Source organism: Euphorbia lathyris, chromosome 6 (genome assembly GCF_963576675.1).
Source record: "Euphorbia lathyris chromosome 6, ddEupLath1.1, whole genome shotgun sequence".
In the NCBI taxonomy this organism is placed as follows: domain Eukaryota; kingdom Viridiplantae; phylum Streptophyta; class Magnoliopsida; order Malpighiales; family Euphorbiaceae; genus Euphorbia; species Euphorbia lathyris.
Window position 1 is genome coordinate 22190480 of NC_088915.1, and position 72089 is coordinate 22262568.

Consider the following 72089-nt stretch of genomic DNA (forward strand, 5'->3'; position numbering starts at 1 on the left):
GTTGAAAAAAGCCAAAACCTCCGCTCTGGATAGAGCCTCACTTAATCGCCCTTTTGCAGATGCCGGTCCTGAGATCTCACCTCATGCAGATGCCCTAGTCATTACTATGATGGTGGAAGGCTGGGAAATGAAAAGAGTGATGATCGATACCGGGAGTTCGTGCAATGTCATCACAAGAGGAGCGTTTGCCAAGCTTATAGTCGACCCAATCCAAGTGGAAACCACTATAGTGGATATCCTAGGAGTCACAAGACACACCATTCAAACAAAGGGCCAGGTAACACTAGACTGTGAGCTAGCTGACGAAGATCAGGTCTGGAAGGGCGATCTGGAATTCTCCATCCTGGATGGCCAGTTAGCCTACAATATCATCCTTGGGCGGCCCTTTATTTCCGAGGCGACAGCTCTTATCTCTATACGCCACCTAACTCTTTACATCCCCACGGCCAAGGGAGGTGTAATGATCAGAGGAAGTCAAAAAGTGGCTCAGGAGACATATTCAGCATCGCTAATGATTCGCCCACAGACTAAAGATGAGGACGAGAAAGAACTGGTCACAATGGCCTTGGGCAAAACGGAGATGTACCTCATGGCGGATGAAAAACAGGTATGAATGGCTAAAGGGATCAATGGAGAAATTAAAGAAGCAATCACCAAGGTTCTTCATGAGGCAGAAGACGTCTTTGCATGGAAAGATGAGATCCTCCCCAGGATTAGTCCAGATATGATCACTCACAAGCTCAACATCGACAAAGATGTGGTTCCAGTTGCCCAAAAACGGAGAAACCATGGCCTTGAAAGGCAAAAAGTGATAGAGGAGGAAATCACCAAGCTTCAGCGGGCAGATGCCATTGAAGAGGTACTTTATACACAATGGCTGGCGAATGTAGTTCTAGTCAAGAAAGCGGACGGATCATACCGCATGTGTATTGACTTTACGGATATCAACAAAGCTTGTCCCAAAGACAACTACCCTTTGCCGTGTATTGACATCCTCGTAGATGGAACCGCAGGACACGCTATGTACACCTTCACAGACGTAAAGTCGAGTTATCACCAAATCCCAATGGAGCCTTCAGATAGAATCAAGACCTCGTTCGTGACTCACCAAGCCACTTATTGCTTTAAAGTCATGCCCTTTGGGCTTAAGAACGTAGGTGCAACCTATCAACGGATGATGAACAAAATATTCGCGGAAAGCAAAGGTGATAACTACTCCATCTATGTGGATGACATGATCATCAAGAGTACCACTGTGGAAAAATATGCAGATGATGTAAGGGAGGTACTGGGCGTACTCCGACGTCACAATATTAAACTGAACTCGGAAAAATGTACCTTTGGTGCAACATATGGAAAGTTCTTGGGATTCATGATTAGCCAGAAAGGAGTGAGCCCAAATCCTGACAAGATCAAGGCCGTTCTGGAGATGCAAGCGCCACGGAATATCAGGGAAGTGCAACGCTTTAACGGGCGGATCGTAGCCTTGGGCAGGTTTATCTCATGTTCAGCCCGTAAATGTCAGCGCTTTTATGAGGTGATCAAGAAGCAAAAGGCGTTTGAATGGAACGAGGATTGCGAAAAAGCTTTCGAGGAAATCAAACGGTTTCTCACAGAACCGCCCTTGATGAGCCGACCCCTGAAAGGTGAAAATCTTTACATGTATGTCTCAGTTACCGATAAGGCTGTTTGCACGGTCATGATAAGGGAAGAGGATGGCCAGCAGTATCCAATCTATTACGTGAGCAAAGTATTAAAGGATGTTGAAACCAGATATTCCAAGCTTGATAAAATGGCGTTGGCTATTGTCACCACGGCAATCCGCCTTAGGCCTTACTTCCAGGCTCATACTGTTATAGTTCGAACGAATATACCAATGAGGAAGGTATTGCAAAAGCCGGAAACTTCAGGGAGATTGATGGAGTGGGCAATCCACCTTGGAGAATTTGATGTACGATATGAGAGTAGGTCAGCCTTAAAGAGTCAAGTCTTGGCAGACTTTGTGAATGAATTCACTGAAGAATGGATGAATCTCCCTAAATCTCAAGTCGAAGAATGGACGATGTATACCGATGGAGCCTCCTCGGCAGATGGAGCTAGTATAGGCATCATAATCACAGGTCCCTAATATATAAAACTACGATACGCAGCAAAATTGGATTTTATTGCAACCAACAATGCAGCGGAGTACGAGGCCTTAATATTAGGACTGCGTCTGCTGAAAGAAATCACTCTCGAGCGGATCGTGATCTATAGTGACTCTAAGTTAATGGTCAACCAAGTGATCAAAAATTACGAGGTAAAGGATGACGTTTTGGCCAAATACGTTGCCGAAGTTAAAAAATTGATGGATCACCTTGAAGCCAAAGAAACTAAATGGGAGTTAATCCATGTACCTCGCGGATCAAACACTGAAGTGGATCATCTAGCTAAAATGGCTTCCAGTAAGGAGAACTGGGCGGATCCACAATGTCCCTTCGAAGTTAAAGCAGCTCCAGCCTTTGCCTCAGAGGAAATATCCCTACTCATGACAGTAGAGGGTGATTGGAGGTCGACCATCCGCCAGTATCTGTTAGACGGAGCACTACCTACGGACAAGGAGGAAGCTCGGTGGATAGTCAGGAAAGCGGCCTATTTCTCCATGATAAATGATTGCCTCTACATAAAATCTTTTAGCTACCCTTGGTTAAAATGCATTTTATCAGAAGAGGGACAACATGTTCTCAAAGAGCTGCACGAGGGAACATATGGAGCCCATGAGGCATCCGCTTCCATCTTGAAGAAGTCTAGGCTAGCAGGATTTTATTGGCCCACAGCTGAACTTGATGCACAGAAACTGGTGGAATCTTGCCATAGTTGTCAGATTCATGCGAATGAATCTCATACTGCCAAACATCTACAGAGGCCCATCATTGAAGGTCGACCCTTTGCTGTCTGGGGAATTGACTGTTGAAGAAATTTCCGCAAGTATACGGTTTCCTTGTAGTAATAAAAGATGTCGATCACTCGAGGAACAAAATTATTACTCACTATCACTTAATCCGTTTCTTTTGTTTACAGAAATAAAATATAAGAATGTTGTTAATTATCCAACTAAAACTAATCTAATTACTTGAATCTAAAGATCAAACTTAAATATGCATTTGAATAACAAGTCAGAGACAGATGATAAAAACTTAATGATCTGCTTAATTATACTTATTCAATCTAACGATTACAAGTTAGGTTGTAAATAATTCTAATTTACTCTCTCGACATAAATTAGAGTACTTAGTAATATAAAATGATGATATTAATTCTCATTTCTCACTTGTTGAATCAACTAAACAATCATAAACATTACTAATTCAATAATCAACATACGACAACTATCTTTTTTATCATGATCTCTCTAGTGATAAAAGATAATCAATTCTTTCATAAATTTCGTTAAGGAATTGTCTCTCGATCATATTCCTAACTAATTAAGATCTTAACTGAACCATGTATTATGAAAAGAATATTGTAAGTTAGATTAAACTAAGTCAATTGAACAAACTAAAGTGGATAGTAATTATCATCCTTAAAAGTAAAAACATATAGAATGTAATTGTAAATACAAGAAGTAAAGAAGAAGGAGAATAGTGAAGGATGATCTCTCTATCCTTTTTACATTAATGTCTTCTTTCTTCTTGATCTCTAACTTCTCTTCAAAATGCTTTAAACATGCAATTGACCTTCAAGTCTCTTTTTCTTTATGATATCTTGTGTTCTTCTTCAAGTAATTTTTTCATCCTTTAAACATCCAGCAATTATGTTCTTTTAAATGTAGAGACACCCCTTGAAACACCACTCTAAATAGACATGTCTTTTGGATGGAAGAATGTGACTTTTGACAAAGAGACATAACTTTACAGCAATTCTGGAAAATTCCGCGGGCGCGTTATTTTCCGCGAGCGCGTTCTGGAAATTCCTGCAATCCAAGCCTCTTTAATCCAATGAGCATGCTTTTTTCCGCGGGCGCGTTTCAGCTGATTTTCATCTCAAAATGTGAATGTTCATGCATCTATTTGACAATTTTCCTACACAAAACATAATACTAAAACAAGGATAAAACACTAACAAATCACATAATAAACACTCAAATTATCAAAATGAAATACTAAACTTTGAACAAATTATGAACTTATAAAGTTCATATCATTGACATTATTGGACCATTTCCCCCAACTCGTAGACAAAGGAAGTACGTGGTAGTGGCAGTAGATCATTTCACTAAATGGGTAGAGGCTAAAGCTGTCTCCTCCATCAATGCTGAACGAATGGTTGAGTTCGTCAAAGATAACATTGTGGGAAGATACGGAGTTCCACACACGATCATCACGGATAATGGAACGCAATTCAACTGTGGTGAGTTTAAAGCATTCTGTGAAAAATTGGGCATTCTAAACAGATTCGCCTCCGTATATTACCCACAATCCAACGGTATGACCGAAGTCACGAATCGGACAATCGTAAAGGGAATAAAGAAAAGACTGGGTGAGCATGATAAGAAATGGGCGGATCAGTTAACAAGCGTCTTATGGGCGTATCGTACTACTCCTCGAACTGCCACGGGCGAAACCCCATTCGCCCTCTCTCATGGTGTGGAAGCTGTAATCCCACTCGAGATATTGGTTCCAAGTGACAGAATTACATTCTATTGCGAGGATGAAAACAGTCAGAGATTGAAAGAAAGTCTTGATCAAGTGGAGGATAGGAGAGACAAGGCATATGTACGTATGGCGGCATACAAGCAGCGGATCACAGCTTATCATGACAAAAATGCCAAACTTGTAGACCTGAATGTGGGAGATCTCGTGCTCCGTAAGGCCGACAAAATCCAATCTAGAGAAGGGAAGGGCAAGTTAGGGCTCACCTGGACAGGTCCATATCGAATAGTGGACAAGATTGGGTTCGCCACATTTAAGATTCAAGACATGGAAGGAAATACATTGCCACGCACTTGGAATCTCCAAAATCTCCGCAAATACTTCGCCAGAAAATAGAATGTAAACAAAGGTCTTGAGTACTCTTTTTCCTTTAATAAGCTTTTTTCCCATGAGGTTTTTCTTATTAAAGGTTTTAATGAGGCTCACATATGAGACCCGCTTGCTGTAATAAAGCGTATCTTCTATCAATAAAAAGCAATTGTTCTATTGTCCATATTCTTTTTAAGTATTTTCTTGCAGCAATATAAATATTCCAGTCTCAAAAAGAAGGGGGGCATCAACGCTTCCCACATTAAAAAGTACTGCTATCTCATAGCTACTTTTTCTCCTCAAAGATAGGAGAACAATCTCATGGGCGGATCCATCTGTAGATGATCACCATTCGAGATAGAGTTAAAACATTCCTTAGATGCAAGGTCTTTACACTCTCCTGCACCCTTCCCAAAGACGGGTTCACAAGTCCTAAAGGCGGATCGCTTCACCTCAAAGATAGGTAGCAAGTTGATCCCTAAAGGCAGCTTTACTTCCTCTAAAGGAATAAAACAGCTTCAAACCTTCACAAAGGTTCGCACAATGGAGTATGGCTGGCCACCTACTCTAAAATAAATCCTAAAAGCTTATATATATTTACTTACGCAAACGTAAAGGTAAAATAAATAGCAACCGTAAGGATTAAACAATTGTACTTAAGTTTTACAAACAACAAAACTAAACATTAACAGGAGCATTCTCCTTAACATTCTTCTCGCCTGAGGCACCTGCTTGAGAAGCTTCCTTCTCAACAGCTCCAGATACGCCCACCAAGGAGAATTCCTTTTCCACAGAAGGTGTACCCTCAGGAAGAAGGGTACCATCGGTTATCAGCTCCTCACCCGCCTTTGGAGGTACTTTCTCGAGATCCACTAGTTTGACATTGGCGGAAGGCTTGCTTTCTTCGACAGGTCCCTTCATCCATTTTCGAACGTAATCACGAAGGTAGTCCTTGATCTCCGGGATTTTGTTATATTTGAAAACATCATCTGGTTCCGGAACGGCGAACTACGGATCTGTAAAATCGATTTCGGGATACGCCAGCTGGAAATACGCCATGATCAGTTCGTCGTAATAGAAAGCTTGCTCCCCAGCCATGTACTCCGCATCTCCCAATGCATCCTCATGCTCCTTAGCATCTGCTTCAATCTTCTCCTTTAGCTTTTGGATCTCGGCATCCTTGAAGGCAATAGCGGACGCAGCTTTCGCGTTGGCATCAGCGACTTCTTTCTCCAACTTTTCTATAATAGCCTTGTCCGCTACACCTTGAAGGAGCTCCGCTTCTATGGCGCGTAAGCGAGTATACATCTGTTAAGACGAAACGGTTCGTTCAATAGCTATCAAAAAGGATCACTTGTAGCCAAAGGATAGAAGGAACTAACCGTTAGAAGCTCAATCTTTCCCATTTGAACACGGGCTGATCCAGGGATCTGATTTTGGTTCTTCTGTACCTCGCCCAACTGACCTAGGGCCTCGTCCAGGTCATTGATAACATATTCATTTCTCAAAGATCCCCTGGTACCATACTTGGCGGACCAATAACCGCCTAGGTCAGGCTTCGCCGTCTGCATGAAAATGAGAGGATCAAAACTTAGATCCAAGGTATGGCAAAAAGATGAAGGTAAAAACAACTTGCATGTTCCCCTTCCACCGAAGACGCGGCGGGTTTCATGGCATCCGCCATAAACTTTTGACCGCCAAAAGCTGCAGGCTTCCTCCTTTTCAGAGGCGGATCGGCCGCTGTATCAGCCAGGCGTTTCCCTGCACCTTTTTGGGGATCCGCCGCCTGATCTTTCTTGCGAGCCTCATCTTCCTGCAACTTCTTACGCTTCTCTGCAAGAGCGTGATTGGCCTTAGATAAACCCCTGCCAAAGAGAACAATAAAGCGATCAAGGTTCAAAGAAAGAAAACACAAAGTTACCTTGATCAAACTAGGCAATCTTCGAGTAAATAAACTTGTCCCCTTCTCGGCAAATCAGAGGAATATCATTCATCATAAAGTCTAAAGCGTCAGCGTATGTCCAGGCCTCCGCCTTGACACTCTTCATGAGCTCCGCCACTACCTCATCACTATTCGTCAGTATGCGCATATCTCCCGCCATATGCAAAGGTTTGGGATTCCAGTATGTAGGGAAGCCTAGAGATTCGCCCTCGTTTATCTTTACGTAGAAGAATTTTTCATCCCAACAATGGACGTTGGACATTTTGCCACTAAATGGTGAATACACTCCAAACTTTGCAAAGGTGAGGAAAGACTCAGACTTTCGCTTCGACGGTTTATGAAAAGCTCGAAAGATACGAGGAGTGTAGATTACCCCTAAGTTCGAGGCAAGGTAACAATCTAAAGCAATATCTAACCAGCCATTTGGATGTAATTGGCTAACGGTAATGTCAAAGTAAGCAAGGATGTCCGCCATCATCTTGGGAAGAGGCAGTCGGAATCCTCTTTCAACGTGACTACTGTACACAGACAAGAATCTGCTTGGCGGACAGGCGGGTCGTTGATGAGCATCCGCCAGTTGGGTCTCGTAGTTATTTATCCATGGGAATCTACTCGCCAGATCTGCTAGATCCGCGGCACTCATACGAGAGGAGGTAGACTCTGCACGAGGTGTCTTTTTCCTGGGCGGAGCGGAAGAAGAGGCCACCATCCTAGAAAATCGCCTAGAATCTACGACCGGAGCAATACCGGTGATAGGAACGGAAAGGTTTTGACTACTACTACCTAAACGAGTTCGACCGCGATTACACGCCGAGTCGAGCAACTCAGCTAAATCGGAGTTAACCGTACCTTCGGAGGAAAGAGAATTTTTCGACGAAGAAGAGGTCCAACTAATTGCGATTTCAGAGGGAAAGGTCAAATTAAAAAGTTCAGAGGTTGACCCGGAGGATGAAGAAGAGCTTCTAAACACTCAAAAACACAAATATAGAATGAAAAGATGAACTTACATGAAAAATAAAGGCTTAAAGGATTCTGAAACTCCGAAGAAGCTCTGCAAAGAAGACGCAAAGGAAAATGGAGAGGAAGAACGAATGAGGAAGAAAGAGAGAAGTAAAAATGAAGAAGACGTCTTCTCTCTCCTCGGGCGGTGCGCCTGCCACACGTGTCACTCCACGATTGGCATCGAACAGAGTGCTCATTAATGCAGGTAATCATGACGGCGCGCAAAGAAGCTCAAAAGCCCTAAAGGACTTTCAGGGAACTTTGGGGGGGCTTCTGATAACATTGTGATATTATCCCAAGGATCAAAAGAGATATTCGCCTAAGAACGCCACGTGTTGGTCACCTAATACGGGAATACCACGGCGTATTGAAGCAAAGAGATCCGGCGGGCGGATCACCAAGGACTTACCAAAAGATACCCGCGAGCGGACTTATGAGGCGAATCTCCATAAACACTCAATCCGCCAATAGAACGGCTGGGCCAATCCGGAAATAAAGGCCATTAATGGGCTATCAATTAACTAACCGCCAACTTAAAGGTAACCTGTAACTGCCATTAATGGGACATTAATGGAGACTTTCTAGTTACAGGAAGTTACAACTTCATGACTATATATAGCCTATGTCTCAGGCTATCAAGGTACACATTCACTTACCCTTTGTCAATTCAGTTTGCTCTCTTGTTCTTCCTTACTGACTTTGGCATCGGAGCTTCCCCCCGTCGAACCCAACAACGCCCCCACAGAGACGGAAGTTAATCGGAAATTCTCCACAAGTCATCAATGTTTTACATGTTTTGTAATTTTTTGATAATTTTCTGGGCATGTTTTTTTGTCCTACTTACATTGTTCTAAATCATTGTACCATTTGTTCCAAATCAATGTACCATTTGTTCCAACATAATACTTATATTGTTCCAACAGAAAAATGTTTTATTTCTTTTCTTTAAAATATATTTTTCTAACATTTCTAAGCTCGTTTTTCGAAAAATTTTATACTATTAGACTCGTCTAAATTAGACGGTCATTTTAAGATCCCTGAAGCTCAAGTAAAAAAAATTCCGGTGAACGGAATCCGGGTGAACGTTTTCTGACGAGAAAAAAATGTCCAAAAAATTCTCAAAAAATTTTAGAAAATGTAAAACATTATTCTAATAAACTTTAATTCTTGGGCCGAAGCGGGATTTCTTACGGTTTTGACCCAATAAATTATTGAAGGATGTAAAATGGATAAAATTAAGGAAAAGTTTTATTGGGACTAATCCGTAAGAAATCCTACTTCGACTAAAGAATTAATGTTTCTCCAAATAAAGTTTTACATTTTCTGGAATTGTTTGAGAATTTTCTGGGTACTTTCGGATTTTTTTATCGGAAAACGCTCATCTAACCGCCGGATTCCGTTGATTTGGGACTAAACCGTAAGGAATATCATTTTGAGTTAAGAATTAAAGTTTCTCGGAATAATGTTTTACATTTTATGAAATTTTTTGAGAATTTTCTGGACTTTTTTTTCTCACAGAAAAACAGATCGGCGGATTCCATTCACCGGAAATTTTTTTTACCCGAGCTTCTGGGATCTTAAAATGACCGTCTAATTAAGACGAGTCCAACGGTATAAAAAATTTTGAAAAACAAGGTTGGAAAAGTTGGCAAAATGCATTTTAAAAAAAATAAAACAATTTTCTTTTTTCTTTTATTTACAAATTTGCCACGTCCTTTTGGTTAATTACAAAATTGATCATTGTCACACAATAAGGCTTGTCACACCATAAGAAATGTGTCACACCTGATCCCATCTCTATATTCTTAAACTTTTTCTATCAAATAGTATATATATATTCTTAAACTTTGTCTATCAATTCAAAACTCATTTATCTCATATTTATTTTAGAGATAAAATATAAATAGATGGATAATGTTCTTATCTCTGAAATCTTATAACCAAAATAGAGTGCGATAAATTTATACAATTATAATATGATGATTTTTCTCTCAAATCAATGTTATTTAGTTGAAGTATGAATAATATAGTAAAATGTATTATTTTATCTCTATCTTTATCCAACGTATCACATATGGAATAATAATTTTCAACTATCTTATTTTTATTCATATCATAGTGATTTATCATTATCTCTATCATAATATTTATCTTTATCCTTATTCATATTCCATAGAATACCGAACGTCAAGGTTTTCTATTTATTTCCCTTTTTTTACCTTCTGTCTTGTACCTCTATAGTTCTCATAAAATTCTACTTTAATTTCTATTTTATTTTGGTTTATATAGTTCTTTATTTTTACCTTTTGCATCCCTAAATTAATTTCACGATTGATCCTTATACTTATATATATATTTATTTTTATTCTCAAAAATATTTTTGATCAAATTTTGACTTTTAAATTTTTTCCTTCTACTTATTTATTTATCCCTAACCTAATTTCAATTTTGATTTTTATACTTTTTTTTTTTACTTTTTTGCAATAAAAAAAATCTGACCAATTTTTTTATTTTATCATATTATTCAGTTTAATATTTATTTTTAATTATTTTAAGATGATTTTTTAAATATAATGTTATTAATTTTTTTATTTGTTTTATTTCATTTTCCTTTGTTTCACCGTCTTTTGATTTGAGTGGATCAAATTTCTTAGATTCCATTATGTTAACACAGCTAGTGAAATCTTAATGTTAAATATAATATAAATGTGAGCTAATTATTTTCCTTAAAAATACTTTTTTAAGAGTAAATTAGACATTTGTTTATAAAATATATTGTTTATTTAATTAGTGCATCAATATACTTATCTTGTAGAAATTATTTCTAACAAAAGAATATCTTATACTAATAAATTATTGGTCTACTAGTATTGGTTTACTGAGATGGAAACCACTAATTAAGTTGACCACCACCACCTACTGCTAGCTTTAGAATTGCAAAATCTAATCGACATCTACCTTCATTTATCTTTACTATATATACATATATATAGTTTTGGCCCATAAATTAATAAAAATATGTTAATTATATTTAGTATGATTACAAAACTATTTGAGTCTTGTAGTATTGATAAGTTTGGTCTGTTTTGTGGAATTTGCATGTTTTCTTTAATTTCTCTTATGAGTATAATGGTTTGAAACTATTATAGATTGCGCAACCCACGGGTAGTAGGAGTTTTTATAGATCTTGTCCATAAATATAAATTTGATATTGTTTTCCTTTTCAAGACTCGCATCTATCTGAATTGTTTAGATGCATTTTGAAGAATAATTAAATTTGATGGATGTGTGAGTGTTGACTGCGAAGGAATGAATGACGGTTTGGATCTGTTCTAACATCTGTCGGGATAGTTAAATTCTAAATTCTGAGCGGCATTTTATGGGGAAGTTGGTTTGGGAGTAGTATGCCTTGCGATTTACTAGTTTTTTATGGGATTCTTGAGCGTGCTCGTCGGTCTGCTTCTTGGGATTTGATGCATCGTCTTTCGAGCGACTTGCTTAAGTTAAAGTTGAATGATGCTTCGGTGTTGGCAGGTTCTAGGGTCCTAGGGTTTGGCGTTGTTGTGCAAAATGATAAGGGTATGTTTTTTGGGGCGTTTTCTCATCACCTTCCTTGGGAGTTCCAGTCTCGTGATGGGAAAGTCATGGGTATTCGATGGGCCTTGAACTTGTTAAAAGCTAAGCATTTGAAGGAGCTTGAGATTGAGGCGAATGTGTAGATAGTTGTTGCTCATTTAGTTGAGCCAAGTTTTCGATCTTCCTATGATGTTTTGATTGATGATTCTTTTTATGGAAACTCAGAGAGATCGAAAAGGCACGAGTCTTTGCATCTCCTTCGTTATCTTTCATCTTCTTTGAATTAACTATGGCGTTGTAGGGATAATTATTTAGCTAAAGATGGAGAGGCTATGGGGAATAGATAGGCTCTTAGTTAGCTTAAAAAGTGTGATTTGGATAATTATTTAGTTGAGAATGATGGAGCAATGACCATCTTAGAGAATGTCCTTTTTTTTATTAGCATCTCACCTTATTTTAGATGATTATTGTAATTACTTTCTCCTTTGAATGGCGTTAGCGTCAAATTGATTGGTCGGTCCTGTTTGGTAAAGAGCTTTTTAGGGTAAAATTAGAGGTTTGAGCCACTTTACAGGTTTTGACTAGTTAAACCTCTATTAGTGGTATTTGGTGAAGAGAGATTTGAAAGAGCTTATTGGGTCCAAAAAGTAAATTTGAAAAAACTGGTTTTATGAGCTTTTTCAATTAGCTTATTGCTTAATCTCCTTTAAATGACATTCTTACCCCTAATTAATACCATTTAACTCCAAATAAATGCTTTATCATATCATTATTTGTCATTTTACACAAACAAGTATTAGCAATCAGCTAAGTTTTACCAAATAAGTTTACACAATCAGCTAGTCAAAGCAGTTAACCAAAAAAAATCCGCTAACAACTAATATAATCGGCTATCAACTAACAACTATTTTCCAAACAGAATCTTTATATCTTCTAAAAGACAATCATTTGGTTAGTTTTATTGTAATTAATATTAGATGTAAAAGTAAACTTAGAAATTTAATAATTTTGATCTTGAATTTTTACAACAACATGCATTTAAAATTGAAAAAGAAAAAGTAATTTTATAGAAAGATGTTTTCTCTTTATCAAAGATAAATAATTGGTTAATTAATTTCGTGTTCTATGGTTCTACAATTCATCCTTTAGCAAGGGAAGTCCTTTTAATTAATCAAAATATAGCATCAATAAAAAAAAAAAAAAAAAAGTTAGTTGACACATAAGCAAAAAACCCAAAGATAGATGGACAAATGTTGGTGGGCATCAAATAGAGAGTTATTTTGGTCTTTTAATCTTGTCAATAAAAAGAAAAACACATCATGTACTACCATTACCTATTTTTGTGATACAAATCCAATCAAATATCTATGCTTATGCTTATGTGCACCCATGTCTAATCATATGATTCTTGACCAAATGTTTTCTCATGCGCAACTCTATTGCTTACATAAGGGACCAACTTGTAATTTTTCTCGGAGTTGTAATTATTGGAGTCGCCACATTTAAGGAGTTTGCCCAATCTAACGACTTAAATCCAACATAGAAAAACATATGAACAATAAAATTAGAAATTAAAAGGAAAGAGTTAGACAAATCTGATGCATGTATTAGCAGTTTCCTTAAGACATATATCGTCTCTATTGATGATCGTATGAGAAACGCGCGAGATGGCTGCACGACAGTATGAGCAACGCGTGAGATGGCTGCCAATCGTGAAGAAGGCATGAGTTGTAAATGCTTTATGGCGCGTACCTATCCTTTCAAACCAAATGATTCCATAAATTTGCCAAAAATAGTGGAGCGTTTACTATAAAATGTTTTTCTCTTTACTACTAAGTACGGACTACCACTAAAAATTGGTCTAGCTTTTTGTTAAAAAATATTGTGTTTTGAAAAAAAAATTGTTAGAAAATAAAATATTTTCCGATGTTTGGCTACAATACCAAAAAACGGAAATAAGTGGTGGCTAACTGTTGTTTGTAAAAGGGTAAGAAGACATTGAGTATATGGTTGTAAAAAGTTTAGAAAAATATTTAAAAAAAAAAGTAAAACATTATTTCTAACTTTTTTTAGCAAAGATATTCTTAAATTAAGGAGGCAAGAATATCGTCATGAAGTACATGTTCAAGCCAATCTGACAGATCATAAAAAGTAATACTACTAGTATAGGAAAGAGTATTTCTAGCTACAAGATGGGCTACTTTATTTGCTAGTCTAGGAATAAAGCCCGCCTTAAATCCATTATTTAGCATTAACTCCTTACATTCCTCAATTAAATTCGCAAAAACGAAAATGTCTAATATATTGGAGTTGACTCCATCAGCAATCAATTTAGCATCGGTTTCAAATAATACATTATCCATATCATTGTCAATAGCCCACATCAGGCTCACCCTCAATAGGAAAGCTTCAACCAAACGTGCCCCATGAACACCCTCAATCAGTCCCCCCACACCTGCCATAAAATTACCAAACTCATCCCTGACCACAACTCCCCAACCTCTATAATTGCTTGTCTGGAATATAGCACCATCAACATTACATTTCAGCCAGCCTTTTCCCAGGCGACGCCACTGATTCCTCCCTATTGTTGCTCGGTGTCAGTGAGTCTCCATCGAAACGACTTTTGCTCCTGCAGAATTTCCTCACGGTTGTTCCTGCTGCTGCATATTAGCAGCCCCCACCGTCTGCCACCTCTCGCCTTCTTTAGTCCCTGCTGCTACCGCCTGCCTTGTCGCCCTCCTCCCACCGCCAGCGAATTCACGCCACACTGATTGGTGGCCTGCTGCTGCCAATTCTGACCTGGTGATAATGAGCAACCCGCCTGTTGCTGTTTCGATAGTCCCCGCTATGTAGCGACTTGCGCTATTTTCATTCGTTGTGTATCCTCTTCCTTCACCTGTTTCCATTTCGTAACAAAAGAGTAGATGGTTTTATACCCATCAACTACATTCCTCGGGGCATTTTCCCAAAGGATGTCATTGTGGTATTGCCATATCGTGTTTAAAACACACACCACTCGGATCATTCATTCTTCCTCTTTTATACCACATATCAGTGATAGCCAAGCCACTACATCGGTAAACTCTCCTGCTAGTACTTGCACTCCCGCCTCCTGCCAACAGCTAACAACAAATGGACATGTACAAAACATGTGCCAGCTATATTCCACATCTGTTTCACACACAACACAATTATTAGCAATTAATAGGTGACGAGATCGTAACAAAGATCTTAGCGGCAGACGCTTAGAACATAATTTCCACATGAACAATTTAATTCGAGACGGAATTGGAAGTTTCCAAAATCTACCCCACTCCACATCTACCATTCCACCCTATTTTTACTCCTCTAAAGCCTTATACCGTAACTTCACTGAATAAATCCCATTCTTAGTACCCTGCCATATCATTTTATCTAGAATATTATGTGTTGAAACCAGAATTTTAGCTATTTCCCTAACCTCCTATTCCGTAAATGGTGACTCCAATTTACCTCTATCCTAAACCTTCAACCCGTCAACGAATAGATCCTTCACCCTCATCCCCTCCGGTTCCCTCATCCCTACCAAACCTTGTTCTCTTCCATCCACCCAAGGATCCCTCCACACCCTTATTGTTTCCCCATCCCCAACCTTCCACTTAAGACCCAATCTCAACACTCCAATCGATTTCCACAACCCTCTCTAAATAAAATTGGGCTTACTGCCTAAATTTGAAGTAAGAAAGTCTCCATTAGGAAAATATCTAGCTTTGAACAGCCTACTACCTAGAGAATGCGGATTCGATAAAAAAAATTCACCCCTGCTTACGCAGCAATGACAGATTAAACATCTGAATATCCATATACCCTAGTCCTCCTTTACCTTTTGAATTACATAGCTTTTCCAAACCAAACTAATGAATCTGCGTTCCCTCATCCTCCTTTTTACCCCCACCAAAATGAGTTCATCATTTTTTGTAATTCCTCACTTATAGACTTGGGCAACAGGAACGTACTCATACAAAACGTAGGCACAGCCTGAGCCATTGTCTTAATCAAGATGTCCTTATCCATACTAAATAGGAATTTATATCCCCAGCAACTAAGTCGTTTTCTTAATCTATCAATAAGGAAAGAAAATACACCCCTTTTTTACCTTCCAATTAATGAAGGTAAACCCAGATAATGTCATGTATTTAATGGAGCCCAAACACCCAACAATGTACATATCACATCCCTCATAACTTGGTTAACATTCTTGCTAAAAAAGATACCTGATTTGTGGACATTGATAACTTGTCCCAAATCCTACTCGTATGATGTCAGGATCCCAAGAATGACTCCTACTTCTTCCACCGAAGCACCAAAAAACATAAAACTATCATCAATAAAGAACATATGTGATACCATTGGTGCTCCTCTACACACCTTACACCCTTTGATCAAGCCTTCATGCTCTGCCTAGTAAGTTAATTATGATAGCACCACTACACATAGTATAAACTGATATGGAGGCAATGAGTCTCCTTAATGAATTCCTCGTCCTGGCGAAATCGGTTCCACCAACTCTTTATTAACCGAAATTGAATAGAACACAGTTGTTACACAAAGTAAAATCCATTGCACCCATGTATCCCCAAAGCCCAACCTTTTCAACATAGCTTCATGGAACCTCCAATCCACCCTATCATAAGCCTTATTGATGTCAATTTTAAGGGCTACCTCCCCAAATGCACCCCTAGCATTCCTTTTGATATAGTGAATTGATTCAAAGGCTACCTGCACACTATCAATTATTGACCTTCTAGGAACAAAAGCAGATTGGCTCTCACTTATCAATTGGCAGGATTACATTTAACCTATTAGTCAGGACCTTTGCAATTATCTTGTACAATGCATTAGAAAGAGAATTACGTCTAAAATTTGCCATACCCTTAGGATTTTAATTCTTCACAATCAATACCACTACAGTATCATTCAAGTTTGCCGAGAACTCTTTCCTCACAAGCCATCATTTGTAAGCCTCAACCGCCTCTCTTCCAATATACGGCCAAAAATGCTGATAAAATCCCAGGTTTAGTCCATCTGATCCAGGTGATTTGTCAAGGTGCATCTGAAATATGGCCAACCTGAACTCTTCATCTCTGAATGGGGTCTCTAAGATACCATTCTACATTCTGTTATATATGGTCGAGGACATCCACAAGATCCAGATTGCACCCATTCATCTGTTCAAACACTCACCCAAAATACTCCTGAACATAGGCTCCCAACTCCCCCTGATCCTCAATCACTCGGCCCCTATCATCTTTCAAGGTGGTTATTAGATTTGTTTTCCTTCGAGCTTGGACACACGAGTGAAAGAACTTAGTGTTCATGTCCCTCCCTTGTAACTAGAACTGCTTGGCTCTCTGTTTCCAATAGAGATCCTCTTGTTCAAGAAGCTTATTCAATTGTACATGTATTTCCTTAATACTGACTGACTCCTCATCTGTTATGTCCCAAAATCTATCCAACATGTGCTTTAAATGATCAATTTGACTTGTGAATCTACGACAAAACTCAGCCCCAAACTTTTCCATGACCGCCACGCAGCTCACCAACCGATCCTACAAATTCCTAGCCCCACTCGAAGCCCACTCCCGACAAACCAACTCCTTAAAGTCCACTTCCTATAGCCAAGCCTGCTCAAATCGGAACCTCGCTAGTGGAACTGGTGCACCAGTTAATGCAAAAACTAGTGGATAGTGATCAGGGTACACTAGTGCCATATTTCGGAGTTTAAACCTTGGAAAATAGCTCAACCAATCAAGGCTGCCAAATATATGATCCAACTTCCCCCTCACCCACCTAAACATGCCTCGACTTTGTTCCTAAGTATACAGACTACCCTCTTGCCGAAGCTTTGACAACCCGTACTCCTAGACCGTTGCTAGGTACTCACTTCTAGCGTGTTTCTCGCTCTGATCCAACACACAATTAAAATTGCCTATCACTACCCAAGGAACTGACGCTTTCCCTGTAATACGTCTTAACAACTGTCACGATTCATCATGTAAGCTCCTATCTGCGTACCCATAAAAACCAACACACATCTATGCTCCTGCATCAGTATCAGTTACTAAGGCATCAATATGATGGTCTGAGAACCTCGAAATTGCCAGCTGCACCCCCTCCTTCCAAAGCATAGCCAACCCGCCACTATGCCCTCTACTATCCACCATAAAACAACCCTAAAATTTTAATTTTTTGCTTATCATAACTAATTGATTCTTATCAATCAAAGTCCCCATTCATCTCTCACCTGACCACCATTCTCCTCTAGCACTGAAGACCCCCCCCCCCCCCGGCACAATTCCATTCCCAACATCAGTATCATGCACATGTTGCTTTCCAACCCTTCTAGCCCCTCCACCCCCACTTTCATCAAAAGGGTTTCTCTGACCCTGATTCTTGTCAATCTCCCTCAATGGTCTCCTCCACTTACTCACATACATAAATATCCTTCCCCTTGATAATGTCGAGCTTATAGACTGCTCACTTGGTTCACGTAACCAACGTCCCCCACTCTGATCCCCTCCTCTTCTCAAAGGCGCTTTCATCCACATCCCCCACTCCCTAGGCAGCAACGCACTATCTCCCTCGAACTTTCTCTCATAGTACCTTTCAACATGACCTACCAAACCACATGGATAACAAAATGTACCGATCCTTTCATACTTGAAATTCACAAACATAGTCTCAGTGACTAACTTACAAAAAAATTTAAATCTTTTTAACGGTTTCCTGACATCACATTGAACCTGAATCCGCAACACGGACTGTATGGCACCCAAACGCTCTTCAGGTCAATCTCCATAAACTCGCCTAAAAAGTCACCCAGTTGTTTTCCTACTGCCTCAGTCATGGCTCCAAATGGTAGATCATAGACCTGAACCCAGATCTCCATCAAATACATCTTTATCTCCTCGGTTTTGCTCATCTCTAGCCATTCTTTCATAAGTAGAACATAATTATCGAAAGTCCATGGCCCTCCTGCCAAGATCCTCTTGTTATCAACTTCATGAAAAAAAACTTAAAGGAGTAAAGGTTTGGTATAAGATCAACAATTACAACTCCCCGCCCTGTGTAGATACCCATTTTTGTCTGGAGCAATTTTTATGCTTTAACTGATTATATTTGAAATTTTTATCCTTTCTCGGCAATTTCCTTATCCTTTCCTTTGGAGGCTCCTTTCTTTCGTCCCATTTTCATTACAAAATTGGAGGAAGAACATCAATTGAACAAAAGTTAGGGATAATGTACAAAGTTACATCAATTAGTGAAAAATGGAAGTTAGCCCACAATTCACAAGGCGTAAATCATAAAATCAAGAACAAAGGAAAAATCAAGGTCTATTAACAAGCATAGTTTAAAGTTAGAGGTTAGAATTATGCATAATTACAATAACTTAGCCTAAAAAGAGAATAAAAGAGGAATGTGTAAATACCCAAAGTTAGGGTTTGCACAAATTCAAGGTTAGGGAGCATAAATTTCAACAAATACATGTTAGAATCACATATTATAAGAGAAATTAGTAAGAAATTAACAAAAAGATGGAAGAAGGGCATAAATTAGATATGGGTAAAAGTTGGGTTTTCTACAAAAATCAATTTAGAGAGCACAAATTGAAACATCAAAGATAGAATCATGTATAAAATAAAATGAAAAACTAGTAAGAATCCATACTTCAAATGTTGATTTTGGTGGAGGAATTAAGGATTTGGGTTTGGGGTTTTTAGAGAGAGAGAGTAAATAAGAAGAAGATGAAGATGGCAGAGAGAAGGCAAAAAATGAATGAGGAAAAATGTGGGCAAAGAGACATATGGTGAATTGGAGAAGAAATAACAAATTCAGAGTTCTTGAATTTGATAACGAGGAAAAAGAATAAAGAAACAACAAATTCAGAGTTATTGAATCTGACGGTGAGGAGAAGAGCAAGTTTTTAGTGATACAATAATGGAGAATACAAATTCATATCTCGATCTTGAGAAATCAGATAACCCGGGATTGTCCTTAGTAAGTGTACCTTTTTAACCGAAAACAATTATTTATCTGGGTTGCATGCAGCAAAAGACAAACTTGATTTTATTCTAGAAGATGATTCAAAACCACCTTCATCTAATGCTTCTTTGTTAAATAAATGGTCACGATGTGACAATATGGCTTTATCATGGCTTTTGAGTTCTATATCAAAGGGTCTTGCTGATTCTTTTCTGTATGGAAAGATAGTAGAAGAACTCTAGCTCGAGTTAGAACAGAGATTTTGGGAAGCAAATAGGCCATTAATTTATCAAGTCAAGAAAGAATTAGCAACTCTCAATCAAGGGGCATTAACCGTTTGTGTTTATTGTAAACAAAGGTCTAACTCATCTCAAAAGGTACCTCAACGGGTGAGGATTGCCTCACATATTTAAGGAGTCATATAGCTTCCTTATTTAGTAATGTGGGATGTCTAACATGCCCCCTCACGCCCAATTCATTTGGTGTGTGACGTTAATATCAGCGGAAGCCCCAACATTGAACTATGATTCTGATACCATGCAAACAAAGATCTAACTCACCCCAAAAGGTAACTCAAATGGTGAGGATTGCCTCGCATATTTAGGTAGTCATATAACTTCCTCATTTAGCAATACCAATATGGGATGTCTAACATTTATTACACAAAGATGAAGAAGTTATGGGAAGATTTAGCTACTTTAAATACAATTCATGCTTGTACTTGTGATGCAGTAGTAAAGAAAATGGTCGATTTAATTGAAGCAGATCACCTGATGCAGTTTTTTATGGGTTTACATGATGCTTATGAGCATACCAAAAATCATTTGATGATGAATCCTTTTCCATTAGTCAATAAAGCTTATTTCAAGAGCAATAGAGATTATGGTCATTCATTTAACAATATAGAGATTGCAAATGTTATTCTTAGAGGGGATGGAAGTGATGTTGAGAAATCCAAAGAGGATATTTTATGTTCATATTGCAAGAAACCAGGACATTTGAAGGAAACTTGATTCAAACTTAAAAGTTATCCATATTGGTTCAAGCCCACGAAGAGGGGACCAAAGAAATCTGGTCAACATGTTAATGCAATGCAAGAAGGTAGTAATGGAGAGCAGATTTCGAGCAAGAATAATCACAATTCTTTTCCAGTTTCTTGTAGAAAGAATTTCAGAAGTTTTAAACACAAAAGCAACAAGTGATATGGCATGTTTCACTAGATTTGCAGGTGATTCCTTTGATTATGCAAAGGTTAAACGCACAAATTTAGACGATTGGATAATTGATTTTGGAGCTAGTTCTCATATGTGTGCATATGCAAGTAATTTTGCTAGCACTTATGATATGCCAAGATCACAGAAAGTATATTTACCAGATAGAAGTACAAAACTCATAAAAAAGGAACATTGAAATTTACACTTACACAATGTTCTATGTGTACCTACTTTTAAGTTTAATTTGCAAAAAGAGGAAATAGGCATTAGTTTTCACCCTAATTGTTGTATATTACAGGACCTGGAGACTAAAAAAATTTGGTAGTTGGTCATATGGATGGTGGATTGTATATGTTGTCCAAAAGACCATTTCAACCAAGATTTACAAAGGGAGAGATAAAGGAATTACATGCAGGTTTGATGAATATTTTAGATGAAATGTCATAAGCTTAATCAATAAAATATTATAAAGATGAGTGGCTTAATTAAGAAAAATTAAAAAGATTATGGGTTTAAATATAATTTTTGTTTATGATAATAAAAAGAAGAACATGAATTGTAAAGATCAATTTATTATAAAGTTAGATAAGATAAAATGATTACATATGGTGTCACTTAGTAACTAAGTTTAATTAGTTTTACTGGCATATTTTATTAGTTAGTTTATGTATTAGTAACATATAATTATATTATAGAGATAATTGATGCTTGTGTTGAGCTGTCAAAAGTTGTTAATTTACTCAGTTAGAGTTGGATTGAAGTAGTCCTAGTTTGTTTATTAGTGTGTTTAATAAATCTCTATTTTGTAGGAATAGATTCTGCAGTTTGTTATTTAGTTGCCACTTTAATAGCAATTGTAATGTGGCTTTTTGTAAGGCTATATATAGCCAATTATTTTTCTCAATTCAATAAGATATTAACAGCATCTTCTCTGATTATATGTTTTCATATACTTAGATTTTAACATCTGGTATCAGAGCTGTTTATTAGCAAATACAGAGTGCAAACACGTGAGTTGAGTGAAACAAGTTCAAAGGCAGCAGCCCTTTTATTTGGTGAGAAAACATGTCTACTGAGAGTGGATTTGTGCAACCGTCTATTCCTAAATTTGATGGGCATTATGATCATTGGTGTATGCTCATGGAAAATTTTTCAAAAGAATATTGGAGTATCATAGAAGATGGTATTCCTGATGTAGCTGTTAAGCCCAAAATACACCTATAATATCATCAATAATTACATTAATGTTGCTACGAATTTATGCTATTTATACCTATTTAGAAAGCTTTTACTTTCAAATATGTCTCTTTCATACAAGGTACATAAATATTTGGTAAAATCCAAATAGGAGTAAAAAGAGCTCAAAAATAGAAGAAAAGGCCTACAAAAGGAGTCGAAGACGACGAAAACTAATAACGCCAAGTCGAGGACACGAACGAGGGCTGAAAAACGAAAAATGCTCCGTACCGCGACCGCGGCTTTCCCTTTTCAAGGTCGCGACACGCGTCGCCAGTCACTTTTCCCCTTCGTCTGAAGTGCATTTGATGCTCCCCCATTCTCGGTAGTGAATTTGATAAATCTCGGTACGAGCAGGAGATTTTAGAAGCATGTTACACACTTTCGTTTTCGACGAAACGCGATCGTTCGGGTGGATAAAGACGTTCTTTCACAGCGGACACGTTCTTTCGCAACGGACACGACACTTCGATCAAGACTCTTCAACATCTATAAATAAAGAGTTGATGGAGAGTTGGATATAATGATATATGTGTAGAAGAAAGAGATTAGTGTAGAATTTATGCAGAAGTTCCGAATCAAGTGATTCAGAAGTTAGATTTAGATTCTGTTCAAAAGCAATATGATGTACACACATTGTTTACAAAATAATAACAAATTCAGTAGCGTTTAGACATTGTTCCAGTTTAGTTTATATTTTGGTAGTGCACCGACCCAGTCTCTATTACGAAGATTCAGCGAGAAGATTGAGTAGAGGATTCGCCCCTGAGCCTGACAAACTCGAACGAAACCCAAGGAAAGGATTGACAACCCGTTCACTTGCACGCCGTCGAAGAATTCAATGCTCCATGTTCTCTGTAAACTTGTATCAATTTATATTTCATCTAATAAAGTCTGTTCTATTCGATAGATTCTTATGCAGCACTTTGGTAAATGAGCCGAAGTGGATTGATGCTGGTGTTTTCATTAAAACGTATTTAATTCAAATCTGTACAAGGAAACTTTGTTGAACACTTAGGCAAATTATTATATCGGTAGAGTTTTAATTTGGTTAAGGGCAATTATCCCGGATAAGGGTTTTGTCGCGTTCAAAGCCTATTAATTAGAGGTTCCGTCATTTATTTCATCTTTATAATTCGTACAAAGTTTAAAGTTGTTTCTTTGCTTAATGCAAACAAATATACCTGTTTACTTTTCTAAAGTACTAAAACGTTCCTGTTTTGCAAATTCATTCTTAAGTCGGATATTTTCTAACATCTTCATATTCGAATCTAATTCTCATTCTAGCAATTTCAAAACCAAAACCGATTAAACGATTTTTTTCATATTATAAACCTTAAAGTAAATTTAACCGATTATAAATAAGTTTTGTTTAAAAAAGCGTTCCCTGTGGGATCGATATCTTTTATTACTACAAGCGTATACCGTGCACTTGCGAAAATCGCTCAACAAGTTTTTGGCGCCGTTGCCGGGGATACGCCAAAATTTTTTGACAAAATTTTAAATTTTTCGTGTTTTATTACGAATATAGGTTTATTCATACTTATTCAAACTTTTATATTTTATTCATTTACAATTACTAACATATTTATTTTTCAAATTCTGTTTTGTAGGTAGTTTCTGTTCATGCGAAATTTCAAGTTCATGCGCAGTTCTCGAAGTTCGGGCACGTCACCAGATCCTATTGACCCAGAAATTGAAACAACTCTTAAAAAGAACAAGAGAGAAAAGAAAAAGAAAAACAAAACCCCAATAAAAACTAAAATTACCGAGCCAGAAGTAATGGCCACACTTATGGATTACGCTAGGCCAGGAGTGGCCGGTGTAACAAACAGTATAGTTAGACCCCAAATCAATGCAAATCAATTTGAAATTAAGCCTGCATTGCTTAATATGTTGCAAAATAATGTAATGTTTTACGGGTTACCTAACGAAAATCCTAACACCCATTTGACAAATTTCTTAGAAATTTGTGACACTTTCAAAATTACTGATGTAACTGCAGAAGCAATCAAACTTCGCCTTTTTCCTTTTACTTTGAAGGATCGAGCCAAAGAATGGTTAACTTCTATGCCAGCCGCATCAATTGAGACTTGGGAGCAATTAGCCCAAGCATTTTTATCAAAAAAATTTCCTTTAGCAAAAACCGCAAGAGTCATTAAAGAGTTAACATCTTTTTTCTCAAAATGATAATGAAACTCTTTATGAGGCTTGGGAACGTTTTAAAGAACTTCAACGTTTATGCCCACACCACCAATTGCCCGCTGAACTTTTAATGCAAACATTTTATAATGGACTAAATCCTACAACTAGAGGTTCATTGGACGCTATGTCTGGAGGGTTATTCATGAAGAAAACATCTGCCCAAGCAAGAGAACTTTTGGAGGAAATGGCAATCAACAGCAGTATGTGGCCCGCGGAACGTGGACACCTACCATCAGCGAAACCATCATCCTCAACTACATCATCAGTTAAAGGTATAGTGAATCTTGATCCAGTAGCGATGTTGCAAGCCCAATTTTCTGCCTTGTCGCACAAAATTGATAGGTTTATGGCACCGTGTGATCCTAATGGTCAACCAATCCAAACGGATGTGGATTAGGAAGGTATGAGTGAAATTGAACAGGTAAACTTTGTCCAAGGGCAAAACCAAACTAATAACCCTTATTCCAATACATATAATCCTGGATGGAGAAATCATCCTAACTTTAACTGGAGAGATAATAACAATAATGTTAATGCTAATCAAAATTGTACTATTAATTATCAAAATCAATCAAGAGATACGTTTAGCACTTTATCTTCTAAAATCGACAAATTCATTAATGCGATGAGCGAAAAAATAAGTAATCACGACGATGGTTTTAAACGGATCGAAAATAAATTCGATCAGCTTATTAAAAACCAATCATCTAGCATCCATAATTTGGAGATTCAAATTGGACAACTCGCTAAATCAATTCCATCCCGCAAAGAGGGAAGTCTTCCAAGCCATACGGAAGAAAATCCGAAAGAGCATGTTAAGGCTATCACTCTTCGTTCAGGGAAAAATTACTCAGGCCCGGAAATGCCCGGAAATTCAACTTTACCTGGAACTGATTTATCGAAGGCCAAAGAAGATACATTAAAACAAAAAGATGCACCAATAGACTCTAGTACAAAAACTTTTGTACCCAAACCACCTTTTCCACACAAAGTCCGCAACAAGGACTATGATAAACAACTTTTAACATTTTTAGACAAACTTAAGAATTTGCATATTAATTTAACGTTTATGGATGCAATTACGCAAATTCCCAACTATGGAAAATTCCTCAAAGATTTAATTTCAAAGAAAATCAGTTGGGAAGGAATTTCATCCATTTCACTTACTGAAGATTGCAGTTCGATTGTGTCAAGCAATTTGCCCACAAAACTCAAAGATCCCGGATGTTTTACCATTCCGTGTAAATTGGGAGATATAGAATTCCCAAGTTGTCTTTGTGATTTAGAAGCAAGCATTAACTTGATGCCATTATCTATATTCAATAAGTTAGGCTTAGAAGAAGACATCAAACGTACCAATATGATTTTACAATTAGCGGATCAAACCACTAAAAGACCATACGGTATAATTGAGGATGTTTTGGTTAAAGTTGACAAATTTATTTTTCCTACCGATTTCGTTATTTTAGATTTTGCTTATGATGTAAATTGTCCGTTAATCTTTGGTAAACCGTTCATGAACACGGGACGTGCTCTAGTTGACGTGTCGGAAGGGAAAGTAGTTTTACGAATAGGAGATGATAAGATTGAGTTTGATATGAATCAAGCGATGAAATATCCTATGGAGGATTTCGCTTGTATGAAACTTGATTTAATTGAAGAATGTGTAAATGACATTGTTCAGAAAGAAGAAATAATAGAACCTATAATGAGTGAGGAACTAGAAGATAAGGACCCAGAACCTTTGATTCGAGAAGATGGACCAGTTCCGCCTTCAATTGTAGTTCCACCTAAATTAGAACTTAAGGAATTACCAGGTCATTTGAGGTACGCTTTCTTAGGCGAAAGCGATTCTCTACCTATAATTATCTCTAACAAGTTGACACAAGTTCAAGAAGAGAAATTGAAAGTTGTTAGAAGTAGGATAGGAAGTATGGGTTGGCAAATTTCTGACTTAAAAGGTATTAATCCAAGTATTGTAATGCATAGAATTCACTTAGAAGAAGATAAGCCACCTAAAGCGGATAGGCAAAGACGCCTAAATCCGAACATGAAAGAAGTAGTAAAAAATGAGATTACTAAACTTCTGGACAATGGAATCATCTACCCTATCTCGGATAGTGAATGGGTTAGTCCAATCCATTGTGTGCCTAAAAAGGGAGGCATAACAGTTGTAAGGAATGAAGAAGGAGAATTAATACCTACACGAACCACCACTAGTTGGAGGGTTTGTATAGATTATAGAAATTTAAATAAAGCAACTAGGAAAGATCATTTTCCTCTTCCTTTCATTGATCAAATGATCGAAAGGATAGCTGGTCATGCTTTCTACTGTTTTCTTGACGGTTACTCCGGATTCTTTCAAATATACATTTACCCGGATGACCAAGATAAAACAACCTTCATATGCCCTTACGGAACATTTGCATATAGAAGAATGCCCTTTGGTCTGTGTAACGCACCTGCAACATTTCAATGTTGTATGACTGCGATTTTTAATGATTTCATTGAAGATATCATGGAAGTTTTTATGGACGATTTTTCAGTTTATGGAGATTCTTTTGATTCATGCCTAGAAAACTTGGATAAAGTTTTGTCTAGGTGTGAAGAAACAAATTTGGTATTAAACTGGGAAAAATGTCACTTCATGGTTGACGAAGGAATTGTTTTAGGTCACAAAATCTCTGAAAAAGGATTAGAAGTAGATAGAGAAAAAACCTCAATAATAGAGAAATTACCCCCTCCAACTACTGTAAAGGGAGTAAGATCATTCTTAGGACATGCTGGTTTTTACAGAAGATTTATTAAGAATTTTTCTGTAATTTCCAAACCACTTACTAATTTACTCATGAAAGATTCAACCTTTGATTTTAATGAAGAATGCATTAAAGCTTTCGAAACATTGAAAACTGCTTTAGTCAGTGCACCTATTATTGCTAAACCTGATTGGGATCTACCCTTTGAAATTATGTGTGATGCAAGTGACTTAGCTGTCGGATGTGTTTTAGGACAAAGGAAGGATAAGAAACTTCATGTCATTTATTATGCAAGTTACACACTGTCTGGTGCACAATTAAACTACACCACAACAGAAAAAGAAATGTTAGCCGTAGTTTTTGCATGTGACAAGTTTAGGTCATATTTATTAGGTTCAAAAGTTATTATTTATACTGATCATGCAGCATTAAGATATTTATTTGCTAAAAAGGATGCAAAACCACGTCTAATTAGATGGGTTTTATTGTTACAAGAGTTTGATATAGAGATTAAAGACAAAAAGGGAGTAGAAAACCTTATCGCCGATCATCTATCGAGACTTGAAGATGAAAACGGTCCTATAGGTGAAACTATCGGTATACGAGATGATTTTCCTGATGAACATCTCTATCAAATGAAAAGTTTTATATCACATTGGTATGCAGATATTGCTAATTACCTCGCAGCCAATATTGTTCCGGAAGGATTAAATTCCCACCAAAGGAAGAAATTTTTCTTCGATATTAAACAATACTTTTGGGAAGATCCTTTTTTGTTCAAAACATGTGGTGACGGGATAATTAGGAGATGCGTTGGTGAAAATGAATTTGAATCCATAATGTCAGAATGTCATTCTAGCTCTTATGGAGGACACAATGGAGTTAACAAGACAGCATCTAGAATATTTGAAAGTGGTTTCTTTTGGCCTACGATGTTTAAAGATGTCCGTTCATTTATTACTCGTTGTGATAAGTGCCAAAGAACAGGAAATCTATGAAGGAAAGATGAGATGCCCCTCACAACCGTATTAGAAGTTGAAGTCTTCGACATGTGGGGAATAGATTTCATGGGACCTTTTCCCCCTTCCAATGGTAAAACTTACATATTAGTTGCCGTTGATTATGTTTCAAAGTGGGTTGAAGCAGTTGCAACCCCGACGAGCGATTCTAAGGTTGTCGTTAATTTTCTTGACGACATATTTTGTAGATTTGGTTGTCCTAGGGTTATCGTTAGTGATGGCGGTACTCATTTTATAAACAAGAGTTTTGATACGCTTATGAAAAAATATGGAGTACGCCACCGTGTATCAACTCCATACCATCCTCAGTCAAATGGTCAGGCAGAGATATCAAATAGAGAACTCAAATGGATTCTCGAGAAAACTGTTTCATCCTCTAGAAAAGATTGGTCTTCTAAACTTAATAATGCATTATGGGCATACCGTACTGCATTTAAAACACCAATAGGAATGACTCCGTACCGTTTGGTGTATGGTAAGGCATGTCATTTGCCAGTCGAATTAGAACATAAAGCCTACTGGGCTATTAGAGAACTAAACTTTGACTTACATCAAGCAGGTAAGAAACGTTTGCTCAATTTAAATGAGTTAGATGAGTTACGTCATCTATCTTACGAAAATGCAAAAATTTATAAAGAAAAAGTGAAAAAATGGCATGATGCCAAAACTAAAATCAAACACTTTAATGTTGGTAATAAAGTGCTGTTATTTAATTCACGACTTCGTTTATTTCCAGGAAAACTTAAGTCCAGATGGTTAGGACCATATTTAGTCGTCAAAACATTCGATTATGGTTCTTTGGAACTGGAAGGTCCTAACGGAGTTCGATTCAAAGTTAATGGTAATCGATGTAAAATCTATTACGAAAATATTTCACAAATAGGAATTGAGTTCGTAACAAGATTATCTGACATATGAATTACTCAGTTTATTTTACACAGTTTATTTTATTTTATTATTTTTATGATTTTGTTTATTTTATTTTATTTTATTTTATTTTATTTTATTTTATTTTATTTTATTTCAAAATGCCATTTTTATGATTAGATGACTTTATGTTATGATTTAAATACATAAAATATTTATATTTCATGATTTTAGATTTAATTTTTAGGCAATTAGGATGATTTTGTAGTTTAAGGCAATTCTCTGCCGAGAATTGGAAATTCCCTGCCGATAATACTCTTTTTCATAATTGTCTATGTTGATTCGGATTTCTCTGCTCATGCCGAGAATTTTTAAATTCTCTACCGTGAATCAGAAGGTTGCTTTAATGCCTGATTTTCGCAAGAAAATCAGCGTGTCGCGACCGCGGCTTTGCCATTCGCGGTCGCGACACGCGTATTTCCTGCACTATCAGGCCTGAAACACTCTCACCCTTTCGACAAACCTCTTGGCAATTGAAACATTAAGTTTCTTCATTACCCGAAAGGTACAATTTATACCTTTTCATAATTAAATCAACACCTCTTTTCATCCTAAACTCTTATAAATTAACCCTAAAGGTCTCAGGTTCTGGTACAATTCTTTTTCATCTTTGTCAGAACTCTGATTTTTCTTCGCAAACACCGTTCTTTGCTAAAGTTACACTAACTTTGCACCATGCCTACCAAATACAAATCACATAGGCACAATACTGCCTCAATCAACAAACGCCCAGACTTATCCAAGCGATATGGGGCGCCTTTTCCTATCTTCAACCACGATCAAGGTAGGCGTTATTGGAGTCTCCGTTACACATTCTTCACCGGAATGTTGTATTTGGATGAATTCCTTAACAACCAATTAGGCATTGCTGATGACATGAGCCGCTATATGGAGCGCCTAGGGTGGACAAAATTCTCCCAAATGCGATTTCCAATAATAGGCAACTGGATACTCGAATTCTTCTGTACCGTGCGTTTTACTAATAAACGACGAGTACGTCTCAGTTTTCGTCGAGAAGGCGAAATCTTCACTTTTGGCTATCCTGAGTTGCATGCTTGGTTTGGTTTTCCCCCGAGGGATACAATCAAACGTCATCCTGGACGAAACATGACATCCTCAGACATTTGGAGAATGTTCACTGGTTTCTGGCGATTCAATTCAAAACTCGCCTATAATCACTCTTTTCGCTCCAACTCCATGCTGTATTTACACAAATTTCTGTGTCACAGTTTATTCGGGCACACATTCAGTAGTGTGGTCCGTGACACAGATTTGTATGTTTTGGGAGATATATTTCAGGGCAATGCAGTGGATTCTTCCAAAATTCTGATGGAAGGTCTTGTCGCCACTTCTCGATCCAAAGATAAGAAGATTGGGTTCGACAATATAATCTGTGGAATAATTCTCGGTTCAAATGGTACTATTGATGTTCCCTGGAGTGATGATGAATTCTTCCCGCCAATTGACTATGAATTTCTCGAGCGCGAAGGACTTGTGAAACGTGTCTTTCGAGCGGGGCCTCAATTTTTGTCTGCACCGGAACGTGAAACTTTCGTGCAATTTCAAATTGATCATATTAAGGCCAGAAATATCCCGTTAGATAGGGATGAATATGTAGAATAGTTTCTATTTTTCATTGTTATTTTTGTATATATTTTTGATTATTGGTTTGTTTTCATTATTTTGTACATATGTTTATATAATAAAAATCTTATTTAGTTTAATTCTTAATTTTTATCCATTTGATCCATTATCTATACTTAGCATATTTCATATGGGTACTTTCTAATTTTTCTTACTCAAATTAAGATAAAAAAGATTCACTTGAACTAAATATGTTTTTTTTTTTTTTTTGTAACTCAATTTATTTTTAATGAATTAAGTTTACATTTACTAAATTCAATTCATATGTTACATATGTATTAACATGCACTTATTATGCATTTAATATGGTTCTCTTAACTTATATGCATAAATGAACATTTAAGTTTCATTTTTTTGACTGAAAGTTGGGACGCGAAGGAGGGTCGGACATCCCAGCTAGGCTGGCACCCCCGACACAACCAACAACCCGAAATTTATTGATAAAAAAAGAAAATTACAGAGGGGGAGGAACAGAAAAAAGAATCAAAAAATATAAAGAATAAAAGAATAAACACCAATTTACAGAAAGCGCAAACGAGCTACATTACATAGATCATCGACCACTAACTCTTGGCAGAAGTATAGAGCTAAATGCCACCAGCAAGTAGATGTGGCTGATTGCCCATGACTTGCCAATCGATCCGCAGCTTGGTTGCCCTCTCTGTAGATATGCGATGCTTGCCAGTTCATAACAGAAAGCTAATTGAGACAGGTTTGCCACTCCCTTCGTATTCTCCAAGGCATATCAGAGCGACTATTTTTCAACGACTGAACCGCAAAAGTTGAGTCTGATTCAATCCAGATGTTTCTCCAGTTTCTTTCCCATGCGGCGTTGACAGCAAAAACAATTGCTTTTAATTCAGCAATGATAGGGGACGAGCTCCTGATAGGAAGAGCGAAGCAGCCGACGACAAATCCTCTTGCATTGCGGAATAATCCCCCAGCTCCCGCGTTGCCTACAGAACTCGCAGCACCATCAGTATTCACTTTTATCCAATTTGCCGGAGGAGCCAGCCATCTCACTGTCACAAAACTCGGTTCCGGAATCTGTCTTCCCGTACTAACAGCAGAGCCGCATCCCTCCCTAATCAGCGTCATGAGTCTGTGTTTTATGCTTTGGATTGAAGGGAGGTCATCTTTAAAGATCGCATTGTTTCTGATAAGCCAAATGAACCAAATGCAAGTGACTACTGCATAATTCTAGCTCTTTCTCCTATTTCTTCCAAGGCGCATCGAGTATAAAGCCAAGAAGAACTCAGCAACAGCAGAATGATAGCAGTAACCTATGTTAAATAAGTTGAATATCATAGACCACAGCTCGATAGCGACTTTGCAAGTGATGAAGAGATGGGAGAGAGACTCTACATTAGATTTGCACAACTCACAGCGTTGCGCGAGATGAAATCCCCTCTTCTGCAGCGCCGTCTGAACTGCCAATTTACCATGCAGAAGTTTCCAGCAGGTTGCGGATCGCCTGGGAGGGACGTGCGGGTTCCAAAGGAACTTGCTCCAACCAACTCTGTTTGCAGTGTCGTGAATGGCATAATAGGCTTTGGCTGTCAGTAGCCCCGAGTCAGAAGGCTCCCAAATGCATGAATCTGCTCCATTTAGCACTTCAATCTGCCGAATCCGAGATTGGATGTCCTCAGGAAGCGATTGCAAATTGTGCCACTCTCCATTTTGTCTGTAAAGATGGATCGGTTCGTACAGGTTTGCCTGCAAATTTCGCGGAATTTGCCATTGATCGGCTATTGACGGCACAATCCAATTTCCTACCCAAAAGTTAAGCTCCGAATCCTCACCAATCCACCAAACTGATTCTGCTCTAATCTCATCAATAATCATTCTGAGCGACGACCAAATAGAGGAGTTTGAAATGTGCTTTTTACTCAGACCAGAAATTTCAAAGAACCGGGTCCGAAGTAGTTTGACGATAGCACCACTTCCTTGGATTAGCTCCCAACCAAATTTTGCAAGAAGAGCCTGATTAAACAACCTGTAATTTTTAATCCCCAATCCACCATTGTTTACATGCTGACAGCAGAGATTCCACGGAACCATAATGAGTTTCCTACAATCCCTGTCTCCAGTCCAGAGAAAGTTCCTTACTGCCTTATTAGCCTTCTGCACTAGGGAGGAAGGCCAACGGTAAATCAGAAAGGAGTGCACCAGGGCACCAGTTAATGATGATTTAATGAGGGTGAGCCTCCCCGCAAATGAAAGCATACGACCATGCCAGAGATTGAATTTACTGAGAAATTTGTCAAGGAGAGGATTCAAATGGCGAGCTCTAGGCGCTCCTTGGAATAAAGGTACACCCAGATAAGAGAATGGGAGAGATGCTTGCTGAATATTTAGAAGTGCAGCCAGCCTGCCCCTTCTTGATGCAGTGATGAAATTACCAAACAAAGCCTGGGATTTAAGTTTCATTAATTACTCATAAATCAATTTATTATACTTTAATTCAATTTATTAAGGTAAAACCTTTGGTTTTCCTTGCAATTAATGTCATTTATTTAAAGTTTTTAGTACAGGAACAATTAATATTAAGTTCAGGAACCATTTCAACAAAAACAATGCACAAACCAAGTCAAAAGGAACCAAAATTGGCCATTTCAACCAATTCTCGGTATGAGCAGCAAGTTTGGACCGATTTCAGGGCAAAAAATTGCCTGAAAGTCGCGTGCCGCGGCTATGCCATTCGCGGTCGCGACACCCTAAACCCTCATCTTCAAGCTTTGGTCTTTCTTTTCACTTCTTCTTCTTTTTTTTCTTTTTCTAATACCATAAGCCCCTAAACACCATCACCATGGTTAGGACAAAGCGTGTTGGTAACAAACCCGCCATTACGGAAGCTAATCGCCTCCGGATTCAATGCGGAGCTTATTTTGACATCTATTCGGAGGAAGAAGCCGCTCGTTTCAAACATTTTTCACAAGCCGACCGCCAATTTGTAGATATGCACTTCTTAGACTTCCATTCGGTAAGAGTATTAAATTTCTCTACTCGAATTGATGCCTTTATTGAAGCTTTGGGTTGGCAAGAGTTCGTTAATATGCGTTTCCCGCGTATTAATGAGTATGTTGTGGAATTTTTGGTCACTTTGTCCATGAACAAGAAGAAAACTTCAATTTCTTTTAGGAATAATGGTATACCTTATACCATTGATTATGAAGCAATGGAAAACATGTTTGGCTTCCCTACTTCTGATTTTTACGATAAGCCTAAGGATTTTGATAATGATGCTGTTTGGCAAACTCTCTCGGATCAAGATTATTTTAATTCCAAAAACACTTCAAGCAAGTTGATTAAGGACAATTGTGTGTTCTTCTTTCATAAGTATTTGAGTTTCTCCTTGTTTGGTCGTGTTGAGAGTTCAAAGGTCCAAGTTCGGGATTTGTATGTTTTGGATAGTTTGCTTAAAGGTTTGAGGATTGATTGCGTTGGTATCATATTTGACCATTTGTTCCGTGCTTCGAGGGCTAGTACAATTCAAATCCCTCTTTGTAATTTTATCACCGGTCTTGTGTTGGGAGCACGGGGTGAATTGGCCGACTATGACATGTCCACCTACCGTGGGTATGTTCCGCTTTTGGACATCTCGGCTCTTGAGCGAGCTCATTTATTGCTTCCCTAAGGACCTCCCGTCTTTATTTCCTATGCTACCCGTATTGCCCATCTTCGTGGCACTATGGGTGGTGGCGCTTCAAGTTCTCAATTTGTAGGTACCGAAGGTGGCGGAGATGCGGAAGGAGAGGAGGATGCACCACCGGCTCAGGCACAACCCCAAGCACCTCAAGCGGAGGATGCTCCGGTAGATTTGAGGAGGATTTTGGACCAAATTAATTCCAACAATCGCTCAATGAATCTACGCATTGATGATTTGGTTGAAAACAATATGGTGATGAATGACAACCTCAACCTTTTGAGGCGTGAACATTGATCGACTCGGCATCGGATGCTTTCCTTTTTCCGACGCCGCAATGTGGAGATGTCACCTACACCTCCCGATTCACCACCTCATGCTTAGGTTGTTTTCCTTTCATTTTATTTTTATCTTGTTATATGTTTGATACATTTTCCTTTTATTATGTTTGGTACAATTTTTACTTTTATGTTGAATGTTTCATTTGCTTAATTTAAATCTTTGTTTCGTATGCCTTATTTCGTATTCTATATTTTCTCCATTCTTTTTGCACCAATGAGGACATGGTCCAATTTAAGTGTGGGAGGAGACATACATATATCAATTTCTACATAAATACGAAATACGAATAAATTCAACAAAGATATTATTTTGCACAACAAATAATAAATGCAACGAATAAATGCAACACTTGTTTTATGCAAATGCAACATATATTGCAACACAATTTATTTAACATTATTTTTCATAACGTTACATTTTCATAACTTATGATTATTTTTAGGTTATCATTATCTATAGAAATAATATTTCTATACGGGTAATATTTTTTTTAAATTTTTCACAAATCTCCGATACGATTTTAAGTAAAATTGTCTCGAGTGAATGTATTTAAGTAAAAATTCTTTATTCAATCTCTATTTTATATCATGCAATTCATGATACAATAAATCTTATTTTAAATTTTCAATTAGGTTTATAGGCATTAAATTGAACTAACAATTTTAGCTCGGTTTGATTTCGTCTTACATTAAAACCAATTGAAGTTTTTAAGGAAACTTTAGTCATAATACATGTTGAATTTTAAGTCAATATAGGATGAATGTGCTATTTTTCTTTTTTCCAAGTTAAATTTAATAATTCATGTTAATTAATCGATTAGTTGAATTCTTAACTTTTGGCCACAATTGAGACCAACCTTATCACAATCGAGGTATGAAAGGGAAGAAAATTAAGTATCGTTTACTTTTGGCCACGGTTGCGACCACCCTTATCACAATCGAGGTAAGGAATGAACGTTTTAAAAAAAAAAACAAGCGTGTATAAGTTTAAAGTAACGATTGCGTCCACCCATGGCATGGTCGGTACCTCTTAAGCAAACACAAAGCAATAAAATACGTATAAGGTTACGGTTGAAACCACCCTTATTTCGGGTGTAACCAAGCAAATAAAATCAAGTACTTATTCATTTTAATATATCTCATATATTAGTTTAGGTTTGGGAAAGGAAATTTTGTGCTTTGAAATGCCTTGAGATGAAAAACTCAATAACATGCGTGCTTATATCGTCCCGAATGCTTCAATTCAAAATTGAAAATACAAGACGAATGATATATCGTATTTATACTAAGTTAGTTTGATATTTTGCGTATAAAATTGCCATGCGAAGCTAGTCTTTTCAGCTTAACTAATTTAAAAGGTAATACAGAGATATATGTTTTATTTTCATAAAGAGATTAGTTAGAGAATAAATTCAGTGAAATTTTGCTCGGGACTAGCAAAAGATTAAGTGTGGAGATTTGTTAAGCCCAAAATACACCTATAATATTATCAATAATTACATCAATGTTGCTACGAATTTATGCTATTTATACCTATTTAGAAAGCTTTTACTTTCGAATATGTTTCTTTCATGCAAGGTACATAAATATTTGGTAAAATCCAAATAGGAGTAAAAAGAGCTCAAAAATAGAAGAAAAGGCCTACAAAAGGAGTCGAAGACGACGAAAACTAATAACGCTAAGTCGAGGACACGAACGAGGGCTGAAAAACGAAAAATGCTCCGTGCCGCGACCGCGGCTTTCCTTTTCACGGTCGCGACACGCTTCGCCAGTCACTTTTCCCCTTCGTCTGAAGTGCATTTGATGCTCCCCCATTCTCGGCAGTGAATTTGATAAATCTCGGTACGAGCAGGAGATTTTAGAAGCATGTTACACACTTTCGTTTTCGACGAAACGTGATCCTTCGGGTGGATAAAGACGTTCTTTCACAGCGGACACGTTCTTTCGCAACAGACACGACACTTCGATCAAGACTCTTCAAAATCTATAAATAAAGAGTTGATGGAGAGTTGGATATAATGATATATGTGTAGAAGAAAGAGATTAGTGTAGAATTTATGCAGAAGTTCTGAATCAAGTGATTCAGAAGTTAGATTTAGATTCTGTTCAAAAGCAATATGATGTACACACATTGTTTACAAAATAATAACAAATTCAGTAGCGTTTAGACATTGTTCCAGTTTAGTTTACATTTTGGTAGTGGACCGACCCAGTCTCTATTACGAAGATTCAGCGAGAAGATTGAGTAGAGGATTCGCCCCTGAGCCTGACAAACTCGAACGAAACCCAAGGAAAGGATTGACAACTCGTTCACTTGCACGCCGTCGAAGAATTCAATGCTCCATGTTCTCTGTAAACTTGTATCAATTTATATTTCATCTAATAAAGTCCGTTCTATTCGATAGATTCTTATGCAGCACTTTGGTAAATGAGCCGAAGTGGATTGATGCTGGTGTTTTCATTAAAACGTATTTAATTCAAATCTTTACAAGGAAACTTTGTTGAACACTTAGGCAAATTATTATCTCGGTAGAGTTTTAATTTGGTTAAGGGCAATTATCCCGGATAAGGGTTTTGTCGCGTTCAAAGCCTATTAATTAGAGGTTCCGTCATTTATTTCATCTTTATAATTCGTACAAAGTTTAAAGTTGTTTCTTTGCTTAATGCAAACAAATATACCTGTTTACTTTTCTAAAGTACTAAAACGTTCCTGTTTTGCAAATTTATTCTTAAGTCAGATATTTTCTAACATCTTCATATTCTAATCTAATTCTCATTCTAGCAATTTCAAAACCAAAACCGATTAAACGATTTTTTTCATATTATAAACCTTAAAGTAAATTTAACCGATTATAAATAAGTTTTGTTTAAAAAAGTGTTCCCTGTGGGATCGATATCTTTTATTACTACAAGCGTATACCGTGCACTTGCGGAAATCGCTCAACAGTAGCAGTAGCAGCTGCTGGAGTTCAACTTACTGACGGACAAAAGAAAGCCATTGACGATTCCAAGTTGAAGGATTTAAAAGCAATCTTCCAAGCCATTGATAGATCGATTCTGGAAACCATCTTGAACAAAGATTCAGCTAAGAGTATCTGGGATTCCTTGAAGCAGAAATATCAAGGGACAGCGAGAGTACAACGATCACAAAGGCAAGCTCTTCAAAAGGAGTTTGAATTACTGCATATGAAAGAAGGAGAGTCTGTTAATGAATATTTTGGTCGTACTCTTGCTGTAGTCAATAAATTGAGGGTTAATAAAGCCAAAATGGATGATGTGGCAGTCATTGAAAAGATACTCAGATCTATGATATCCAAATTTGATTGTGTGGTATGTTCTATTGAGGAGTCAAATGATTTAGACACTCTCACTATTGACGAATTGCAAAGTAGTCTTTTAGTGCATGAGCAACGAATGAAGGCTCACATTGTGGAAGAACAGGCGTTGAAGGTTGCTTTTGAGGAGCCATCAAGAGGAAGAGGTCGAGGTCATGGTGGATTTCGAGGAGGTAGAGGCAGAGGTCGTGGGAGACGCACTTTTGATAGATCATCGATCGAGTGCTATAAATGTCATCAATATGGACATTTTTCATATGAATGTCCAAACATGGAGTCTGACAAACAAGCATACTATGCAGAAGACAATGAAGAATTGTTATTGATGGCTTATATGAATGATAAGAATACCAACGTTGAAGAAGTGTGGTATCTTGATTCTGGATGCAGCAATCATATATGTGGCAAGAGAGAGCTTTTCTCAGATTTCCAAGAAAACTTCAAAGAGAAGGTGAAACTAGGAGATGACTCAAGCATGAATATGATGGGAAAAGGAAGTATTCGAATGCTCGTGAATGGTTTTGTGCAGGTTATTTCTAGAGTTTTTTGTGTTCCTGGTCTGAAAAACAACTTAATAAGTCTCGGGCAGCTTGCTGAAAAGGGATTGGACATTCTTATACGACGCGGAACCTGCAAAATTTATCATCTGGAGAAAGGGCCAATCATGGAGGCAACAATGTCTTCCAATCGAATGTTCAAGTTGTTTGTTCGATCACAACCAAAAGAGGAAGCTTGTTTTAACTCCTTTATGGAAGACCCGGCTCAACTTTGGCACTACAGATATGGTCACTTAAGTTAGAGTGGCTTAAAAATCCTTCAACAAAAGAAGATGGTGCGCGGTCTTCCATGCCTTGAATTCCCATCCAAAGTATGTGAAGATTGTTTAGTGGGGAAGCAACAAAGAGATCCATTCCCAAGGAAAAGCATGTGGAGAGCTTCTCAAGTTCTGGAGTTAATTCACTCCGACATATGTGGACCAATCACGCCTATATCCAACAGCAACAAAAGGTACATGATCACCTTTATTGATGATTTTAGCTGTAAAACTTGGGTTTATTTCCTAGCTGAAAAATCAGAAGCCTTTAGCACATTCAAGAAATACAAAAGCTTGGTTGAGAAAGAATCTTGTTTGAGTATAAAATGTCTTCGTACTGATCGTGGTGGAGAGTTTACCTCTCTTGAATTTAGTAACTTTTGTCAGGAGAATGGTATTCGGAGACAATTAACAGCAGCCTACTCTCCTCAACAAAACGGCATAGCAGAACGGAAAAATCGAACTATTATGAATATGGTTCGAAGCATGCTTTCAAGAAAGAGAATTCCCAGGACATTTTGGCCAAAAGCTATCAATTGGACAACTCATATTCTTAATAAAAGTCCTACACTTGCCGTGAAAAACAAAACTCCAGAAGAAGCTTGGAGTGGCGTCAAGCCATCGGTTGATTATTTTCGAGTGTTTGGGTGCATATCTCATGTCCATGTTCCAGATTGCAAGCGGACAAAGCTCGATGATAAAAGTATCAAATGTGTTCTACTCGGAGTTAATGAGGAGTCAAAGGCAGGTTGTATGATCCTATCTCTAAAAAAATTATCATAAGTAGAGATGTGATTTTTGAAGAAGATAACAATTGGAATTGGGAGAAAAGTCATAAAGAATCTGTTTTGGTCGACTTGGAGTGGGCTGATAGTGATAAAGAGTCTGATGAGGACAATGGCTCTGGTAACGGTACAGAAGAAAATGAAGAGGAAACTGATTCAGTTGAGGATAGCAGCCCTAGCGAAAGTGAAAACTCACTTGGCACAGATGCAGACCCATCGTTTGACAGCAATGAGGAAAGTCCTAGAATGCAACGAATGATACGACAACCAAGATGGATGCAGGACTACGAAAGTGGAGAAGGCTTATCAGAGGAAGATGATATAACTAATTTTGTTATGTTTGCAGCCAATGATCCAGTTTTATTCAAAGATGCAGTGAAAGATGCAAAGTGGAGAGTTGCAATGGATAAGGAGATTGAAGCAATAGAGAAAAATGCCACATGGGAACTTACAGACCTTCCTACAAATGCTAAGAAGGTTGGAGTGAAGTGGGTGTTCAAAACAAAGCTCAATGAACGTGGCGAGGTGGAGAAGTACAAAGCCCGGCTAGTCGCAAAAGGGTACACTCAAAAGCATGGGGTGGATTATACGGAAGTTTTTGCACCAGTGGCACGTCTCGAGACAATTCGACTGGTAATCTCTCTTGCATCTAATAAAAGGTGGAATATTTTCCAGTTAGATGTGAAATCAGCTTTCCTTCATGGAGAACTCAATGAAGAGATCTTTGTCGAACAACCACCCGGTTATGTGAAAAAAGGTGCTGAACAGAAAGTTTACAGGTTAAAGGAAGCCCTATACTGACTAAAACAAGCACCTCGAGCTTGGTATAGTCAGATAGAGGCTTATTTTGTTAAAGGAGGTTTCCAGCGTTGCCCTTATGAACATACTTTATTCATCAAATCGGACGGAGGTAAAATTCTAATTGTCTGTCTCTACGTTGATGATTTGATATTTACGGGCAATGATGAGCATATGTTTGTTGCATTTAAGAAATCTATGATGAAAGAATTTGATATGACAGACTTGGGGAAAATGAGATATTTTCTTGGTATAGAAGTCTTGCAAGGTCAAAAGCAGATTTTTATTTGTCAGAAGAGGTACACATTAGAGGTTCTGGGAAAATTTGATATGGATAAATGCAACTCTGTTCATAATCCAATTGTTCCAGGTTGCAAACTGACAAAGGATGAGGATGGAGTAAGGGTGGATAGTAGTCGGTATAAGCAATTAATTGGCAGTCTAATGTATCTGACAGCCACTCGACCTAATATTATGTTTGTGGTCAGTTTATTAAGCAGATATATGGAACGTCCAACGGAATTGCACCTCAAAGCTGCAAAAAGGGTCTTAAGATATTTGAAAGGCACATCTGACTTTGGAATACTCTACAGCAAGAAGGGAGATGTTGAGCTAATTGGTTACACAGATAGCGACTACGCCGGAGATGTAGATGATAGAAGGAGTACTTCGGGGTATGTATTCCAACTAAACTCATGAGCTATTTCTTGGTCATCGAAAAAACAACCGATTGTCACATTATCTACCACTGAAGCAGAATATGTTGCAGCTGCTTGATGTGCTTGTCAAACAGTATGGTTGAAGAGAATTTTGGAAGGGCTAAATCAAGTTCAGACCAGCAGTACAACAATTTTTTGTGATAACAGTTCAACCATTGAACTCTCAAAAAATCCGGTATTGCACGGACGGAGCAAGCATATAGATGTCAGATTTCATTTTCTTCGAGAGCTTACAAAAAAATGGAGTGTTGAAACTGGTTTATTGTCCTACTCAAAACCAGGTTGCAGATATCATGACTAAGCCATTAAAGCTAGATGCGTTTGAGAGGTTTCGGAATTTGTTGGGAGTCTGCAGTGGTTCAAATGTAAACTGAGTTGAAGTTTAAGGGAGGATGTTGAGCTGTCAAAAGTTGTTAATTTACTCAGTTAGAGTTTGAGTTGAAGTAGTCCTAGTTTGTTTATTAGTGTGTTTAATAAATCCCTATTTTGTTGGAATAGATTCTACAGTTTGTTATTTAGTTGCCACTTTAATAGCAATTGTAATGTGGCTTTTTGTAAGGCTATATATAGCCAATTGTTTTTCTCAATTCAATAAGATATTAACAGCATTTTCTCTGTTTATATGTTTTCATATACTTAGATTTTAACAGTTTGGAAGGTCTAAAATTTAGATAAAAATTTATTCAAGAATAAATCTATATTTTTTAAAAAATGATAAGGACAACTTGTCACATTTTTTATTGATTCGAAATCTAAAATTTACCCTAGAAATTAATATTGCCATAATATTCATTTTTCATTCAAAAAATTATCATTTAAGTATAGTAATGAATTATCATTTTGTCAATTTTTGTGTTATCTTTTAAGTTGCTAAATTTTTATTATATTTTATTAGATATCGTTATATGAGAAGGTTGAAAGAACCTTGTACAATTGGGTTGAGATGTTTAGAAGTGACGGCTCAAGATATGAAGTGGGAATCTTTCAACAGCCCCCGATTGGGTCTGGAAAATCAACATAGACAGTTCACAAAAAAGATGGTATGTCAGGTTTTGTGTATATTATATGGGACGAATATTTTAACTGGGTTTGTGGGGTTTGTGAATCTCTAAGGGACCAAAAAGTCAACTATGTGGAACCAAATGGGGTCACAAAGGCATTACATCTAACACACATGATGGCTATAAGACAGTTATCCACTTCTATTTAGTTGGACATAGATTGTGAAAATGTCGAGGAATTAATGGAGTACGGGTAAAAGGAGACCATGTGAAAATTACAATAAGATGATTGGAAAAATAATAATAATAAAAAGGCAACAACATGATAAGATTGGTCATCCGTTTGGGCAACAAGGCTGTAGACTTGTTAGCAAAATATGAAGCCACATTGCCACTTAGAACACTTCAATTTTTTTATAAACCTTCTGAATTTTTATCGAAGACATTAGAACAAGACAAACATGGTACACCTAGGTATAAAGTACTATTTATTTCCATCCATTGTTTGTGTTCTTTTTTTTTTTAATATATGTCTTCCAATACTTCATTAAATTTAAAATTTTAAAATTTCGTGTTTGGGGAAGGCAAGAAAAAAAACAAGAACAAACCAAGTGAGGGCTTTTAAAGCGGGAGTAGGTAAGAATATAGTAAGAATTTAATAGGATTAATACAGCATATCAATGTCATTTAAACAATAGACCAAACAAACTCGAAGAGATAGTCAAGAAATGTCATTGATATACTCTACATTAATTCTATAAAATTTTGTTTATGTTCTTATCTACTCTCTCTTTAGAAGCTTCCACTTGGTTTGTTCTTGTTTTTCTTCTTACCTTCCCTAAACACATAAAATTTTAAAATTTTAAATTAAATGAAGCATTATAAGACATATAATAATGAAAATGAAGTACATTATACCTAGGTGTACCAATTTATCCTCTTCTAATGTCTTCGATAAAAATTCAAAAGTTTTATCAAAAAAATTACACTGTTTCGGGTGGCAATGTGGCTACATGTTTTGCAAACAAGTCTGTAGCCTTGTTGCCCAAACAACAAGTATGGCCAATCTCATCATTTAGCAACTTCTGCTTTTTTTATTATTCTTCATATCATCTTATTGCAATTTTCACACGATCTCCCTTTATCCTTACTTTATTCCACGATATTTTACAATTTGTGTCCAACAAAATAGAAGTGGATGGTTACCTCATAGTCACCAGTTGAGGTCAGATTTAACACCTTCGAGACCCTATTTTCTTCCATATAATTGACTTCTTGGTCCGCTACAGATTCATCCCTATAAACCCGGTTACATTATTCGTCCCAAATAATGGACACGGAACTTGACATACCATCTTGTTTTAAACCGTCTGTATTGATTTTCCACGACCCAGTCAAGGGCCGCTGAAAGATTCCCGCTTCATACCTTGAGTCGTCACTTCTAAACCTCTCAACCCAATTGTACAATGTTCTTCCAACCTTATCATGCAATGATATCTATAAAAAAAGTACAATAAAAATCTAGCAACTTACAATATAACACAAAAATTGACAAATACATATCTTAAACTATTTTGATAGTGGTCCTTTTGAACCAACAATTTCACCGAACCTTTTGGGAATTTGAAATTTGGATGCACATCGTATGATTGATGGTAGGATAGAGATTCTACTTGTTGTGAAAGGCCTTTCTTACTATGGAGGAGGAAGTGGCAGATGAACTGATTGCACCGTAAATAGTCAGCATTCTCATAACATAAAAACAATCAATGTGCAATCTTGGTTGTATTGAATAGGTAATGTACAAATATATACAAAGCAAATGTGATTGGTAGGAAACTCCAATAAACGACTTTCCTAAATAGAGAATTATCTATAACAATTATGTATCATTAAATATATAATAAACATAACAAATATTTTTCTCTATATTAGGTTATTTCTTTGTATTAGGTTAGACACTTTAATTGTCTATTTATAGAGAGAGGTTAGGTTAAACTCTAGCCTTCTTTTATCTCTACTTGGGTTAGGTTCATTCATCTGTGGACGGCCCTCCTATTCGGTTCAAACCCGAATAAGTCTAACATACTATTCAGTCCAAGTGCAGCCTGATTTGTATAATCCTACTTCCAAAATTAAAATTGTATTCTTAATAAAATAAAAAGTTATACTTAAAAATAAAAAATAAATAACATAGATTCTAAAAGAAGGGTTAGGCTATGCTTACCAAAAGAAAATTCTAATATACTTTTGCCTTGTAACCATTGAATACAGGTGGAGCGGATATCCAAACTCTTGAACATTTCTACCCTATTCAAGACTCCATTCCAACTCTACCACCCTACCTTCTCCACCTTTTCCTCGACCATTTATATAAACAGATTATAAGTAATTGAATTGAAACGGTGAGTATTGAAAACACAAAAAGTTAAGGCCAAATAAATGTTACAATTAGGAAAGAATTAACTGCATTTAAGAGAGAGCATTTAAGAGTAGGGGTGTTGAAAAACCGAACTGAACCGAAATAACCGATCGAACAGATGAATTTCGGTTTTTTTGATTCGGTTTCGGTCTATTAGGTTCGGTTTCGGTTGTAAATATTACAGAAATCGATAATATCGGTCGGTTTGGTTTTTATGACAAAATAACCAAATTAACCGAACCGGCCGAAATGGAGATTAATTAGATTTATAATTTAGGTAGAGACTTTATATGATCGAGACTTTGCATTTTCCCTCCGACCATCCAAAGAACGTAACTATTTATAAATTTTTTATCAATATTAAGTCTAATACATTAATATTGTTCTACTAAGAAAAATATATTAATACTATTCAAACTTTGCACGAATACTGATAAAAAACAATAACATTAATGTAAATTATGGTTGTAATGCGAATTGTGGTCGTAGAAGATTGGAATTTAACTATTTATATCTTTAAAATTTGAATCACTTTGATTTTACATTTTTTTTTTTTTTGCAATTACATTTTAATAAAGTTTAATTTTTAATTTTCAAACTTTGCATAAATTTTATGTTGTATGCTACTCAACTTGCGTAACTATTTTCAAAATTTTAGATTAAACTAAATTAATTAAAACTTATAAAATTATAAATATTAATTTATTTTTTATTTTAACTAGTTAGTATGTGTTAAAACTGAAAACTGAACCGAACCCATCGAAATAATCGGTTCGGTTTGGTTTACTAATATTATTCGGTTAGGTTCGGTTCTCATTTTAGATGTTATTCGGTTTTCGATTATTTCAGTTCGGTTTTCAGACCGAACTGACCGATGAACACCCCTATTTAAGAGAGAGAGTCGATCAAAATAGAGTTAAAAAGTGAAGGCCAGATAAATGTTTCAATTAGAAAATAATTAATTACATTTAAGAGAAAGAGAACAAGTCGGCCAAAAGTAAAAAAAAAATGAGAGAACGTACGATAAAATAACTAAAATTTTATATTTTTGATGCGTCATTATTATGTGAGACTAGTCGAAAACCCATGCGATACACGGGATATGAAACTTGTTTATTTCATAATATCTTATCAAGACATTTAATCAATTTGTTTATCATTTTTTCACTGTATAGAATATCAGTCACGCTCGCATATATAACTTATTTGACTTCATTAATATATTCTAATAATTATATATTCTTGAATTTCGTAAGCAAGAAAAACAAACAAAATAATAGAAAACAAAAATAAAGGGACAAAAATGATAATTAGGAAAGAACTATCTTCCTCTCATTTTTTCGAAAATAAGAGAGAATGTCAAGATATAAGCATATAAAGAGGAGAGTGAAATTATTTTTTGCCTATTAATTAAATTTTTTATTTTCTCTTAATGAAGTATTAAGTTCATAAATTAATTTTAGTTAAATAGAATTAAACTGCAATTGTAACTACTCAGTACAAAAAAAAGTTTTATAATAAATATATGAAATTAATTCTATTAAACTGCAATTGTAACCACTCCGTCAAAATTTAGCCCTCATTGGTAGGTGATCTGTAAATTCCACTGTAAACCCTCATCGAGGTCTGTGATTTGTCCTGACCTTGGGAGTGGGTAGACCTACCCTTACCTAAACTTTATTCTACTAAAAAAAATTCTATTAATTAGAATCATTATGCTCAACATTTGAGAATTTAAAGATATTCAAATAATAATATTTTTTAATTAATATTTTCCAACAACTTGTCTTATGATCATGTTTCATTTTCATCTGTTAAAAACTCTTGAAATACTAACAATTTTGTACAAACCACAATATAATAGTTAAAGACTATATAAGCAAATTTTGCAAAAGCAATTATCTTGATATCCCATAATTAATGTACCATTTTAAGATTTTGAGCATCAAAATTTATTTTTATTTATCTTCATTTTGAATTCGTATCTAGCATAATCCAAATTCTCAAGAATAAACATGTTATCAAGTGTATTAGACGCTTACAATCTCATTGCATAGAGAATTGGAAAAAAATAACTTTTTGATAATAATAATAATAATATAACATAATTTATAATTGAAATAAACTTCATTGTAAGTATAATATTTCAATACCTCTTTAATATTTTCTTCAATATGTCTCCAACTTCAATGAACAACTATTATGTGAAACTTTATATCTATTTATACCAAAATGCATAAAAATAATAAAAAAAAAATACAATCCATATCAGTTAGATAAACTTAAACTAAAAAAATGAGTGGATTTCAACAGGTTCCGAATAAAAAAATTAATATAACTTCAATTAAAGCTAACAATTGAGTTTATATAAAGCCGAAAATCTAAATTTTAGTTAGAGTTAACAATCGAAATGATAACACCTTGCAACATATACTAAAAAAGAATGCAAATATACAAAATCTTTATTTTAGTTATTTTGAGGGGAAAAAAGACAAATAAAAAAGAAAACATGGATAAGGTAGCGAGAGGTATAGAACTGGATAACGACATAAATGAAATTTCATCTATGAAAGATGAAACTATTACAACCATTGTTTAATAAAAATAAAACAACGACATAATTGAAAACAAAAATAACTACAATATATGAAAAAAAAAATTGAATAATTACCTTGAGAAATATAAGAGTTTCTTATAATTTTTGACACCTTTGGAATTTCATCTCTGAAAGATGAAACTATAACAATCATTGTTTAATAAAAATAAAAGATCGACATAATTGAGAACAAAAATAACTACAACATATGGAAAAAAAAATTGAATAATTACCTTGAGAAACATAAGAATTTCTTGTAATTTTTGACACCTTTGGAATTTCATCTGTGAAAGATGAAACTATAAAAACCATTGTTTAATAAAAATAAAACATCGACATAATTGAGAACAGAAATAACTATAATATATGAAAAAAAATCGAATAATTACCTTGAGAAACATAAGAATTTCTTGTAAATTTTTGACACATTTGTGTTTTCCGATTTTAGTTGTCCATGCATCTTCTATTTCTATCGGATTTCTTCAATTGGAGATATCAGTTTGAAAAAAAGACAAATAAAAAAGAAAACATGGATAAGGTAGCGAGAGTTATAGAACCTGGGTAACGGCAGAAATGAATCTGAAAGATGAAACTATAATAACTATTGTTTAATAAAAATAAAACAACAACGCAATTGAGAACAAAATAACTACAACATATGAGAAAAAATCGAATACCTTTGTGTTTTCCGATTTTAGTTGTCCATGCATCTTCTATTTCTATCGGATTTCTTCAATTGGAGATATCAGTTTGAAAAAAAAAAGACAAATAAAAAAGAAAACAGGGATAAGGTAGCGAGAGGTATAGAACCTGGGTAAAGGCAGAAATGGATCTGAAAGATGAAACTATAACAACTATTGTTTAATAAAAATAAAACAACAACACAATTGAGAACAAAATAACTACAACATATGAAAAAAATCGAATAATTATCTTCAGAAATATAATACTATCTATCATGGTCAATGCATATAATGGTGGAATATTATCTATCATGCTTTATATAGAAGTTTATTTATGACTTTTGGATTTCCTTTGCTTTGTGTTTTTCATCTTCCTGTAACTCTTAGTTTCTTTTATTATTTTAATTAATGGGTTAGTAATTGTTTAATATATTATAAATATAAATCTATTATTTTTAATTAATTAAATCTTTTTAATTTTGATTTTTTACTACGTTGACAACTCATCAAAAAAGCCTCTAAAACACTTCTCATCATTTCTCTCTGCTTCCGCTAATTAATTAAATCTTTTTAATTTTGATTTTTTACTACGTTGACAACTCATCAAAAAAGCCTCTAAAACACTTCTCCTCATTTCTCTCTGCTTCCGCTATTATATATAGTATAGATAGATAGATGTGTCACCTTTAAACATTTTAGATATTTTACCAAAAAAAAATGTGATTAACTTATGTGACAGACTTAGTTGTAAATATTTTAACATGTTTTTTTTGTAACTGTGTTATTATTAACACATTAAATATCTTAAACATAATTAATGGTTGGAAGGTAAAGTGTGATAGTTAAATAACAGTAAAACCAGCTTTTTAAAAATTTTGATAAAATTGATCTTACTTGAAAATGTTAGAGTTAAATTTGAACCATTTTATATAATATGACCAAATATGCACTTCACCCCTTTTATATAAGTGACCCTTTTATTCTATAATATTTGTCTTTTAAGGTTAAAGCACAAGAATTAAGAAATATATTTAATGTTAACTAAAGATTTTATTACCCTTGTAGTAATTGCATCCATTAATTAATTTTTATCCATTCCTAAAATAAAAAGGTAACTTAAATATGAGTATATTTGGTAAAACATCAAGTAATGTACATTGATTAATCAAAACATCAAACATTATAGAACAAAAAATTTCTCCAAAAAAACAACTATTATGGAACGGATGGAGTAATGGACTAGTTGGATGCAAGTCATACAAAGGTAAAAAAAAAAAGTCATTTAGTTAAAATTAATTACATTTTTTTTTTTATAAGAAAAAATTAATTACATTTTTTAATTTGTGTATATTAATCTTAAAAGACATTTAGTGTGTGAAACTGAGAGAGTAATAAATATTTACGACACTTATTAATTTGAGCATTTAAGAAAAAAAAAGTTGAAAAATGTTTAATAATATGATGTAATCGGTTGAGCATTTAAATTTAAATATTGTAGTGATTTGTAACATTTTTCATTGTAGGAGTTAGAATTAAGAAAGTTCATAACCAAACACAATCCTTGTATCTCAATTACTGTACTGCTATATTAGTTTTCTTTCCGAAAGTAAAAGATACAAATTAAACTTGCAAAACATTACAAATGAATGATGGAAAGAATGAGGGATAAGATCCCAAACTCCGCAACTGATCGATTCCACGGAGAGTTCCATAGCGATTAGGAAGGCACTCTTGCGTTTGAAAAGGGATTTAACGCAGCTTATTATACACTGCTCGGACTGAAAATATCCCTAATATTTTGGGTCAGGAGCAATTTTACCCCTAACGTCTAAAATAGTGCAATTTTATAACGTCTAAAATAGTGCAATTCTATCCCTAATGTTGTAAGTCAATAGCAATTCTACCCCTAACGTTGATAAATTGGATCAATTTGAGAAATAATTCATCAAACTGTCTTCTTGATCATGAATCTGGTCATCTACACTTCACACATGCGTTATTTTATCAGTAACAAATCACAACCATATGTTGGGATGTGAAAAAAATATTAAAAATATACTATCTTTTGTATGAATTAGACAAAAAAAATTTCAAAAAATCCACCGAATTTGTAAATATTAATCTCCAATTTTATTATTAAATTACAAAAAATAGTATATCCTTTTTTTAGAACAAATTGATATGCAATTGGTGCAAAATAAAGAAAAAAATGACTGCATTTTATAATAGTGTCTGAAATTGATCCAATTTAGAGGTAAAATTACTCTTGGCTACAAACATTAGGGGTAAAATTGTACCATTTTAGACGTTAGAGGTAAAATTGCTCCTGATCTAAAACGTTAGGGGTATTTTTGCACCTTAACCCTAAAAGAAGCAGTATAGGTAAAGCCAGCAGATCGTTTTCAAACTATGACAGATCGTAGATGTCAATCGCCACCTCGTAATCGTCGATCTACTTAGCATTAGAAGTTTTTTTTTTGTAATTTTAAGACATTTTGTATCGAATAGCAATTATGTACTAAAGTATATTTTTTTCAATTAATGCTATTTTGTCTAAAAAAAATTACATAGAGTTTTGCCCCCTCACCCCATCCCTCAAATCCTGGATCTTCCACTGGCAGTACTGCTACCATAGGCTCAGCTTTTAATAATATCATGAGCAGCCATGATGCTACACGAGAGGAAGCCCGGGTTATAATGAATTTGAGCATTTAGGAAATCAATATTTGGGTAGTAATCAGCTCTTTGTAAAACCCATTTCACCAACAAACTTTGAAAGACATAAACTGTCCCACAACTTCCACTTTATCCTTTCTGCTCAGAACCACTCGAACCTCACTGAAAAGAGTTCATTAAACGTTCCAACTCTGCACATAAAAATTCAGGTTACAGGAAAATAGTCATAACATAGGAGGGAACAACTTACACAACAGACTTGAGAAGCGTTTCTTTACTCGCATGTGACAGAAATCTCGTTTTCCAATTACTGAATTTACTCTTTATTTTACATTCAATATACTAGGAAAATCTCAACCTCCTTATGACCATCTAAGGAAGGAAGCGCAAGGTATCTCCCAAGAGTAGTAAGAGAAAAAACCCCAAAAAAGCATTCAACTCCTGTTTCACCACCGAAGAGAAATTACAACTAAAGTCAGTGGACGATTTGTCAAAATTGATATGTTGACCTGTGGCCAACGCATAATCTTGTAAGCACTTTTTAACCAGCTCACTTTCACCTTTAGTAGCTTTGAAAAAGATGTAACTATAAAAACAAGTGAGAAATAGAAGGAGCATTAATGACAACCTTGCAACCATGAACAAAACCACAACTCTCAAGGCTAGTCAGGGAAGCGGAGAGCCCTTCAGTATAGATTAGAAAAAGGTAAGGGGATATAGGATCTTCTTGTCTTAAACCACTGCAGTGAAATAAGGCCCACAACATGGCCGTCATTCACACTATGATAATGAGCTTTGGACACATACTAAAGAGCTATATCAATCCACTGCCGTTCGACATCATTCTTTCCAAAAAAGACCACTCCACTCTATGGTACGTCTTTGACTTATCCATTTTTAACGAAGCAATACCAAATTTCCTCTGAGTCTAGCACTTCAAAAAGTGATTAAACTCAAAATTCAACATTATATTATCAGAGATTAGACGACAAGGTATAAAGGCTCTCTGAGCATAAGAAATAATGGATGGGAGGACCACCTTTAACTGATTGGCTAGAGTTTTCAAGACAATTTTGTAAATGATATTGGACACCCATTATTGTTGCATTCGAGGTTTTGTGGCTACAACAGCTTCTACATGAATTTGAACTGGTCGCCTCGTTAACCACTATTTGCTGTAAAAAATTAAGTGTCGTCTATCTTAATGTCAATCCAACGTTCATAATCGCAATAAACACATCAGAATTGATTTTTCACTTTGTTTCTCGATGTAAACTCTATATCCGCTATATTTATTCTGAGATGATGACAGCCGGCGTTCCTTGAGGATCGAACCTCCTGGATGAAGGTTGAACGTCTCTGGATGAAGGTTGAACGTCTTCGGATGAAGGTTGAACGTCCCTAGCGAAGGTTGATCTTCCTCGAGGATTGAACCTATTACAGTGTGGGAAGCGGTCTTCCCACAAACGCTCTGATGCTTAAGTCAGATACAGTCAAATATAGTATTCTTTTATCTCTCTAAAAGCCAACCCCTGCCTCTTCAGCTTTCAACCTATTTATAGGAATAAAGGAGGAAGTTACCTGTGAGCTATCGGTAAAAGATCGTGCTGAACGTGGGTATACATATCTAGGGTGATAATGGAGTACGTGGGTAGTGGTTATATCAATTGCTCCCCACTGTTATTTTCGGATGATTTTCCAAAATAAGAGTGAGAAGAACAAATATCCTTAACCGCTCGATGAATGATTTATAAAATGGCAGCACGAATCTCCCTCGTGAGATAAATTAGAATCATAACGAACATTAGAATCCTCTCCGTCTGGGATTCTATAGGATAATCTAGAATATTAGTAGGAAATAAAATCTCATCCTGTTTCTTATTAGGAAAAACATAAGAATCATATTCTGTTTAGGATTAGGATAAGTAATAATAATAATAAATATAAGAATCCTACTCTGTTTAGGATTAGGAATAAATAATAATAATAATAAAAAATATAAGAATCCTACTCTGTTTAGGATTAGGGTAAATAATAATAAATATAAGAATCATACTCTGTTTAGGATTAGGATAAATAATAATAATAATAATAAATATAAGAATCCTATTCCTTTTAGGATTCCATAATATATCCCTAGTATTTAAGGATGTTAGCATATGATTTTTTTTTATACCTCAAGTGCACCGATTTTCTCTCATCTGTGCTTAGTCTTGGACTCCTTTGACCTCGGGAAAAACTCCATTTTCAGGTTAGCTCCTTCTTTGATTCCGAAGTTTTAATTAAACCCTTATTGCGTGAGTGTCCATCTATCTATATAAGATCTAAAATCAATTGCTCAAAAGATCATGCGACTCAGTGAGGTTGACTAGTTCACCCGTTACTGGCCAGTTCATATAGGTTTGACTAGTTTTTGTGTCGAAATGGTTTATCTGTCGATCCAAGATCAGCCACTGGTCTAGTTTTTTAGTTTGCCAGTATGATCCATGTATAGAAAGTATCATTCTTACCACGAGTCAAGAGAATAAATAGTATTTTAAGTAAGATGTCAAATACCTTCCTTCACCTTCTTCTGAGATCAATATATATTATTTAAAACGTTATGAGTATGTAGTTAAATCAAAATAAAGCTAGTATTGTACCATATACCACAATTTTTGTTAAAAATAGAGGATACACAAATGAAATACTCAAGCATTGCACTTCACTCAATGATTCTTCCACATATATTCACCTTGGAATCAAAAGATATTGACAGCTCTGATGCATGTACAAGCTGGAATCTAAGAGAATAGACTGCTCCTAAAATATTGATATCCACTGGTAATGGCCAGAAACGATATTCAACAATTAAGTTTTTTAGAGCTACTTCTTATATATAGAAAGGTCTTTCCTAATTCTTCAATTGTTTCAGTACAACTCCATCTGACGCTTTGCGCTTCTCATTAAAATCGGACTTATACGCTTTTTTTTATTTTATTTTAAACGATCGAATCTGCAAACGCTTAAAAAAATGACTTTGACGCTTTTGAATGGAAAAACAAGCCTTTACCGCTTTTTCGTTTGAATTAAAAAACGATCCTCAACCAATTTTTCGTAAAAAATGAATCCTCAATCGCGTTTTCGTTAAAAAACGATCCTAAACCGATTTTTCGTAAAAAACGAATCCTCAACTGCTTTTTCGTTTCAATTAAAAAAAACGATCCTAAACCACTATTTCGTTTCAATTAAAAACGATCCTAAACCACTTTTTCGTTTCAATTAAAAAAAACGATCATAAACCACTTTTTCGTTTCAACTAAAAACGATCCTCAACCGCTTTTTTGTTTCTAACAACATTGGTCTTCCATGCTTTGCGATTATGAGCGAAGCTCAAACCTCTAACGTTTTTTCGCTTTTAACGAAATCAATCCTCAACGTTTTGCGATTTCGAATGAAGCTCGAACATTTAACGTGCTTGTGTTTCTAATTGCTTTTGAGCTTTTTCTTCTGCAGTTGGCTTATTTTGTCTCAAGATCTTCATCATGGTTCGTACTAAGCAAACATCAAGACATATATTCGAAGCACTGGGGCCACACTCCTTAGATGTATTAGCCTTGTGTGTTCCTACTTGTCTATCTCAAGATGATGTTTGTACTTTCAAGACCACCTTCTCGTTTCCGTCTGATTGGGAGGTCCGCCTCCCTTCAAACTCGAAGACTTCTTTTGCTTTCGTGCCTTCAGAATTGTTCGCCATTCATGAGGCTCTGTTGGAAATGGGGGTCCGCTTTCCTTTACCTTCTTTCTTCATGGAATTTTTGAAAAGCAACAAATTGTCTCCGTCTCAGCTTCATCCTCAAGGATGGAGATTGCTTCTGGCGTTTTATGCACTTTGTAACGAGAAAGGAGTAGTTCCAACCGTTAACCTTTTTCATCTTTTCTACCTTCTCAGATCTCTCAAGGATAAATCCGGGCGATTTTCTCTTCAAAGGATCGATATGTGCGAGGAGGGATTATTCATCGATGATCTTCCTCCCATTGAAAAGTATGAAGATAGATGGATCGTTGTTTTTCCTCTTGAAAGGACATGGAATGTTCCTCTTCCCTGGGGCTGGAGTTGGATTAGGCGAGGCGTCTCACGTCCATCGCATTCCAAACTTTTAGATAGATATTCGTCAGAGATTCTTATTCTTCAGTATGTGAAAAATCCTCTTAGTCACTTTTTAAAGGCTTACCGTCGTATCACGATTTGTTAGGAAATTGTTCCCTCCTTGACATCTGCGAAAGAAGGCAAGAGTTTTTGCTCTTCATCGGAAAAGACAACCACGGTCCCTGGTCTTACGGATACGACATCAGCATCTGATTCTGTCGATAGCCCATCCTCGGCTGAGCAACAATTTGATGCTCCTTTGACGTCTGAATTGTCGAGAGATTCTCCACAGTTCATACCTGAGCTTGGTGAATCATTTAAACAGATTATGTTTAAAGATAAGGTTCCTTTGTTAACTCTAAATGCTTTTTTGCTCTTCTACAGGTATGACTTCCACGGCTGGAAAATTTGCACTTATTGCCCTGAAGACAGGTAACCAAAAGCGTAGTAGAGGAGGTGCTCAAGATTTAGTAACTTCCAGAGATGAAACTTCTAAAAAGGTTAAAGCTGTTGATGTGCCTGCTGATAGAGATCTTAGTAAAGAGGCTGAAGCCGACTCGTCGAAGATGGGGGATCCCCTACCTGCTTCTGAGAGTGGAGTTGAGAAAGATATTCCCAGTTTTTGCGTAGGCAGCTTCCACGCTGACAAGGGTGGTCTGGATCTCTCACATCCCAAGACCCCTCACATTTCGAGGACACTTCGATCAGAGTCCCTAAATGATCTTCGTCCTTCTTTCCCCTTGTTGGACAGACCTAAGTCGTTCTGGAAAGTATACCGAGATGAGCCTACCATGTCTCGTTCTTTAAACGACGATGATTTCAGAGTATATCCTGGGTTGCTTGATACAGATTTTGTTTTTCTTCCTGGGGTAGCTTCGAGGTTAATGTATTCTTCCATTCTTCCTCGAGATGAAGAAACTTACTTTAAAGATATCTAACAAAACATGGATTTAGCCGAGTGTCGAATCGTTGAGGTAATGGGCGTATACCTTTCTTCCTTTCTTAATCGGATTTTTGAAATCAGAAACATGTTTCTTCATACCTTTCCTTATTTTTACAGGGAGCTCAGCGTGCTTCTCTTGCTTTTGGGTTCGCGAGATCATGGAAGAAAAAACTCGATGACTGTCTTACTCGTAATGAGAAAATGGATCAGACCATTAGGGATCTTCAAGAGTGGAACCACAAGCTAGAGAATTATCTTACTCATCAAGAAAAAATGGAACAAACCATTAGAGATCTTCGAGACCATAACAAGAAGCTGCAGTCTGAGTGTGACCGTTTTAAGGAGGATGCTTCCAAATGTTCAGCCATGGTTGATGATAATAAGAAGTTGGGAGAAAAAAATTGCAAGCTTCTTAACGACGTCACTTTACTCCAAAATGAGTTGACTGCTGAGCGTGAGACGGTTCACATGCTAACCGGAGAACTTAAATCGATCCCCACTTCTAGTGTTCAATCATATAGAGAATCTTTTGATTGCTACCAAAGGAAATGTGTTGTAGGGGTCTCATTTAGCAAGATAGGCTTTTATCTGGCTCGCCAGATTCTTGAGGAGGAACATGGGCGTGCGTATCCCGAGTTAGTATTCTCAAAAACTGTGTCAGTTTCTGACTCTCGTCCATGGCAAAGTTTCGACCCTGATGAAGAGGATGTCGCTGCTTCTTTTAATAAAGGCTTCTATGATGATTTGGAGAACCTCAGTGGGCCTTGGACCTTTCATGGGAAGAATGGGATTGCCGGAGATGAAAAAATAAATGTCTTGCAGCACTTGGATGAGGAGGATCTTGATGATGATGATGATGCTTCTGCTACCCTCCTTCCTTAGAGATAGATTTCCCCTTTTATATGTATTCAAGCTTTCCTGCTCCCCAATCACTTGAAATTCAATCCGAATTAAATGTGATTTTGATGAACTTTATTGATATTGCTTTAAAATAACTACATGCATCATGGTGAAAGCATTTATGCTTTTTTCTACACCAGGCGTCTTAACAGCCTTGATCCGCGTGCATTCATGGTCTGTTACACCCATATGTCTTAACGGTTTTGATAACTACGTGCACCAAGGTGAAAGCATTTAGCTTTTTTCTACACCAAACGTCTTAACAGCCTTGATAACTGCTTGCACCATGGTGAAAGTGTTTATGCTTTTTTCTACACCATGTGTCTTAACAGCCTTGATAACTGCTTGCACCATGGTGAAAGCGTTTATGCTTTTTTCTACACCATGTTTCTTAACAGCCTTGATAACTGCTTGCACCATGGTGAAAGCGTTTATGCTTTTTTCTACACCATGTGTCTTAACAGCCTTGATCCGCGTGCATTCATGGTCTGTTACACCCATATGTCTTAACGGTTTTGATAGTAAAGAGCATGGCTTCCCTCATAGAAGATGGGTTTTTTATTTTGTCTTTTGCCTTCACGTATGTTGGAGATATATTGGCTCCCCGGAGATCATATAAAGCTTACTAGATGATAATCTCGGATGATAATATCGTTAGCTTTTTCTCCACATTATATAAGAAAATCAAGAATATTTAACATATGTAAAGTAAGTAAATAAATGATAAACATGAACACACCATATTTACGTGGAAACCCTAATTCTGGGGAAAAACCACGGGACCGTAATTACGGCCTAAGTCTCTTTATTCATAATAAGTTTGAATACAATTGCTCTGAAAGTAGAGCTTCAAGTGATTTGTATTCCATGTCTTATGAATCTTCTTTCCATCCATAGTTTCAAGTAAGCAAGTTCCAGGTCCAAGCAACCTTCTTATCCGGTACGGCCTTTCCCAATTTGGACGAAGTTTCCCTTCTTCCAAATGTGCCTTGGTTATGGCGGTCTTTCTCAAAACAAGATCTCCTTCTATTAAAATTCTTTCCTTCACCCTCGAGTTGTAGTAACGGGATACTCTTTGTTGATATGCTGCCAGTCGTATGCACGCTTGATCTCTATGTTCATCTATCAGATCCAAGTTATCATGTAGTGCATCAGAATTTGGTTCCTCCTCGAAATCAATCATTCTCAGTGAGATAGCTCCAATCTCAACGGGGATCAGTGCCTCCGTTCCATAAGCTAGACTGAACGGGGTTTCTCCAGTTGGGATTCTCTTGGTGGTTCTATATGCCCAAAGGATTGACGGAAGCTCATCTGCCCATGCCCTTTTTGCCTTGTCTAGGTGCATTTTTAACCCTTCTAGGATTGTTCGGTTGCTTCTTTCTACCTGCCCATTGGCTTGTGGATACGCTACTGAAGCAAAACTGAGTTGGATATGAAGCCTTTCACAAAAACCTTTGAATGAATCACAATCGAACTACTTTCCTCTATCTGTAATTATCACTTTTGGTATTCCAAACCTGCATATGATGTCTTTCCATACCATAGTTTCTATTTTCCTTGCAGTGATGGTAGCTAATGGTTCTGCTTCGATCCATTTTGTGAAATAATCTGTTGCTACTATCAGGAACTTTCTTCCTCCTGGTGATAGGGGAAAAGGCCCTAGCAGATCTAATCCCTATTTTGCAAATGGGGTTGGTTCGATTGAGGTTCTTAAGAGCGAGGTTGGAGCATTCTGAATGGTAGCGAATCTTTGACACTTATCACACGTTTTAACCTTCTTCAAAGCATCATCCCTCAAGGTGGGCCAGAAGAATCCGCTACGCAACACTTTACTGGCTAAGGCCCTTGCTCCCAAATGTTGTCCGCATATCCCTTCATGTATTTCGGTTAGAGCGTAATCTGCCTTCTGTGGACCCAGACACTTCAAAAGTGGCATTGAGAAACCTTTCTTATAGAGGACATCATCTATCAAGGTGAAACATGCTGCTCTCATCTTCAATTTCTTTACCTCTATAGCTTCAATTGGAAGCTCCCCTGTCTTCAAGAATTTCACAAATGGTGTTCTCCAATCTTGTATTTCTTCAGTACATGCCACAATCTTTTCCTTTATGCTTGGGATTTTCAGTTCTTCAAACTTTCCTTTTCATCTTGCTTTATTGTGAGGAGATACGTTGCATCTTTCTTCCTTATGGTGTTGATGATGAATGCTTTTATGTATTCTCTTCTCAGTTGATCAAAGTTGGAGACGGAACTTTCCTTTAAGCTATTGAACCATGCGCGGGCATGATATGATAGAGTGAGGGAGAAAGCTCGACATATTATGGCATCTTCCCATCCATGTAATAGCATTACCATTTCATAACTCTGTATATGATCGTAGGGATCACCCTTTCCGGAATAAGTGGCGAGTTGAGGCATCTTGAATTTTTGAGGGAGAGGTTTATTCATGATCTCTCCCGAAAAAGGAATTTTCCTTGTTGCTTGTGTGTCATTGCTCGGAACTAACTTCTTTTGCTCTAGCACCTTTTCAATCATCTTCTTAAGGTCTACTGTCTCTTTCGCGTTGAACATGGATTCTTCCCCGACTTTCTCATGTGCCTTCGAATTTTCTTTGTAAGAACTTTCCACAACTTCATGGATCTTTAAGTGGTTTCCCTTGCGCTTCCCTCCTTCACGTGGTTCTGAGATTTCATCGCGTGGTAGCTCGACCTCAGGACCATTTTCCTTGTTTCGAAACTCTTTGTGTCACATTTCTTCTTGGACAAAAAGCATTAACTCTTGGAGCTGATTATTATTTTCTTCAAGTTTTTTCTTCAACTCTTCATAATCCGCCAAGGGAACGGTAGGTGGATTTGTTCTTGACGGCCCATGTTGGTCTTCCATGTTTTCAACACGTTCTTCTTCGTTGGTTGGATGTGCATCGTGTTCGTCCGGAATATGGGATGCTTGAGAAGGTGGAACTTGAGATTTTTTGGGAGGCATCTTTTTATTACGAAAAGTAAATAATGTTGAATGAATGACTTTTTGATCTTTTTCCACAGACGACGCCAATTGTTGTAGCCTGAACTAAACAATAAATTTGTAAAAGGGGAGATCAATCGTTGAACTTCTGAAGGAAGGCGGTCCTTCCAATCAGGATGATGACAGCCGGCGTTCCTTAAGGATTGAACCTCCTGGATGAAGGTTGAACGTCACTGGATGAAGGTTGAACGTCTTCGGATGAAGGTTGAACGTCCCTGGCGAAGGTTGATCTTCCTCGAGGATTGAACCTGTTACAGTATGGGAAGCGGTCTTCCCACAAACGCTCCGATTCTTAAGTCAGATACAGTCAAATATAGTATGCTTTTCTCTCTCTAAAAGCCAACCCCTGCCTCTTCAGCTTTCAACCTATTTATAGGAATAAAGGAGGAAGTTACCTGTGAGCTATCGGTAAAAGATCGTGCTGAACGTGGATATATATATCTAGGGTGATAATGGATTACGTGGGTAGTGGTTATATCAAAAATATTAATATTAAATATTATATTAGATAAAAATATAAAAAATAATAAATTATTTACTCAACATATATATTGTATTTGTACATTCACCTGCGTTTATTAATCGGGTATATGTAAACTTTAGATAGATCGGGTCAATTGATAATTTTAGCGCAAAATAGAAATTTCAAAACTAACTACATTTAATAATTAAAAAAGTAAAATAGACAATACTAGTAAAGGATTGGGTTGATTAATTTGCATTTTTATTCACATAGTGGGCCCTACTACTACTACCAGTTTCCAACGACTAAAAGTCTCCTCCTCCTCCTCTTCGGAGCTGGGACTGTAAATCTTTTGGTAAATCAGCCCCGACTCGGCGGAACATTTTATTCTATCATGGCCGATCACCACCACAACCACCATCACCAACATCGCCCTCATCGCCTTTCCGTTCCTCAACGGGCTCCTACGTTTGATTCCACTTCCTCCACCACTACCGGCATCAGTAGCTCTTCGCCTAGATCCTATCCTGTGTATTCATATTTCTCTACAACTCCGACGCCGACCCCATCAAAACTCCGCTTCCATTCCAAATCTTCTTCATCCTCTTCCAAATCCTCCCTTTCTTTTCTCTTGCTTCTCCTTTTCTCTCTTCGCTCTCTCTACTCTCTCCTTCCTTTCCTTCGATCTTCTCCATCTTTCTCTCTTTTCCCTTTTTGTTTCCTCGTCTCTTTCCTCTCCTTTCTTCTTTCTCTTTGTTTCTCCCTAATCTCCCCTTCCTCTTCTAAAACCCCTCTTCACTTTAGGAATCTTAATCAACCTATTTTCTCCCTCTCTTCTATCTCCCTATCCCAACACAAGCTCTTACTATCCAAATCTCTCCTCCTTGCTGTTGTTTTCCTCCTCCGATTTCAAGCGCTTCGTTATTGTGGAACTGCTGCTATGATTCTCGCTGAATTGTCCGGAAATGTTGCTGCTCGATTCGTTTCTGAGGCCAGGAAGCCTAATCTGGGTCCAACTCGACATGGAGATTCTAAGGGTAATAACTTTCCTGGTTTTTTGGCGCTTTTTAGTGGGTTGTTCCTGCTCTCTATAAGTTGGGATCGAATTGATTGTTTTCCATTTTCCACGTCCTTCATTGATAGATTTGGATTCTCAGTGATTCCTAGTGAGAGATGTCTTAGGATTTGGCCTATGCTGTTGCCGTTTTTATCTGGATTTATGGGTTCTTATGAGCGGCTTTCCATGAATCCGGGTACAATTAGGCAATTGGGTCAGAAAAGGATTCGCTTGATTTCATTGTTCTATACAACAGTGTTATTGTTTATTCCTGCTATTGTGAGTTTTATTGTGTTTGCAAGGGATAATGGTGGTGTTCCTTTTGGGAATTTGGGCTGGCCACTGGCTAATACTGTTGTTTTTGGAGTGCTTTTGAGTGAAAATTACGGCGAAGACAAGCTAGTGCACTCAAAAGATTTCCAGAGAGAGTTTGTTGTTACATTTGCTTGTACAGTTGTTTTAGAGTTGTTCTACTTCCCGGAGCTGTCTCTTTGGGGACTTTCGGTATGTGGTTTGCTTTTGTACTTTGCTGTTAGAAAGTTGGATCCTTTCTATTCCAGTTATGTTGAATTGGGATTGGAATCATCTGAGCCGCTTAGTACTTCAATTATGAAGCCGATTCGCCATATATTGAGTGAGAGAAAGTCTCGCAAGATTGCGCTTTTTCTTCTAATTAATGCTGCTTATATGGTTGTTGAATTTGTTGCTGGGTTCATGAGCAATAGTCTTGGATTGATTTCAGATGCTTGTCACATGTTATTTGATTGTGCTGCATTAGCAATTGGTTTATATGCTTCATATATATCTCGATTGCCTGCAAATAGCCAATTTAATTATGGCTGTGGGCGGTTCGAGGTTCTCTCAGGATATGTTAATGCAGTTTTTCTAGTCCTTGTTGGAGCATTGATAGTGTTGGAGTCCTTTGAGAGGATTTTGGATCCACAAGAGATATCAACTAATAGTTTGCTCACTGTTTCAATCGGAGGCCTTGTAGTGAATGTGGTTGGCTTGATCTTCTTTCATGAGGAGCATCACCATGCCCATGGTGGGTCTGGGTCATGCTCGCATTCTCATTCCCATTCCAGCTTACATCAGAATCACCTGCATTCACATGATCATGGTGGTCATGAAAAGCATCATGAATGCATCTCTGTGTCCCATGGTTGCCATGGGAAGACATCAAGTACCCATAATGACCACCATCAACACCATCACGGTGACCATGATGAGCGTGACCATTCTCACGATCTCAACCACGACCATGTTCACCATGATGAGCATGACCATTCTCATGATCTCAACCACGACCATGTTCACCATGATGAGCATGACCATTCTCACGATCTCAACCACGACCATGTTCACCATCATCATGACCATCATGATCATTCTCACCATGATGACACCCAGCATCAGCATCACGGCCAAAGTAATTCCTCTCACCATTCGATTTCTAGAAGTAATTCTTCCTTGGGAAACAGTGGTCCCCTAGTGGTAAATCCAGTATCTGATGAAAAAGAATCTAAAAAACGCCAGCATCGCCACGTTGACCACAATATGGAGGGGATATTTTTGCATGTTCTGGCAGACACAATGGGAAGTGTCGGAGTAGTTATATCGACCCTCCTAATTAAGTATAAAGGGTGGCTTGTTGCAGATCCTGCCTGCTCAATATTCATTTCTGTTCTGATAGTATCTTCAGTTATTTCATTACTCAGGAACTCTGCTGAAGTTCTGCTTCTAAGAGTTCCTAGGAGTCATGAGCAGGACATCAGAGAAGCTATAAATGATGTTAAGAAGATTAAGGGAGTATGTGGCATTCGGAACTTCCACGTTTGGAGCCTTACTAACAAAGATATTGTTGGGACTCTGCATTTCCACGTCTCAGAAGAAACTGACAAGGCCTCTACCAAGGCACAGGTAGCACATATATTTAACGATGCCGGAATCAAGGATTTGACAGTACAGATAGAATGCGTTAAGTGATCAATATTGTCAATTTGAGACAGATTTTATCTTCACAAAGTTTTTATAGGAAGCAAAGCAAGGGTTGCACATTCTTGTAGAGAAAATGCCATTGTAGCTGAATGCTGCTTGTGAACTCCTTGTCCAACTGCAGAGAAAGATTTTGACAATCTCTGGTAAGGCTTCATATTTTGCTGAATTAAGATCGTTATTTAATGGTAAAAATATGATTCTACCAGAACCCAATTGCAGACAGACATGTATAGAAACGTGCAAGTGCTCCAAATTTTTGGGTTTGCATATGATTTGGTTTTATGTTTGTTCATACAGTACAGGCATGTGCTGTGTTTAGCTGAATTTGTAGCCTCACAATTCTTATTTTTTTAGGCAATTTTTAGTAGGATGAAGGCCACTCACTGCACTAATATATAAATTCATAGCTACGATATATACTTCATAGTTTTGTTTAGTTGCTTAGAAAATTTGATGTAATGTTAACCTGTAGTACAATTTACAAAATTTTACTATATATGAAAAATTAAACAGAAGAGATTAATGTTATTAGTTATTGAATTTGTTGTTCTATTTGAGAAGCCTGCTGTTTCGGAACTTTGTGATAGCATACTGCCATTCCAATTATTCAAATTTCACCATGCTCAAAGAAGGAAAACCTTTAAATTTTAGGAGTTATGGTATGAAACCATCAAAACAGAAGACAAAAGGAAAATGCAAGGAATAATGGACACTATTATACTCTGTGCCAAACCAATTGATGATGGGCAGTATTATACCCTAAAGCTTCAACTCTTAACCCTAATCGATTCATCAATTAACCTAAGAGATAAAAAGTGGCTCTCTCCCTCTCTCTTTGGTGTGTTGGCTGCCCCCTCTTTCTCCCTCAGTTCATTGTTTTAGTTCGTGGATCATTTCTACTGATGTGTCTCGGTGTAGTTGTTTCGTGAATAGTGATATGCAATCTTGGTTTGTTCTTCCGCTGCAATCAAATCAACGGCTTATGTGCTACAAGAGGTAATTTGAGAACTTGCCATACATATTCGTATATGTATGAATCTCAACATTGGTATCACAGCTATTTAATTGCATGTTTTGTCGCTTTGATCCACAAATATGAAGAGAAAACGTTTTTTTTTCATGTTATTATTAATATTATTTATTAAATCTGTGAATATTGCGCATGATCATGTATTTTCGGGTCTTTTTTTCGGTGAAAATGACATTGGAATTGTGTAAACAACTGTGCTTTTCGATTTGAGGTATTTGATTCAGAATTAAGCTAATTTCAGTCTCGATAAAGAGTATGTGACTCCCAAACCTAGTTTATGTTCGTCATATGGACAAAGGAACTTCACAAACGTGATCAGAGATCCCAAAAACCTCATACTAGAAAAAATTTCACGACCAATTGACATCGGGAAGGCAGCGCGTGGTGTGCACGTGCCACCAACGGGGAAGACATCGTCAAGCCACGTGTCACAATGTGATTCGTCGTTGTGTGACATTCGGTCCACCTTTGGACTAATAGCGTGCAACCACGTGTCGAGCGTGCAACCACGGGTAGGTATCTGGGACTTCCATCTTTGATTGGTCGTTTTAAAAATGATACTTTTAGTTTCTTAAAGACGCAACTTCTTAAGTGTTCCAATAGCTGGACTTTTCGGTTTCTGTCTACTGCATGAAAGGAAGTGTTACTTAAGTCTATAGCACAGGCTCTTTCAACTTTCAGCATGAGTACTTTTATGCTTCCAAAATCAATATATGATGAATTGTAGAAAGTGATGAATTCCTTTTGGTGGAAGTACGAAGGAGAATGAAGCTCGGAGAATTCACTGGTGTAGTTAGGATAAGCTTAGTCTTCGTAAAGATCATGGTGGGTTGGGATTTCGTAACTTATAGGATTTTAATTTGGCGTTGCTGGGAAAACAGACTTTAAGGCTAAATATTATGCTCGTGGGTTTTTTATTTCCTTTAAATGGGGCAATAACCCCAATTTTGTTTGAAGGAGCATGTGGAGTTCAATTAAAGTTATCTAAAAAGGTATTCGTTGGAGGATTGGGTGAGGAGATTCGGTTTCAGTATGGCATGATCCATGGCTAATAAATGATGAAGGCCGTCAAATTACTTATGTTGGCACTAATGAAAATAAAGATGTGAAGGTATCAAATCTGTTTATATTTAATAGATATAATAAAATAACTTATAAAATAGGAAAAATTACAAAACTGGGTCAAATGGGAGGCTCATTTACATATTTAACCCATTTACTCAACCCACTACATATCTAGACTGATTTTGTGTGACTTTCCCATAATACCCTCAATATTTACGCGCGGCTCGCCCCATCCCGTCTGACTTCGCATATTTGACCATATGCGAAGCCTGCGAAGCTAATGTTTGGATTTACTTAATGAATTTAGTTCGCATATGCGAAGCCTGCGAAGCTGAAGTTTGTTTTGCTTGATGAATTTAGTTCGCATATGCGAATGTTGGATATGATTTGAAGCTAATTCGCGAAGTGGTATATAACAAAAAATGGCAAACAACAACGGATTCGAACATTAAAATCATAACATTATCAAAATTTACAACAAGATTGCCACAATGAACTCTACTAACTAATCATTTCAAAGTGAACCTAACTAATCCGGTACCAATCTTGAAACGGATGAGTAATCTTGGTGTGCACCATGTGACACATCCATCCCAAAAGGTCTGGACTTCCATTTCTCAGGTCTGGACTTCCAGACCTTTTGGGATGGACGTGTCCCACGGTGCACACCAAGATTACTGATCCGATTTAAAATTGGTACCGGATTAAGTTAGGTTCACTTTGAAGATTGGCACCATGGGATGGACGTGTCCCATGGTGCACCCCAAGATTGACACAACCTCTCCTAACCAACCACTTTAGGAGTGAATGTGTCAATCTTGGGGAAGTTCATCCCTATACAGGAAGGAAAATCATCTTCCCTGCAGCCCAGTACGCCGCCTTCCAGAAATGGATTTTACGTATTCAACCATCTACAGAAAAAATTAATTGTGTTAGGCAGGGAAAAAGACGATTTTGGCTTCGCGAAATGAAGATTAGCGAAGTATGCGAATGTAAATGTGCAAGGGAAGAGGTGATTTTACTTTGCATATCGATGCTTTCGCGAAGTCTGCGAGGTCTGAAACGTGACTATCTACGTCACATATCGATGCTTTCGCGAAGTCTGCGAGGTCTGAAACGTGAGGATCTAGTCGCAGACTTCGCGAAATAATCGATTCGCGAGGTAGATCCATACGTTTCAGACTCTTTCTCTTCGCATATCTTCGCGAAATCATCGATTAACGAAGTAGATCGTCACTTTCCAGGCTCGTTCTCTTCGCAAAGCTTAGCGAAACCATCGATTGCGAAGTGAATTCATGAAAAAACGCAGAAAAAAAAACAGATACTTACATTTTTCGCCCCTTTCACCCCCAAAAGCGACAATAACAATATGATAACATGGGAAGAACGAAGGAAATAACGTAGAAAAACCATTTCTTTGATGGTAACAAGAAGAAAGAAACCAAGCAACGAACAGGAAGATGAAAAATCATGGCTTCGTTTTCTAGAGTTGGGAAGTTGCAGAATCAAGAGATGAAGAGAGGAAAAAGAGAAATTCATTGTGATTTTGACTAAATGGTGCAGATTTCGTGCAATTTAAAGGAAGAAAGGAAGATCAAAAGTCTTGAAATCATTAATGCATGAGCAACTTTTCGCATAACCAAGGAGATAGGGGGAGCGGCGATTCGCGAGTGTGGAAGTGGGAAGGTTAGGGGTATTATGGGAAAGTCACACAACATCAGTCTAGATATGTAGTAGGTTGAGTAAATGGGTTAAATATGTAAATGGGCCTCCCATTTGACCCAGTTTTATAATTTTCCCTATAAAATATCCCAACGACAAAAAATATGTAAGGATCCATAAAATCCATTCATTTAACTTTAATAAATAGCATTAAAACCAATATAACCGAAAAAATATTATATTTATATTTAATAAATATAATGAAAATAACTTATAAAATATCCTAACGAAAATAAATTATATAATGATAAAAAAAATATTAAGAGCATCCCAGGATAAACTTTTTGTTACTTTCTCAAAAGAATTGTTACCAACCCACTAGAGAAGTTGTTACCAAATTTAGTTTATTACTAGAATTGATAATAATCATTTTCTCTCCGGATTATTTAAAATTAGCCCCTCAAAACCTTTTTCGAACTTTTTTAATCCCTTAAAAGTATATGATTCAAAATATCTTTTAGGGCCCAGCGGGCCCAAAGGCCTCAAAGGACTAAGGGGAATCACTATAAAGAGGGAGGAGGCAACCAAGGCAAGGGGATCGGGTAACATACTCTCTAACTCGTTTTGAATAGATTATCAATACTCTCGAGCAACTAACTATCTTGATCGTCGGAGTGTTCCCAAGGACCGCTCCCCGCACAGAGACGATCCTCGAGGAACTCAAGCATCACTCGAAGAGAGCTCGGATCACTGTTCCGCATATCCCAATTATTTGGTGCGGTGACCGTGGACTACAAGTGACTTCGGAGCCTCCAGCAAGATGCAAACACCAACTGAGTCCGCTCCAAAAGAGACGGCAGCCGCGAGCAGCGAAGACACATTGGAACTGAAAATCCAACGTTTTTTAGACAAAAGAGCCCTCGGAGGCGTCATGGGAGGAAGCATCACCTCTAGTAAGACGCCGCTGGTACAAAGAATCATCGAGACAAGGTTCCCACGAGACTGGAAGGCTCCTCGCCTATCGCAATATTCGGGAACCGAAGACCCAAACGACCACGTGGCCTCCTTCATGAGCACTATCAACTTATATTCAAAAGACGAGGACATCATGTGCAAAGTTTTTCCCACCACACTCTCATCCAGTGCCCAAGAGTGGTATCGAGGACTAGCTCCTTAATCAATTGACTCATTCGATCTACTAAAGGACCTTTTCCTCTCCCGTTTCGCCGCGGTAGCGAAGGTGAGGAAGATCAGCTCGGACCTCAACGGGCTCAAGTAGCGAGCAACCGAGCCACTGCGCAACTTTCTTTCCAGGTTCCACCACATGGCCTCTCGTCAAGGGCCTCAATCTGGAGGTAGCTCATGATGCCCTTGCAAAAGGAACCTCGTGTGAGCCTTTAAAGCAGAAGTGCTTCAGAAAGATGCCGCGATCCTTCGAGGAGCTCATGACCATGGCACAGACCTTCGTCCGGTATGACGACTGCGACCGACCGGCAGGGTACGAGGAATCAGAAAGAGACAAGGCTAGAGGAGATGTGTGCAAACAGGAGAAGAGCAGACCAATCGCAGACGCACGGGACGAAGGCCGGGCACGCAAGGAGGCCCCGATGCCCTTTCCAGCACGGGTCAAGCGAGCAAACCTTGAGCGCAGGGGGGACCGATCCCGTGGAAAGGAGGTACATTATGCTGCTCAGAGCCAGCCCCGCCGATTCACACACCTGACTCCGCCGGCAGAGAAAGGCAAGACCCGTGTCGAGAAGGAGTACTGCAAGTACCACAAGTCCTTCGGACACTCCACGGAGAACTGCTATCAACTGTAGAAAGAAATTGAGCGGATCACGGAGCAAGGTGTGCCACCGAAAACCATTAGACAGAGCGAGAAGAGCCCGAAGCAACGAGACACCGGCCGAGCAGATGAAGCGAAGCGACCAAGGTACCACGGAGAAATCCATGTCATAAGGGAGGGAGCGCCGGCACTCTACCCGCGTCTGGAGAGCTCCCGAAAGAGAAAAGCAGCCGATCAGACCCTGACGTTGCAGCCACCACTCCGGACCAGCCATTCGGAGGCCCTCGTAGTCACCATCAACATCGCCGGCTTTAAAACGCATCGGGTGCTGGTGGACACAGGAAGCTCGGTGAACTTGCTCACCTAGAGAGCGCTCCGCGCTATGAGAAATACTCACACGGCCCTCCGTGCCGGAAATTTTCCCCTAGTTGGCCTATCAGAAATTGAAGTCCCTGTGAAGGGAGTCATCTCTCTGCCAACAATCTTTGCCGAAGGCGACCAAGAAGTAAAGGACACCGCAGAATGGGTGTTAGTGGATATCCCCTTGGCCTACAATGCCATTATCGGGAGACCTCTGCTAGTTAGCCTCAAAGCTACAATTGATATCTCCGACTTATGCTTGACTTTACCGCTTCGACACGAAAAAATCACCATCCAAGGAGATCGCATCCTGGCCAAGAAGCTACAATGGGAGGCGACTCAACCTCGGACAGCGCTTTACCTGGAGGACGGTCTGATGGATATGAGGGGGTACAATCCCACGCCGATTGAGCCGGTCAGCGATTGTGCCATCGGGGAGAACAAGACACTAAAGATCGGGACCAAGCTCCCGCCTCCTTTGGCCAGCGAGATAAAGGCCGTCCTAACGGAGCATTCGGACGTATTCGCATAGTGCACCGAAGACATCATAGGAGTCTCACCCGAACAAGCAACTCACAGATTGAATATCGACCCCTCCGTTGAACCCCTAAAGCAGAAGAAGCGGGTACAAACGAAGGACAAGCAAGCTGCAGTCAAGGCAGAGATCGAAAAGCTATTAGCTGTAAAATTTATTCGCGAGGTCCACTATCCGGATTGGCTTTCTAACGTTGTACTTGTAAAGAAAGCCAGCGGAAAGTACCGCATGTGTGTAGATTTTACGAATGTTAATAAAGCATGCCCCAAGGATTCCTACCCGCTGCCTAGCATAGATCAGCTTCTCGACCAGACAGCTGGTCGCAAAATCTTGTCCCAGTTTGATGCCATCGCTGGTTTTCAGCAAATCCCTCTGGACCCGGCCGATGCCGAGAAGACCTCCTTCATAACACATGAAGGCACATATTGCTACAACGTGATGCCTTTCGGTTTGAAGAATGCGGGAGCCACATACCAGCGACTAATAGACAAGATGTTCACTCACCTCATCGGCAAGACGGTACAAGTATACATCGACGACATGGTCGTCCTAAGCACTGAATAGAGCGACCACCCGCGGGACTTGGCGGAGGTGTTTAAAATTTTCAGGGATTACAACCTCAAACTAAACCCGGAGAAATGTTTCTTCGGTATTTGAAGCGGCAAGTTCCTTGTTTGCATGGTTTCGGAGAAAGGTATCGAGTCTAATCCCGCAAAGATCGAGGCAATCTTAGAAATGGAAGCACCACGCAATTTACAGGGAGTTCAGAGACTCAACGGAAGGATTATCGCCTTAGGATGATTCATCTCCTGCTCGGCACAACGTTGCTTGCCTTTTTACAAAGCAATCAAGAAGGAGCATCCCTTCAAATGGTCAACGGACTGCCAGGCGGCATTCAACGCCATCAAAACTTTCCTCGCCACACCACCACTACTATCAGTACCAAAGCAAGGACGGGACATCCAACTGCACTTCACTATTGGCGATGAAACTGTGGCAGTGGTCTTAACTCAGGAAGAGGGTACGGAGCTCTATCCGATTTAATTTTTGAGCAGGGTCCTGAAGGGTGCGGAAGCCCGGTACTCGGAGGTTGAGAAGGCTCTTTTTGCCATAACGCAAGCATCCGAGCGTCTCCGACCATACTTCCAAGCGCATACGGTTGTGGTCAAGACCAGTTATCCTCTCAAGAAGGCGGTCCAGAAGCCAGAAGTCTCCGGACGGATCACCAACTGGTCGGTTCGACTGTTGCAGTTTGACATACATTTTTAACCCCGCACGGCAATCAAAGCTCAAGTGCTGTCCAATTTCATTGTCAAGTTCACTGGGTCCTTGACTAGCGACCTCACGCTGGCAAAAGCTCACCATAGTGACCTATGGACCATGAGTGTGGACGGATCCTGCAGCCCAGGACGGGCAGGTGCAAGCATTGCCATTCAGGGACCTAACAACCTCCGGCTACGATACGCCGTCCGAATCGACTTTCCAACCACGAACAATCAGGCAGAGTATGAGACCGTGATCGCAGCTCTTCGATTAGCCAAGACAATGGTAACCGGACACCTAACAATGTACTCAGACTCCAAACTCGTCGTCAGCCACGTCAGCAGTACTTATAGAGCAAAAGACCCAACGATGTGTCAATATCTGGCACTCGCCAAATCCCTGCTCGAGGATCTCAAGAACAAAGGAGTAACCTTTATCCTTACACTCGTACCGCGAGAAGAGAATGAAGAGGCAGATGCCATTGCCGCTCTCGCAGCAGGCGAGCAGTCCCGTGACCCTCATACCCTCATAGAAACCGATGTGGCCCCGGCCATTAGCACAGAATGTTCGTTGCAGATCAACACAGCAGATGCAGCAACAAGCGGCTGGAGGAGCCCGATAATCAGATATCTAGAAGATGGAACACTACCGGAGGATCGGACGCAGGCATCCCTCGTGGTTCGGCGTTCCTGGCGGTATGCGATGCATGACGGCCTACTCTATCGGAAGTCCTCTAAACAACCTTGGTTGCGTTGCATATCCGAGGAAGAAGGAGATCACTGTCTAAAAGAGATACACCAGGGCGTGTGCAGCTCGCATCAGGGCGTTCGATCCATTGCAAAGAAGGCCCGACTATAAGGACTTTACTGGTCAAACTGTCGCCCATTGTCTGTGATGAACGAATGAGGGACTCCGAATTGGTATATTATTGTTCGCTTTAGGAAGCTTATAACATTGTCGGCGGTTATCTTGGCGATAGCCTCCGCCTCAATCCATTTTGTGAAATGATCGACCGCGACCACTATGAAGCTTTTTTATGCCAAGGCAATTGGAAAAGGGCCAAGTAGATCAACTCCCCATACTGCGAAGGGCCAAGGTGTGATGATGCCCTTGAGGGAAGCCGCCGACGCATGATGAGTATTAGCGTGGACTTGACATGCTTGCCAGCTGCGCACTAGACTGATTGCATCGGAGTCCATGGCAGTTTCGCGATTTCTGCGACGAGTGGGGCATAAGAGGTCGATACACCTCAGTCGCGCATCCTCAAAGCAACGGGCTCACCTAAGTAAGCAACCGCACGATCCTACGCGGTATAAAAGCACGCCTTTTCGACAAAGGGCAAGCATGGCCCGACCACATCTCAGCAATATTATGGTCATATCGCACAACCCCGCACTCCGGCACAGGGCGAACCCCTTTTTTCTTAACCTATGGAGCGGAGGCAATGGCACCATCCGAGGTCATCCTTCGATCTCCTCGACAAATAACTTTCGAACAAACTAGCAACGACGCAGA

The 72089-nt window shown here is 37.8% G+C and overlaps 1 protein-coding gene and 1 non-coding gene across 2 annotated transcripts; one reads left to right on the forward strand and one right to left on the reverse strand.

The window, feature by feature from the left end:
• Positions 1-24146: 24146 nt before the first annotated feature.
• On the reverse strand, positions 24147-24254 carry LOC136234414 (small nucleolar RNA R71). Its single transcript, XR_010691298.1, has one exon. It is a non-coding gene; the product is annotated as a small nucleolar RNA R71 (small nucleolar RNA).
• Positions 24255-60104: 35850 nt separating this feature from the next.
• LOC136232721 (uncharacterized) lies at positions 60105-63425 on the forward strand. Its single transcript, XM_066022091.1, has one exon. It carries the CDS (start codon positions 60213-60215, stop codon positions 62859-62861), a length of 2649 nt encoding a protein of 882 aa, XP_065878163.1. The 5' UTR covers positions 60105-60212; the 3' UTR covers positions 62862-63425.
• Positions 63426-72089: the final 8664 nt, after the last annotated feature.

Excerpts from the sequence above, each read along its gene's own strand:
- LOC136232721 (XM_066022091.1), top strand. The coding sequence starts at position 60,213 with ATGGCCGATCACCACCACAACCACCATCACCAACATCGCCCTCATCGC.